A 72,089-nucleotide genomic window follows, 5' to 3' on the forward strand; every position below is an offset into this window, starting at 1 on the left:
GTGTGTGCTATGTCTGTTTGGCTCTAAGGACAGCTCTGAAATATCCCATGGCAGAGCAACTCACTCCTGAGCAGTGCAGGTGACTTACATACCAGGTACTCAAGAGCCTGAGATCGGAGGATCCCAGTTCAAACCACAGTCACTGAGTCTGTGAATTACAATCAACTCCAAACATGGAGTGGGCTTGTGACTGGAAATGAAGGGCACTGAGTATTAAAAACGGTGGACAACAGCCATGCCCTGAGTTCAAGATCCAGAATGGAGAAAAAAAAAACGGGAAAGCATTTCTTTTTGCAACTGGATCCCACTTTTGCCTTCTTAGCCCTGTTTTTCTGACCCCTTTCTCTCTACCTGAAAGAGTAGCACTTTGGTCCGGAACTAAGAGCATGAAGGATAAACGATCTCTGACAGTTTCTGGTATATCTGCATGCTATCTCTGTAGGAGGGACAGAGAGAAGTGACAAATGGGAAAGTGAGAGAGAAGGGAGACAGGCTTGGTTTTGTTTTAGAGCCAGGCCTGCAAGTTGCCTGAACAGGAGGTTTTCAAATGATTGCATGAAGCTCCCAAGGACCCAGAAGCTGGAAGCAATTTCTTCTTCCTGTCCCAATGGAGTCCAGCCGAGTTGTATTAGACAACTGTGCTTGGATTTCAATTGGACAGAAATGTAGAATTACCACAGAAACCCTGGACAGCTCCTCCGGGTCTCTGTCCAGCTTCCGTGAGACATTGAACTGAACATTTGCAGGTGCATGAACAGGCATAATGCAGGCACTGTCCCGGTTTTCCTGGCTAGCAGCCCAGGTCATACAGGCTTGGCTCTGGGGCTGGTGGTGAAGCTGGCTAGTCCCTGTGTGTGCACAGCTTCTGTGGAGAGAGGGACCCACCTGGAGACCTCTTGCCATGTGCTGTCCAGGCGCTGGATGGCGCTGCTGTGCAGAGCAGAGAGGATGGCATGGAGGGAGGAGAAGTTCCTGAGGACTCTGCATTCCTGCATGGGAAGGGGGTGTGAGACTGCATGCTACTGCTGCCACCTGATGCCTTGCTGGCTGGGCTAAGCCAGGGTCAATACAAGGATATTGGGGAGCTGCTTACAAGGTTTCAGAGGGGAGAGAGGGCTGACCAGGCCTGGGTGAAGTTGCCCCTGAGTCCTGAGTGTGAGGAAGGAGTGAGCACCATTGCATGTGTGGTATGTGGGAGTCCAGACAAGATGGCCTCGGGCAGGAGGCTCTGAAGTCCACACAGGGCTCTAAGCACATTGGAACACCTCAGAACATAAGACTCTGAAAGGAGAGTCTCTAGGCAGCAGTTGTGTCTTACCATGGCCACCGAGATCCAGTGCTCTAGCACCCTTGCCCTGGAGCAGGGCTGCATGCTGTGGTCCCCTAAGCAGGTGGTGAGCACGCAGGAGAATACCTGGTCAAACTGTGTGAAGGTGGCCCGGATGGTGGGGGCCAAGTTCTCCATGTCGTGTCTGTCCTTCTGGGAAATGGCAGAATGCAGGCAGTGGTGGGGCACCACCTTCAGGAACAGCTCCTGCCAAAGGAAGGAGTGCCTCATTGCCTGGCTCACAGCACAGTGCCCAGCCCCAGATTGAGTCCCGTAGTTGGGCTGAGAACTCTGGCTGTGTAGGGGTCTCTGAGTCTTAGGCATGGGTTTGTAGGAATGTCATGCCGCTTTGCAACCCTGGAGGGCACCTGAGTGTCCCTACCTCATGTCAGGGTCTGCTGTGCAATGTGACTCTTCCTCCTTGGCCTAGGCCTGAATTTCTGCCCTCCCCAAGTCACCCTGTGCCTGTCCTTTGGTTCATATCCACAGATGCTGCTTCTGTAGCACTTTCTGTTTTCTGCACTAGGCTCTGGCACACACACCAGAATCCTCATAATTGCTTGGGCTCATGTGGTCCTTGCAAATGCGGAGGAGTTGGGATTCTGGCTGCCCTCTCCACGCATAGCTCCTGGGACACAGAGGTCTCATGTACACTTTAGTGTCTGCACTTAGGAGAGTGATGCTAGGAAGCGTGAGCCAAGGTGAAGCTCAGGCTGGATGAAAGCTTGGGCTCTAGGGGAAGGAGAAGGATGAGAAGGCAGCCATGCAGAGAAGGAAGCCCGGTCCACCCTGTGCTGCCCAAGGCCTCACCGAGTCTATCCTGGTGAGCTGCTCAGCCACCAACACGGGAGGGAAATCTAAGACCTCATTCTTCTCCTTGTTCAGTCCCTCCCCTGTGCTCTCTGAAGAAGGACAGGAAGATCCTGTGAGGAAAGCATGCCGGGTCCTATTTCGATTCTCCATAAATTATTAAAGGATCCCACCCAAGCTGAGGACCAGGGGCCAGATTGTTGGTTCCCAGGATATGGATTCCAGGCTCCCTTGGGAGTCTGTCATGAGGCCAAGTTTCAAACTGGCTCCCAGTCAGCAGAGCAAAGGAGGCTGGTACTGCAGGTGACATAGCCTCAGAGTCCCGGGAAGACATGGCTGCCACCCACACCTGATGCTGTTGCTCCCATCTCGTGGTACAGTAGAGTCAAGGCTGACTTTGGGTTTTGGTCTAATCCTGGTAATGTTCCTACAATTCGGCTGCACGCCAGAGCTTGGAGCTCAATGCTGCCCTCTTCTTATACTTAGACAAACACTGGGCTAATGCTAGAGCTACAGGAGAAGACAAGGCCCTCTCCATGGAGGATTTGTCCCGAGGCTTTGAAAAGAGAATAAAGACCCTCTTCTCTTTGACTTCCCAACCTGGATCCCTCTACACATCCTCCTTTTCAACTTCTCTGCACAGTGTCTATGTTTCAGCGTCTTTCTTCTTCCTGGCACAAGGCCTATATTAGAGCCTTCTCCACCCTCTGATGGCCCACAGTCATCCCGCCTCTTTCTTCTGCCTTCCCACCCAGTTTCCACACCATCTGACTGTGTCTGGCTGGGCTCTTGGGCCTCCATCTGAGCCAGGAGCAGTTGTGCACGGCTCTCCACGTGTGATCCAGTCATGTGCCTCTTCAGGTGAGCCAGCAACTGCTTGAGGCAGGCAAAATGTGGAGGCTGGCAGAAATCCTCCCCGTACTCGTCCAGCCACATGTCCAGGATAGAAGAGATGGCACTAGGGGCAGATGGTCTTCCCCCTCCCAATCATCTTGTTTTTTCTACTTCCTTTTTCTATTTCAAACAAGGAAATAAACGTATATACTGTGTGCCAGGTTACAAAGCCAGATACAATAACAATATGAGATTAAGCATAAGGGGAAAAAAGAGAAGAGAAATAACATAGTACATTAAGAACAGCAATCACACAAGATAAAGCTCTTGTTTCCATATCCTAGAGTTCCTTTCATTTAGTGTGAGTTGAGTTTTTGGTCATCTAAATGATAAACCATTTTGGACAATGATGAATTTTCACAGTACACCGGACCACCTATCCATATCGCATGGAATCATGATACGTTTTGAAACTAAGGAGAAATGTTAGAGCAGATCATAAGACAGTGGCTCACGGAGTGCTGTGAAGTCAAGAACTAGCACCCAGAATCCTGAGATTATCACAGAGCCTATGAGCTACTCACCAGAAGCCCAGGGACCTGGCAATCCCTTTCTGAAACCTAAAGGTAGTCCCAGGTGTCTGAAGGGTTCAAGAGGAAGAAGCACGTTCACACTGAATGGGAGTCCTGCTTTTAGACTGTTCTTCCTTGTCCCTAACTGAGGAGCAGGAAATAGAGCTGGGAGTGGAAGGCAAGTGGCATGCGGAAATTAGATATAACTCTTGAGTCCCTTTGAATTGAGTTGGGTGCAAATAGATGAGGCTGTTATCCACCAGGATAGGAAGATTTATTTGTTTATAGTGTTATTAAACCTTGGATAAAAATCATCTTTTGCAGGTGTAAAAGTTTAATTTCTGCAAAAAGCCTCACTTCAGTTTCTTTGCATGTGTGGATACTGAAGATACCTAATAAGTAGAGAAATGTGGAGACAGATTTCTGATGTTCAGGGAGAGTTTTCCAGCACTAGAAAATGACATCAACTAAGTTTCTACCTCATCTCGATATTGTATGCCTGGGAATCTTTCTAATTTTATTTGGACAAAACAGAAATATATTAAGATATGTTTCATGTCCCCATTGTGATTGAGATCCTGCAAAAACACCAGCACAATCTAAAGGGCATTTCACAATCCTTGGACACACACTACCAAATCCCCACCATTGACTACTCTTCTGTCTTACACATCTAGAACATCAACTTGAGCTACCACATGAAAATTAGTGCGTTTTGCAATAGAATCATTTATTTTTCTATTTGCTTGAAGTAATTTTTACTTTCTTTCTTGGTTTATCAGACCTCTGATTGACCAAGTACTTATCAATTTACTTTCATGTCTTATCAAAATCCCTAAAGTCTTTGGGATATTTGTAGCTCTGTCTTTATAAAAATAAAAGATACATAGAGCCATAATCCTAGCTACTGAGGAGGCTGAGAACTGTGGATCGTGGTTCAGCGTCAGCCCTGGCACTAAAGACCTTGAGACTCCTACCTCCCATTAAGTACCAGAAAAAAACAGAAGCGGTGCTGGGGCTCAAGAAGCAGAGTGGTAGCTCTGAGCTGAAGAGCTCGAGGACAATGCCCAGGCTCAGAGTTCAAGCCCCTTGAATGAAAAATATCAGATATACTTTTGATTTCATTTTTTCAGCTTCTTGAGATCTGGTTATTAGCATATGATCTTCTGATAGAATATATATTCTTCAGCTAGAGGAACAGGTGATGAAGAGAATTTTTTCTAGTCAGTATGTCAGCTGCACTTCACAAGATGTTACAAATGCAGTCAACCAAAGGATAGAATCCTTTCTGGAACAAAGAGGTGGAGGTCTAAATAGTAATATCGGTAGGAAACTCTATGAGATTCTTATCCAGTTAACTTCCTGAAAGCCAGAAGTATGGCTCAAGTGGTAGAGTACCCGTCTTAATAGAGAAAGCTAAGGGAGAGCACCCAGGCCCTAAGAGGAAGCCCAATAGTTCCTGCACATAAACACAGTAAGAAAGAGAAAGAAGGAAGTCCACCTCCCTAGCAGAGAAAGTCACAGGCTTGTTGTGAATGGATGGAAAGAGATATTCCAAGAATGGCACCCAAAAGGAAGCAAATATAAATGTATTCCTATCTGGAAAAGAAAACTTGAAAGTATTACAACATGAAAGTCATTTCATTTGGCTAAAGGCACTGCAATTATTAACAACAAAATCCTACTAAGACTCAATGCACCCAATTTGGCGCAACAGACAGTGCTAAACATAAATGAGTAGATGGATTCCAACCATGTTGGATCCTTTCCAAAGAATCCACAAGAAACCAGATTCAACTGAAGGCCAAGAGCCAAAGGCAGCACATATCTGCAGAATATTCTACACACCAGTCCCAGAATATGTATCATCCCAGCAACCCCCAAGCTTTCTCCAAAGGAAATAATATTTAGAGCCTAGAGGCAGCATTATTCTTTTTCCCTTTCCCTTTCTCTAATACTCCTCTACAGTAATTATTCAAAGAGATTTCTTGGCAGAAATCTTAACAATTGCATATAAGAAAAGTCAATGTACTCTTTCCTATCATACTATGGTGGGATTCAACTGGAAATAGCAAGATAAACTGCAGAAAATATTGAAATAGATAGAAATCGAACCAAACACTGTGAATGGTTAATGGGTTATTAAAGAAAGAAAGAAGGGATTTGTAATCAAGTCTACAAAAACCGTTAGAGAGTCTGACTCTGACGTTTGGTTTCATTCTATAGGGACACCTCATCTTATACCACAACCAAACTTGATGAAACAAACAACAATGAAGAGTAAAGTCTAAATATACATATACTCTCATCTATGTGCATCTATGCATAATTAAATGTATATAAGTACAGTCACACATGAAAGGATAGTCATTGAAATGAAAGTGATTAGGATTACAGAACTTTATTTTAGGTATTGATGACACTGCAGGGCCTTTGTTATTTTTCTAAGATTCTTGGGCTGTAATATCTCTAGATCACTTTCTAAAACCTTAGGTGTTTTCAAGAAGAAATATCAACAATTCTTCTTGTTCCTAATTTAGTGTGGTGGCCAAAAGAAATTTAGTGTTTTGTTGTAAGATTCAGCAGGTTAAACGTTCTGGTGACTCCGTTGTTTCTAGTTAGAGGATAAGACAAGTTAAAGGTGGTGGTCGGTCTGTCTGTCTGTCTGTCTGTCTGTCTGTCTGTGTGTCTGTCTGTGTGTCTGTCTGTTTGTCTCTCTCTCTCTCTTTCTCACACACTGTCTCTCTGTCTCTCTGTGTCTCTCTGTCTCTGTCTGTCTGTCTGTCTGTCTGTCTCTCTCTCTCTCTCTCCCTCTCTCTCTCTCTCTCTCTGCCTCTGTCTCTGTCTCTGTCTCTCTCAATGAATGAGTAAAGGCTGATCATTAGGGGCTTTTTAATTTGTTATGTATTTTCCTAAAATGCTTTACTGATAAGGTGCGTTTTTGGCCCCAATCAAAAATTTGCCTAATTATGTGCTGGATGTCTATCTCAAGAGATGATGATGATGATGATGATGAAAATACCAGCGAATCTGTTCATGCCCATGTTCATCCTTGATGTGTCTCATTTCATTGCTGTGAGAAGGAGGCTGTCTAAAATAGAATGACTTACCTAGGTTTTCAGATGTTCATGGGAGATGTGACAGCTGAAGACATCTCCCTCATAGCATTTGTGATTTATTTAATGAATGAGAAGTCTTTTACCATCAAGTAAGGGTTGGAATTTTATGTGAAAGGCAAATATTACTAAATAGCCAAAGCATGTCTGTGTGTTAGTTTCCACATATATTCTGTAGTTTAAGGTGAATAACTCATGAAGTACCAATCCTATTATGAATCAGAGAGGCTGGACAGACAGAGGAAGCAAGGAGGGGAGAGAGGAAGCAGAAATGTAGATGAATGATCAGCTCAATTTCCTTCATAGCAAGGGAAACGGAACATCAGGAAACCCACAAAAACAGTGTAAACAGTGCTTTAGGGTCATAGGAAAAGAACTCCTTGTGAATCTTTCATAAGTTTTTATTTAGCACAGGTAGTCATTTCATTGGAGAGAGAGGCCTCATTTCTAGGAAATACCCCTTTACATATATAGTATATGTAGAGTTCGTTTTCTGGGTATTATAGCAATTTGAGAAGAAAAGTCTCTTTAGGAACTTCCATAGTATTTGACTGTGCATAAATTAATGGTTCATGTTGATAATGAGGAGCAGAATACACATAGATTGACAGATGAGAGCCATTTGTTGTCAGATACTCAAATGTAGACAGACTTGTGTAGAAAGCTGTTCAGAGACTAAGTACCATGTTTGTGGGAACCCCTTGGAAGGTCAAGGAAGTGAAATTTTTCTGTGCCATTCTGTGTTTTCACAAATTGGGTAAAGAATTGAGGCTCCTGTAAGGAGAGGGAATTCTCAATGTCCTGGTGAACAATGAAGTGTTCTCTGTTTCTGGCCTGCCTCCCCTTGGTCCAATCTGAGAGTAAGTCAGTAAAGACATCTAGGATTACTGAAGGTAATGAGGGAATAGAAGGAACAGAGGAAGCAGAATATTAGCTATGATCTCAGGTTGAGTTCCCTTGAAGTGTATTGTATTGAAATTCATACAAGATGTCAAGAGGTACTGTGGTAGGGGTACTGGGAAAAATTCTCTACCTTGCATGAAACCGGTCCATATTTAATTTCCTGAACAGATTCAACTGTATTTCTGTGGTAAAAGGAAAATACTGCTTTTCATTTGGTTCTGGTCTGTTAGTTCACACCGGAGTACCAGAGCAAAGAGCTAGAGGGAACAGAGGAGCTGGAGATGGAGCTGTAGCTCAAGTGGCAGAACCTGTTCCTAGGATGAACGCAGTTATGGTTTTAGTACCCAGCCTTGTAGAAAAGGTTTGATTTCCTCTACAGTTTCCAACTGAATTTTCTGTGTCTTTTTTTTTTATTTCAATTTTTAGGGATGACACAACGTTAACCGCCATTGCGGTGGTTTGTGAATCAAGCATTAACATTTGGTGAGTTATCTGTCGTCTGAATGTAAATTCATTTTTAGTGTGAGTTTAGTACACAGTCTATATGACAGCTGATCGTTGTCTTCATTATTCCTCTTCCTGTACTGAAACTAAATAGAAAATGATAGCATCTGGCAGCAGATACTTGGTCATGGTCTACTGTGAATTCAAACATAGCAACCGTATCTTTATTTACCTATTCTCTACCTTATTTACTTATTGCCTACATGCAACTTTTACTGAGCCAATGGAGGTAAGAATCACAGTCAGGCACATTGAGGTGGTCTCCGTGTTTCTGAGGTGAAAGAGCTGGTGGGCCTCTTTCATTCTCCAGAAATCTGATACTTGGACAGGCCCACTGACAGTTATGATGAGAGTCCAGCTTCCAGGCTGTTGTTCCTTGTCCTTTGGTGAGAAGCAGTTAAGAATACAGCCAAGTATGTGTTGGGGTCTCTTAAGGGGCTGAGTTCTGAGGATCACAATTCAAAGCTAGCTCTGGGCAGGAAATTGTTATCTCCAAATAACTACCAAACAAAACAAAACAAAGAAAAACTGGGACTGGAGCTGTGGCTGAAGTGGAAGAGCACTATCATAAAAAAGTTCATAGCATCCAGGCCTCAGGACTGGTGGATGCACACGTTTCTTTTTTTGACAAATTAAAGACGTCATAATTGCATAAAAATATTAGTGATACAAAGGCTTGCATTTTTGTTTGTATTTTACTCATTTGGATTTTTACAGAATTACATAGTGGAAGCAGTGACTGTATTATGTTTTTCTAAAAATTTAGACACATTTTTAAATATTTCTTTATAATTTTAAAATAATTTTATCATAGGATGTTATTTATTGAGTGGTTACTTGAAGAGGAGATGCTAGTTTCCAGTTCTATGTTCGTATGTGAATATGTGTATGGGTAGTTTTATGTTATGTTTAAAATTGATTTGAGGTATTGAGGTTAATGATTCATGGGCCAATCAACTTTATTAACTTTTTTTGTTTCATTTTGACACTAAGTTTAGTGTTTGCTTGTATTACTGGATGGAAGTTCTTTTGAGGTAGCTGCTTAACACTTTTTGATTCTGGTACCCTGTGTGTTGTATATATGTTTATCTGATTTGGGAAAGAAAGGAGAATGACTCAAATCTTTCCTATCTCTATAAGGTTTTGAAAGCTACAGCACTCCTACCATATAGTTACGCCATTTTAGAGAAAGAAGTCAGAAAATGAGGACAGTCATGGAGGTCTTGAGCCTTTTTATCCAAAAATGATTAAAAGCTTCTTAAAGCCAATGTGTTGTTTAAATTACATATAAATTTCAAATAGATTAATATTTCAGTACATTAAAAAAGACTCAGTAATGGGGACCAAGACATGTGAAAGGGTATCAATATAGGTGAATTAATGCACCTTCTATCTGGCAAATATCATGTAACCCTTTTATTAATTACAATAAAAAAGAAATCTAAAAAAAAAGACTCAGCAGGTAGAGATATTTTGTGAAAAAGTACAGATTGTCTACATCAAATAAAATAGCTTATATTTCTCTGTCATTATTGCTCCAACCTATCTTTTTAGCTTCTTGGGAAGTAGAAATCAAAGGATCTCTGAGGACATTGCGAGCGACATTCCAGTTCACAAGACTTCATCCTAACTAACGTCTGGGCAGAGTGTTATCCCAGCAGAAAGCAAAAAAAAATAAAATAAAAATAAAAAAAAATCCTGCCAAGCCAAGAGGCAACTTAAAAGTCTTCCAACTAAACCTGTGTCCTTTGTTCTGAGCTTTTCTCTACTGTAGTAACTTTGTAATCATCATGGTCTCCAGGAAAGATTCGCAGATTATCAGTCTTATGTGGAAGACAAACCTCCCTCAAACAAGCAACATCTTCTTCCTATTATCTTAAAGCAAACAGTTGAAAAAAATCCAGGAGACCATTTCAATCCTGTTCCATTCCAGTAGTTAGGGTGATAACTTCTCTGGAACTCCTCCAAGGACAAAGACTGAGCTAATGGTCAACCAGGCCATATCTGTGTCTTGGAACTGCTTTTAACTGTGCATACCTTTCTCATCCCCAGCCCCCAATTCTCCCTATTTAACCTGAAGCCAGTGTCTGTACTGTGCCTGCCATGTAATAAGTCTTCTTTCTCTGCTCTTTTTATTTAGCATATGAAGGTGAGTAACCAGATCTAACTCAGGACTCCTGGATTTGGGGCATGAGGTGTTAAAAACTTGGTTTCACTAATACCAATATGGAAAGGGACTGGAGGCAGGGGTCAAGTAATAAGAACCCTTGCCTAGAAAGCCCGGAGTTCAATCACTGGGGGAAAAAAAAAGCAAGCAAGCAAGCAAACAACATTAAGACAAGATCTTTAGCATTGACCACAATCCCATATAACTGATATCCTTATAAACACAAAAGGGATTTGAATACAAACACACACCAAATGAATACCATGTAAAGACACAGAGAGGTGCCAACATCATAGCCAAAGACAAAGACTTCAGAAGGATTCCAGTCCTACTGCCCCTTGCTGGCAGACTTCTCTAAACTCATGAAAAAATGTTTATTTGTTGTTTAAACTATTCATCTTGCGGTGCTTTGTTATAGGGAACATAAAAAATGAACACATCTGCTAATAGCTGAACAATAATGCAAATACATTTATATCATCATCACATGTTAATTTCTCTACAGTGATAGAAGTATGCTATAATAAGAATGTCTAGTTATTTCATTACCTCTCATAATTTTCAGTAGGAGTAATTTTAATGATATTTAGTTAGGATTTAGCAGTTCCTACAGGACAGGCCTTATTCTCAGGACTCATATTTTTAACTCATTGACTACACAGAGCAATCTCATTTATTACCCATCTGTAATTGTGAAAACTGGGTAACAGACAAATAAAGTAACTTGCCCAAGTCTCGAAGAGCTTAAGTGGAAACTGGTAGAGCCAAGATCACAAGTTAGATGGGCAGGCTTAACTGCACACTCTTTTCCAGCACGGTGAGATGTGGTTTTCACTTTGAGAGGGTTTCTGGCAGTTTTTCGTGTCAGTACATAAATATCTATTGCTTTTGTTACACAAGCATGAAGTGCAACCTTGGCTGCCTTAATAAGTAGCCTTTGATTCCTCCTCAGGAACAGGAGAAATCAAGGTATTTCCTCTCTCCCCACAGGAAGAAGCAGTCCTTTGTGTTTCCATGTACTGGCACTAGTAGACCTACCTCCGCTTATAAATAAAACAATTGGTTTTATTTATAAAATTGCTGGCAACTTCAACTCCTCTTTGAGAAGTTTTTTCTTTTTTCTTTTCTGTCTGGAGTTTGAACTCAGGGTCTCATGATTTCACACTGCATATAGCTTTCTTATCCAGAGATAAGATTCTCAGGGATTTATCTGTCAGGCTGGCTCCACACTGAGATTCTCAGATCTCGGCCTCCTGAATAACTAAGATTATAGGAATGAGTCACAGGTACCTGGTCTCTTTGTAGAGCTTTGTCAGAGACTACTTACTGGACAGATTTAGATCTAGAACCTTAAGAAATGGTAGGGAGTAGAATATAAGAAGGATAAAAGCCTAGGACCTGTAACATAGCCTAGCCCTTGGGTGGTCTCATTTATGGTATGTATGCAGCCTGGAGTAGATCTGAATAGGAAGAGGGGACCATAGCCACTCTGGCATCATGCCTAGGATGGATAGCAGACCAGAGAATGGTAGTATAGGAGGAAGAGGCAGCTCCACAGAGCAGGCCAGGCACAGAATGCAAGTCTTGCTTACCTAGCCTCCTGTGTGAAATCCTTTCCCATCAGGAATCCTCCTCACAACCTACCTGCCAGCTAGGACTGCTTAGGTCCCTAGGACTCTTGAAAGCTTTCAGATAAATCCATTGTTTTTGCATCATATTCTCAGATCTTCCCCTCCTCATATATCCAAATTGGAGACTTCATCTTTATTTGCCATTGCTTTTACTGAGTTTCACCACTGATGTAACTTTTTCATTTCCAAGGATTCTTTTGAGAACGTTTCTTTTTATGACATCTATTCTTGTTTCAGGGGTTCAATTTTATTCCTGGCTTTGAACGTATTATTTATAGCTTTGGAGGAGAGGAGTGTGTGACAGTAGTTTTTCTTCTTGTTTCTACTTTTTTTTTAGGTCTTTTTGCGTGCATCTTTGTGAGATTTCCCTCTGGGTCTTGGAGTTTGGCCTTCTGTTAAATCGGAAAAGAAAACTAACACACTCTACAAAACAATTTTGAATCATGTATGGAAATTAGCCCATATATAAACATCATAATGTTTACATGTCATATATGTTTACCTTCTTTTCATGTAAACATGGGATATTCATGAAACTTGACTACTTAACAGGCCATTAAGAAAACTTCAAGACCTTCTAAAGAACAGAAATATTCAAATAACATTCTTTAATTATAAGGCAACATGTTAAAATTGATAGAAATTTTTTAATTTGAAAATTCAGTTTTCATGGAGACTTAAAAACATTGTATTAACAACTTTTTGAATTAAAGAGATTTCCCCCCTAAAAATTGAAGAATTTCTTGATGTGTGATCTGTGATACAACCAAAGTAGTTGCCATAGGAAAATTAACTACCTGAAATATGTGGCACAATAAAAATAGAAACAGAAATATAAAGGAATTTCACACCCAAAATAGAAAGTAAAATAACAAAGTACTCTAATAGGGATCTAATGCATATCAGGATCATAATCCTGTGGGGTTAATTTGCCTTTCTCTTATGGGAAGAAAACATGAATTCAATGTGGACTCTCTCGAAAGTCAAAGCTTAACCTTTAGAAACTAGAGAGTCTCTTGAGCCTCTGTAGCAGGGTGCAACAGACCATGTAAGCAAATGATGGAGCTAGACAGAAGGGCCTGATGCTACTATAGCAAATAGGAGAAAATTGAGGATATGGGGTTTATGTGAAATTTATAATTTTTAAAGTGTTGATAACTAAATGAATGTTATCATTTTGTTTTTGTTGTTGTTATTGTGTGTGTGTGTGTGTGTGTGTGTGTGTGCGCATGTGTGTGCAGGTCCCTAAACTTTTCTGCTCAAAGCTGGAACTCTCATTTGAGCCATAGTTCTACTGCTGACTTTTTCGTGGTTTTATTGGTGATAAAAGTCAAAGATGGCTTCAAAGTGCAATCCTCAGATCTTAGCCTCCTGAGTAGCTAGGGTTACAGGTGTGAGTCACTGGCACCTGCCCCTGGTATGGCACTTTTATATTATCCACGTCTGGGCTTTTTATCTTCAGTCTATTGCTCCAGCCTAAGGTCAGGAGTCATGCCTTCAGCTGCTACCCAGTATTTGAAGGCACCATGGTGAGTGCTACCCTTGAGCAAGAAGCTAAGGGGCTATACTCAAGCCCTGAAAGTAAGCCTTGGGACAGGCCCACCCCCCAAAAATAATACTTTAAAAAGATATCTCTAGTGTAGTGTTTTTCAAAAAGGGAAGCTTTGTTAGAAATAGAAATTTATTAGTAATGTAAATTCCTAGGCTTAATCATAGGGCTACTGAATTTGAAAATCTGGATTTGGGATCCAGAAATCTGTGTTATTTCAAACTACTGCTCAGCTTGGACTGCTTTTTGTTTTATGGCAGTCCTGGGCTTGAACTCAGGGCCTGGGTGCTGTCCTTGAGCTTTCTTGCTCAAAGCCAGTGCTCTACCACTTGAGCCACAGCTCCACTTCCAGCTTTCTTTGGCAGTTAAATGGAGTTTGCTTTGAACAGAAATCCTTAGATCTCAGCCTCCAGACTGGCTAGAATTACAGGCATGAGCCACCAGTGCCCAGTTGGTCTGCCTTCCTATCCTTAATCCCAGTCATACACAAACTTCAGACCCTCATGGGTCATAATATATATATATGCATATGCATGCATGTATATACATATATACACAAATATTATGCATATATATGTATTTGTATATATATTTAAAAATAAGTAATTCTAAGTGACATTCAAATATACTTTCTTAGGTTATGTTTCTATTTAACATCCAAATTAATGTCCTGTGACAATTTTTACACCTGTCTTGCCATCTACCTTTTGTAGGCATGTGAAAATCTCCAGTCAATCCAAAGCTACTCAACTACCCTCGGAATCTAACTTTAATATACCAAGTCAATATTTCCCCTGCTCTAAATTACCCAGAGCCAGCTATCAGATAACTAGAGAACGTTTATATAGCCTCAAGGCCTCTGATCTTATTTAAACCAGCCAATTCTAAGGTGTCAACCCTCTCCTGTTTTCCTTTCTCACAGAAATCCCAATAAAAGTTCTGTCTTGTATTTCATCCTAACTAAATTTGATACTTCTTCATGTGGCTCTGCACTGCTTTAGCGTGTGTCCAGTTCAAAGAAAAATGTATGTAATAAAAAACCAATCACTGCTTTATCAGTGGTTAGTGCCTATAATCCTAGCTCCTCAGGAAGTTCAAAGCCTATCTTCAATTAACCAGCAAAAAGCCACACATGCAGGTGTGATTTCAGTGGTAAGGCCCCCAGCTGCGAGGGAAAAGCACATTCAAAATGAGGCCCTGAGTTCAAGCCCCAATATTGGCACAAAATCAAAACAACCAAACAATAGCAACAAAAATGTATCAATACTATTGGACATTTCATGCCATCAAGGTCATCCTCTGGATTAAAGCACCAGGGTACACAGTGAAGCAATGACTGATGGTGACAGGATGACATTCAAGGAGAGGAGAATGTCAGGAAAAGAACAAAAGGTGAATAGGAATAATCAATTGAAGGAAGCATTCCTACCTTTGTAGAAGAGGAAGGGAAGGGTGACTTAGTACATCACAATGCCAAAAAAAACCAGAACCCCTAATCACCTCAAGCATTCAGGAGTCACAAGACAACAAATCAGCAGTTTAGAAAAACAAAAGTCTTCTTGGTTTAGGCAACTTGAGAGGTACTTCTTTCCAGATGCCCCTATGTTGAGGATGTAGCATCTTACCTAACTCCCAGGGACAAGCTGAGAGGACCATTCCTTTTCACATTTCTCAATTTAGCTCATGGCTTAACCCCTAAAGCACATTTTAGCAACTACATCTGTGGAATGGAGTATGTGAGGGGTGTGTTGAAGAGGTCCTACACTGTCTGCTTTTCTAATGATCTCCATCCAGAGAGAAATTGTGGAGCGAATGTGGATGATTTAGAGCAGGGGAAATATTGGCTTGGTATGTGAAAGTTAGATACAGGGGGTAGTTGAGTAGTTTTGGACTAAAGATTTTCACATGCCCACAAAAGGTAAACAGCAAGACAGGTGTAAAAGTTATTCCAGGACTTTAGTTTGGATGCTAAATAGATATAGAGCCTAAGAATGTACATTTAGAATGCCACTTAGAATTATTTATTAAAAATTATAGATAGAGTTTCTCAATGTTTTAAACACACAACCTCATCAAGAAATAAATTATGTTAATATTTGACTTTTGATTAAAAAGTACTGTTTTCAGTTGACCAAATATAAAGATATAGATTAATAGAGAGCTGAAAGGTAGAATAATTGAATCATGATATTCTATGTATATATATGAAAGTAGAAATCAGGTAACTTGAGGGGAGGGGTAGGGTTGGAAGAGATGGGGAGAGCATAGAAAGGGTGACACTGATCAAGATGCATTGTGCTCATAAACTGACGTGTTGAATCGAAGCCCCTTTGTACAAGTACTTAAAGATAATGAAACATTTAAACCCTAAAGTACACAAATAAATATAGATATATTATTACATGCAATGTGATTTTATAAATCATACATTGTTCTCCTTTCTTTCTCCATGGAGTGTTACTGGTCTGTAGACACAGAAGAGGGTATTTTTCAAAAGCTTTTCTTTTAATGTTATTTATTGTAGTTTTGCTGTTGGGACCAGCACAGGCTTCAGCCTGACTAGTTCAGTGGAAGGACAGATCTAGTGCATCAGCAGCAGGCCAGATCCTAAGCTTTGCAGGGTAAAGATTCTCAGGATTGGTCCAACCATCTAGAAAGGAAGGAAGGAGGGATAGCAGCAGTTCTCAAAGGAACTAGGACTTGGTCCCTGGCAGAAAGAAATTCAGATGTATGGGATCTTAACACTGAGGGTCATGGGTGTAGCACGAAGGGAGGAATGAGGGTGTATTCTTAGCCAGATTTAGTGTTCCAGTGTGACTGGTAGGATACGTATGGTCCAGAGCGTGTAGGGGCAAGGGGAAGAGCTGTGGACTTGAGAACCAAAAAGGACCAGGAGCCGCTTCACGCTCTATTCCCAGGGTTCAGCCCACTCCCAACTTTTCAGTCTGAGCTGGGAGGTGACAGGTTTGGTCCACAGTCAATCAGCAAACGTTAGTCCATGAGGCCATCTGGAGATGAAGTCTGTCGCAGGAACAGCATCCGTGACTGGGCCTGGCGAAGCCCTGAGTCAGAGGACAGAAGGGCCAAGGTGAGTTGGAGCAGGTGGGACGCGGAGCCGGGGCGGAGCCAGAGGACGGCGGGGCGGGGCCACAGGGCAGCTGGCGGCTAGGTTCGGGCGGCAGGGGCGGGACCCCGCGCTGTGAAGTTCGCGCCTGCGCTCTGCGCCCCGGGGGGCGGGGCTGCGCGCGCGCGTTGCGCAGGGGCCCCCCCTCCGGAGGGCGGAGTCCCGGCGGGCGCCGAGCGAGGGAGGGGGCGCGGTGCTGAGGAGTCCGGCGCTTCCTCAGGCCGCAGACGCGATGCAGGCTGCTCCGGCTCCGGCGGCAGAGCTGACCGGGACGTGACGGGCGGGGCCCTCCCCTGGCTTCACTTTCTATCCTTTGCGTCCGAAGGTCGCTTCTCTGGGCGAACTTCAGCCGAGGCCGCGGTGGAGGAGGCAGCGCGACCTCCGCAGGGTGAGCGGGAGCCGGGTGCGGGCGGGCGCCGGGGTCGAGGCGGGCGCCCGCGGCAGCCCGGGACTGGGGCGGGGGGCGCGGTCCGGGGTGGGGCCGGGCCGAGGCGCGGACGTCCGAGGGCTTGCGGCCCTTCCTGCCGACCCCCTCGGGCGCCCGCAGATCCGCCTGACACGGGCGGGCGTGGAGCGGGGAGGCCGGACGCCGCTGCCCCGGCGGGCTGGGGGCCTGGGGTCGCCGGGGCGCCGCCTCCCTCCCTTCCTCCGAGGGGAAATCGGGGCGAAGCTGAGGGGCACAGTGATTTCCCAGTCAGGATGCTCTTGAGGGTTGGGGGGGGAAGTAGCGGGGGGCCCTCAAGGAGCGAGCTTGTATTTATTTTTATTTTTAAAAACAAAGACACGCCCTAAAACACCTCTGGAGATTAAAAACAAAAATCCAAAACAAAACTTCGGTGCATCCCCACACCGTGGCTGTGTTTGGATGCTCATTCCTTTTCTCTCTGGATCTGGGCTATTTGGGGGGCATTCAAACATAATACTACTAATAAAAAACTGCACCTATTTTCTTAACCGAGAGGAAAGGAGGAATGCCCCCCTTTGAGGTGCTCACGGCCGGGTGGCTAAGCCTGAGTTTGGATTTCAATAATTGCCAATTCATCTCTGTAGGCTACGTTAGCCAATTAGGGTTGCCGTTCCTCCGCTAGGCCTTAAGCAGTGTGAGGATTAAAAGATGCACTGAGTGTTCCCGGTCCCGGATTGGAACGCCTCACCGTCTTGAGAGAGAACAGGACTCTGCAAATTAGACCCTTCGAAAGGGCATGCCATTTCCTTTGAACATTAAAATACGAGTGGCATGTATTCACTTGGCCATGCATATTTGGTGAAATACGTTTGACCATTTAGTACATACATACTACACATGCACACATGTTATGTGTATGTACATGTAGATGTATACATATGCATCATCCTTTTGGCTTTTAGAGAGATTAGCTGCTATTCCACAAAAGATACAAAATGTCTTACAATCTGTAAACCAAGCATGACAGGTAAACATTGGCTTGATGGTTTGCCTGAAGTCACACAGTCTTCTCATTGGATTTATTGCTTGCCTCCCTTAAATAAAAGCTCTTTGCTCTTTTCTTATTTGGTGTTTTTTCTTTCTTTTTTTCTTTTTTGGTACTGGTGCTGGGGCTTGAACTCAGTGCGTGGGTACTATCCCTTAGCTTTTTCTCTCAAGGCTACTGCTCAACCACATTAACTACAGCTCTTCAGCTGGTTAATTGGAGATTCTAATCTCATGGACTTGTCTACTCTGGTTGGCTTCTAATCATTCTTCTCACATCTCAGTGTCCTGAATAGCTAGGATTCCAGGTGAATCAGTATCTGGTTTGGTTTAGTGGTTTTTTTTTTAGTGCTCTCAGCAACACTGATTTTTGATTATCTTTAGCTTAAAATGCATACCTTTTTCAGTCCTCAGCCATATTATACCATCTTACTTCAGTGCTAGGTTATTATGTCATATTAAGTAAGTGTTAATGTTCTGAGAGCAAGAACTTTTCATTGAAATTATTTTTTTCTGTCATTTCACAATTAGTATTTTGCTTTACTGGACGAGGAAAGAAGAGGGCTTTGATTTCATGTCAGTGACTCTTCATATGTAGTCTCTAAAAATCCAGGTTTATGCTATTTCTGGTTCTTGTCTCTGTTCTAGAATTATCTTCTACTTTAGGCCTGTCTTCAGATAAAATGATTTGTCATTTGAAAAAATAACATCTTCCTTTGTGGTTTTACTTAATTTCCTCTGTTGAGAATTCTTTTCCTTCCAGTAATAACTAACATGTTCTTCACAACTTTACTGAAATACTACCCCTGAGTCTTTCTTGTCCAGTTACTGATCCAGTAGTTTAGGTACATTCTGCAGTTGACATTTTGCAAACTGGTAGTTAATTATTTGCTTCCATGCCAGGCTTTTGAGTTTCTTCTGGAGTTTGCTATTCTGGCACATGCTGTTGTGTGGTACAGGTGCTCAGCTATTTACTGAATATATTTTTCAGGAATAGTTCCAGGCTCACATACAGATTTAAGATAGGAAAAATAGGTTAGATTACTTCAATATCATACAACTTAAGAAAGATACTGTAGAAGGTTTTTGTCTTTGTTTTGTTGTGCTGGTTCTGGATTGTGTTTTTGAGGTTTTTTTTTTGTTGTTGTTGTTGTTTTGTTTTGTTTTGCTACCACTCGAGTCACAGTTCCACTTCCAGTCTTTTTTGTTGTTGTTGTTGCTTAATTGAAACTGAGAATCTCACAGACTTTCCTCCCAGGCTGGCTTCAAACCTGGATGGATCCTCAGCTCTCAGCCTCCTGAGTAGCTAGGATTACAGGCGTGAGTCACTGGTGCCTTGCTGTAGAAGGTATTTTTGAATATCCAAGATTAAGTAAAAATAGTTGGTGGTTATTTATGAAATTCTATTTAGAACAAAAACAAAATCTCCCAGCTAATCCATTTTTATGATGTAGCAGTCAGAGGGATAGATCCAGTAAAGATCGCTGTTTCATTGGTTCTGGAACGTTACTTTGAAGTGCAGCAAATTTGCCCAAGGTCATGTGGGTATAAAGGAACACAGCAAGAATGTTATCCAAGTCTTTGGATCATCTTTGTATTTCATCTTTGCTTTCCATCTCCTACTTGGAGATCTCAATCATTGTTTTACCATGTGAGTGGAGACTTGAGAGAATCAGGTGTGTATCCGGAAAGGGGTATGTTGTGATAATAGTTACTGAACTTGGAAGAATGAATGATTTCTTTAGCTCATTTTAAATATTGCCATCGAGCAGGTAACCTCTGAAAAGTCTGAGGTTACATGAGTCGCCTTCTATCCCACATCTCTTGATCTCTTGACCTCATGCCTTTTTTTTTTTTTTTTTGTATTTCATGATGTAGTGGAAGAAATGAGGACTTCACTGTTTTGTTTTTTTTTTTTCTCATGGAAAATGAATGTGCTCCTGCTTGCTTTCTCTTTGAATTGTTAGCTGCCATTTCTGGGGATATGGAGCCCGTGAGTGAGCGGTTGAGAAACATGATAACTCCTCAGGGATCCAGGAGAAACCAAATCATCACTATTCTTCTCAGCCATGTAGTTTTAACTTCAGTGTTTGAGCGTTCTCTCCAGATGCCCCATAACAACTGGCTTCGGTTGCCATATGGAGGGAGATCCTGCAGACAGTTATGTTTTGATGGTAAAATGAGAATTTAGTATAGTAAGGTTACAGCTGGCTAGTAACATGCTAAAATTACATGAGGGTAGCCTCTCTGATTACTCCTATGTGATAGGTTTTTTAAGGGAATAAATTGATGATTGTGGTTTTATGCCTCTGAAAAGCCAATTTTGAAATATATACTTAATGGAGTGGGCCTGATCGATTCCAACAGGCTTTTTAGTTAGCAAATGATGTAATAGTCAAACAAGTCAAGTCAAAATAAGCTTAATTTTTCTTTTTCTTTTTTGTTGCATTGGTATGATTTTATAATGGAACTTAAACATAATGGGATTTTGTATTTTTATCTTTCAACAGCTCACTGTTACTGTCAGTTGAGTCACTTTCTTAATATTTAGATATTTCAGGTTGCTTACCGTTTTGTATGTCTTGCATTTATTATGTATACTTGCCTTTTAGACCTCTCTAAACCTTAGCTTACTAAAATATCCCCACTGAGTCTTGTCCAGACATTTCATCCCTTTTTGTCTCTACTGATTCAGTAGTAAACTTAACATTCTTCAGCTAGTGTTCAACCATATGGTCATCATTTATTTCTTTTCTTTAGATTAAAGGCTAAGGGAAGGGATTACAAGGTCATAGGGTGTGAAGGTTTTGTCAGCTTCAAAAGATGCTGTCAAATATACTTTTGAGAGGTATTTTTGTCTGCTTCCAATAGAGTTTAGCTGGGGGGTCTTTCATACTTTTTATAGCCTTTTTGGTTTTTTAAGAGTTTTGTCTTTTTGAAATGATAAAAGAATCAATGATAGAAAAACAACTGCAGTATTTTTAAACTTTATTTTCTGCTCTGTATGAATTATTTATCCTTTGCCAAAACATTGAAATCTTTTCACCAATCCTCATTAATATTAATATAAATACTTATATTTTGAAAAGCATTTCTGGTCTGCATCATTTTTGTTTTTTAGCATAGAAAACTTTGTAATATTTTTGTTTTGGAATCACTGACTTAAAACTTGTGATTTTAGGTGGGCAAAGGCGGCTCATAACTGTAATCCTAGTTACTCAGGAGGCCGAGAGCTGAGAATCGAAGTTTAAAGCAGATAGGGCAGAAATGTCCCTGTGAGAGTCTTATTGACAAGAAAACCAGTAGTGGCACTGTGGCTTAGGTGGTAGAATGCTAGCTTTGAGCACAAAGACGCCCAGGAACATTGCTCAGGCCCTGATTTCAAGTCCTAAGACTGGAACAAACAAACAAAAAAACAATAAAAATGAATTTTAAAAATTGTGATTTTTTTTTGAGGCTAGGAGCTGGTGGCTTATACTTGCTATTTAAGCTACTCAGGCGGCTATTCTTTTATCTCCAAAGAAACTACTAAAAATGCCAGAAGTGGAGTTGTGGTTCAAGTGGTAGAGTACTAACTTTGTGCACAGAAGCTCACAGACAATGCCAAGGCTCTGAGTTGAAGCCCCAAGACTGACATACACAAACATACAAAAGAAAAGAAATTGGGAATTTTGGGATTTTGATTGTGAGGGTGAGAATTCCTTCATTTGATGCATGCTTTTATTGAACATTAGAATTTGCTTTGTTATGTGTATGCATCTTTAGTAGATTGTGTACAGTGAAGTGAACTTTGAATATGTAGATCTTGTAATACAAAAAGAAACTATTTTGATTTTTTTTTTAAATACTGTTATGTGGGCTTGAATTCAGGGCCTTGCAACTCTCTCTTAGCTTTTTCCACTTAAGGCTGGGATTCTACTGTTTGAGCCCCATCTCCACTTCTGACTTTTTGCTGGTTAACTGGAAATGAAAGTCTCACAGACTCTTTGTTCTGGCTGACTTTAACCTTTGACCCTTAGGACTCAGCTGCCTGAGTAACGAGGATTATAGATATAAGCCACCATTCTTGTCAGTAAGTTTTGAAACTGAATGGGAAACAAATGACAAATTTTAAAAAAGAATAGACCCTTGCTTTTAAAAAGAAATTATGGTAATTTCTAGATAAACTAAATTTAAAAATAATAATTTTATTGTTATTATTAAGGTGTTACACAGAGGGGCTGCCATTTCATAAGTCAGGTAATTAAGTGCATTTCTCTTTTTTTTGGACAATGTCACCCCTTTCTTTACTTTTCCCTAGGTCTCCCTCTCATCCCTGCCCATAAGTTACATAGGCCATTTTCCCCTAGTGTATACTGAATAACACGATTGCATTTGTTCACTTTTCTGTATCCTTTGAATAAAATGTTTATGAAGTAGTTGTATTAAAGATTTTTATGTTGGCTCAAGGTTAACCAGGTTATTTCTGATTTATTTCTTAGTTGTTAATCATTCTAAAATACATGAAACATAACCTTGGTCACTTTCTCCATTGAGGGAGTGATCTATTTTAGACAGATGAGATAGCCTATGATAATCATTGCCAGCATCAGCGTGCTGATACTTAGCATGAAGTTTTCTCTTGCGCATAGCCATTCAGAAGGTAGTTTTAACTTTGTAATTTCAAAATTTTATTTTATAGTGAAGGTCATGTACAGGGTGATGACAGTTACCTAACTTAGGTAATGAGTACATTTCTTTTGAATAGTATCACATATCCTCCCAGTTTTCCCATACAGATTCCTCTTCCCTACAAATTATGTAGTTCATTTTTAACCTAGTATCTAGTGAGTGTTCTCTGCTGAATTTGTTTACCCTTGGTCCCATAATTTCTGTGCTCCCCCTTACCCTCTCCCAAATAGGTAAATTTATATAAGTTGAAAGGTACAGAAATCAAAAGCAGTGACAAAGGAGGGAAAAACAAACAAGCAAAACAACCTAAAGCCTCCTGTTTCCATTTCTTGAAGTTCATTTCTATGATCATCATTTTATATGATCATATGCTCATATCTATTGGACCTTTGTGATCCTCTTCTGAGATTATCCTCCTTTGTGAATGTCCAGAGTCCTGTATCATTTATCATGTCCAAGTGTCTTTTACCATCCAGTGTGTTTACTTGTAGATTTATAGGTATTTTCTAGTTGCAGAAAATGAGGGAAACCATGCAGCCTATGTTTCTTTAGGTCTGGCTTACTTCACTTAATATCATTTTCCCCCCAAACCTTTCCAATTCCTTACAAATGGTACAATTTCATTCTTTCCGATGGAAGTATAGAATTTTCTGTGTGTGTGTATGTATGTGCGTGCATCTGTGTGTATCACATTTTCTTGATTCATTCATGTGCTAAGGGGCATCTGTGTTGATGCCATATCTTGGCTGTGGTAAATAATGCTTCAGTGACCTTGGTTGTGCTGGTAGCTTAATGTGGCCTTGTTTGTGGCCTGTTGGATAAATGCCCAACAGTGGATTTGCTGGGTCCCCTCTTTTTTTTTTTTTTCCAAATCCTCATTTTTGGTGGATGAGAAAACAGAGATATAAAATGATCCGCTAAAGTTAACATAGCTTGTAAGCAGGGGAACCGAAGTTCACACTGCTTTTAAATGGTGTGATTCCAAGCCTGGGTGCTGTCCCTGAGCTCTTGAGCTCAAGGCTACCACCTTACCCATTGAGCCACAGCCCTACCCCTTGAACTACAGTCCTACTTCCTATTTTCTACAGATTAATTGTAGATAAGAGTCTCAGGTTCTTTAGTGCAGGCTGCTTTGAACCTGAATCCTCACATCTCAGTCTACTGAGTAGTTAGGATTACAGGCATGAACCATAGTGTCAGCCAAACCTATATAATTCTTATTGTTGGGCCTAAGGGTCTGGATTTTCTCTGTAAGACATTCTGAAAGATTTAGATGTTTCAAAGCAAAGATGATGTTTTATCGGCTAGAGATATGGTTAATGTGACTAGGTGGAAATAGATTGCATTGAATTTCTTACAGGAAGTTTTTCACATAGATTTTATGAGAAATGGAGTCTGAATTTTGAGGTGGACGTGGAGATCAGGGGTTATTTTGTGTAGATATGGGACTGCTTAACCAATTTATAAGAGAATGGGAAGGCAGAGTGTTGGGCAGAAGAAATGAATGAGCTGGTGAAGACAAATGTGTTTTAATAATAGTTTATTATATTTCTTTAATTTGAGTGACTGTGATGAATTGTGCTTAATCTAGACATGCATCTAATCCCTGTTGGATTGTGTGCTTGTCAGTGCTAGGGACTGAATGGAAGGTGTAAGTGCATATAGGATGACATGATAGGAAGAGGGCAGATTAATCTGAGAAGTACTGAATCACTAAATCAAAGAGTGGGTGGGAGAGAAGAGAGTTCTAGAACATGACAGCTTTGCGGGAGGGGCGAGCCATCATTGCTGAAGCCCCAAAGGAGATATTAACACAAAAGTAAGCACATAGATTGTTAACTCAGGCTAGAAATAAGGTGTGGTTGGTACAGATCAAGTGACAAGCTGAAGGCTGGGGTTGTTCAGAGGTAAGTTGTGTTTCTATATTAACTGACACCTCCAACCCTGTAGCTTCCTGTCTCTTGGTTTCTAACTTTTTTTTTTTGTGGGTTGTGGGACTTGAACTCTGGGGATTGGGTGATGTCCCTGAGCTCTTCAGCTCAAGGCTACCACCCTACCCCTGGAGCCACAGTGCTACTTCTAGTTTTCTGGTGGTTAATTGTGGAGATAAGAATGTTACTGACTTTAGTGCCAGGGCTGGTTTTGAACTGCCATCCTCAGATCTCAGCCTCCTGAGTAGCTAGGATTACAGGCCTGAGCCATGGCGTCAAACTTCCATGTGCAAGGGTGCTGATGCTGGAGAATGACTCAGTTGATTGAGATCAGCCAGTCAAAACATTTCTAATTTATAAGAGAATTGACCAGAGAATGTGATGAGTTATCTCAGAGTTTTCCATTTTTCTCTGATGAGTGGCTTATATTAGTCTCAGTTACTTATCTGCCTTTCAGAGGGTTTGTCATGAAGTTTTTCTTTGTGTTTTCTGTGTTAATTTATAGTTTATTGAATATAGTTAGATCATCTCTAGGAATTGTTGGTCCTAATAAGGCCACAGATTACTCCAAATAATGAAGTCTCTTTTTTTCTTCGTATGATTTTTATAATTATATAAAATGTATAGAAGATGGTTTTATTTTTTATGATTAGTTCCTAACTTCATTTTTAATTTTAATTTTAGGATTTGAACTTGGGACCCTGTGCTTGTTAGGCAAGTGCTTTATTTAAGCCCTACCTCCAGGTTTTTATTCAGCTAGGGTCATGGTTTTTGCCCAAGGCTGTCTGGCCTGCAATCATAAGATCTTCCTACCTATTCCTCTTCTTCTCTGGTTTATTTATTGATATGAGGTCTTGCTAACTTTTTGTCCAGGCTGGCTTTGAACTATGATCCTCCTGATATTAACCTTGTTCTTTTCCTTTCTGTAGTTATTATCATCCACCTACCTCTATCATTGCTGCAAACCATTTTACTTGTCATGGTATCCTATCCCACATCTTGAGTTCTGAATATAGGGATGGGGGAAGTAGAACATGGCTCTTTAGCTAAGGAATACTGGCTGTCACAGGCTGTTTGGTATATGATTTCAGTTTTGGTGTCTGGGCATATCTTAGTAGCTAAGGTGATAAAGTGAATATCTCTTCCCCACTATTATACCACTCTTTTATAATGAAACGTGAAAAAATATTACCTTAAATTTTCTGTCTCTCTCCCCCAACCACCACATCCATCTAAATCTTCTCTCACCAGGATATTACAGTTTTTGTTTATTGAGCTGCTAGTATATACACTAGGGACAGCAAAGAGCAGAAGACACCAGAAGGTTCTTTGAATTGTTGTCATTATATTAATGATATTTGGTTACAGCTTGAGTGCTTTTGGGAAATTTGAGAGCTTTCTCTGAACATTATGTCTTGGCAACCAGTGGTTGGGTTAGGAGTTACAGTTTCCTCAGACCATAGCTCAGAAAAGCAAGAGCTTTTCATAATAGCTATTAAGAATGATCACGACACTAGTTTGATCTGAGCTGGTAGGCCAGGTTACAGGAAGTATCCAGGTGCTGTTTGTTTTCAGGGGGTTGGATGGCAAGGATGGCCATCTCGTCGTCGTCGTCGTCGTTGTCATTGTCTTCTTTATGTTCCTCAGTATTCTGTTCTTCTTGGTATGGACTTGTTAGTACTTGCTCATTATTGTTAGTAGAGTCGTGTGCTTGATTATTGTCGTGATCAATGTGATTATTGTCTTCTAGTCAGTTTCTCCAGGACTTGTGAATTCTGCACTAAAAGTTCCCTCAGTCTTGGCTTTGAGACCAGATCACAAGTCTGGAGTTTCCTCTTTCTCTGATTCACTTAAAGAGGGGTGAATGCTCCTAGAATTTGTTTTGCAGTGACCAGAACAAATTATCTGTTTATTTGAGCTTACAGTCAGATGAAAAGATACAAAAAATAAATATCTATGTGGTATCTCAGTGGAATAAGGCAGAGAGGGCATGGGAAGGAGATGCTGCTGTTGTACATTATACTACTAGATCATTAGGAAAGACTTCTGTGAGAACTGCTATTTGAAGTGAAAGAGTGTGATCAGTGCTGATATTGGGGGAGAGAGCATTGCATAAAGATAGACCAGGGATGCCAGTAGCCTGTCTGAAGCATGCTTAATCTATTCTTAGGGTGACAGATACTGTCTCAGTGGAAACACTGAAGAGGGGTAGTAACAGTGAAGTCACATACAGATTGAGTTGGTGTGGAAAGGGTCAAGCAAATATGACTGTGTGGATCAGTAAGAACTTGGTGTTTCATTCTGCAGGGGCACAGCTACTGAACATTTTGACTTTTTTTTTTTTTTTGCCAGTCCTGGGCTTGAGCTCAGGGCCTGAGCACTGTCCTTGGACTTTCTCAAGGCTAGAGCTCTACCACTTGAGCCTCAGCACCACTTCCGGCTTTTTACTATGTATGTGGTACCGAGGAATCGAACCCGGGTCTTCATGCATGCTAGGCAAGCACTTTAACCTCTAGGCCAGACTCCCGGCCCCCATTTTGACTTTTTTTTTAATGGGATACTGGGATTTGAACTCAGGGAGGGCCTCATGCTTGTTAGGTTGGTGCTTATCCATGCCTACAGCCCTGTTTTTCTATTTTTCGGATAAGATTTTTGCTTCTTATATGATCCATGATCCACTGTCTTTAACTTTAGGATTCCCCTGTTGCTGGGATAACAGGTGTGCATCATCTCATCCAGCTTTCCTCCAGGGAAAGGATCCAGGTGGACTTTTATTCCTGGGTGAGCTTAGAACCATGATCTTCCTAAACAGCCTCTTAAGTTGCTTGGGGTGATCAGTGTGGGCCACTGTGCCAAGCTTCAAGAAAGATGGTGTCTCATGAACATTTACTGCCAAGACTGGCTTCGAACTTTGATCCTTCTAGTCTCAGCTTCCAAAGTAGTTGGAATTACTGGTGTAATACTTGACTTAATTTAAATGGTCCTCTGGGTTGCTATATATATAATGTCAGGTGTCAGGCATAATGAGAGCATTTAGCAAGCTGCATCACTAATCCTGGTTAGATAATGATATTGATTTTGGCCAGGAGCTGGGAAAAGCACTCCTATTTTGTATGCATCTTGAAAGCAGAGCCAACAATTTGATGGCGGATTGGATGTGGCCTGAAAAACTGGAAGAATGGAGTTGACATTTACTGAGATGAGTAAGACTGCAGAAGAAGCAGGTTTCAGGGAGAAATAATGAGTTCAGTTTTAGTTTTGCCAAGTTAGCAATTCAAGTAAAGATGTTGTGTAGGTAGCTGAGTACACACGAGTCTGCATTTCAGGGCAGAGGTCTGCGATGGCTGGAGGTAGGTGACTGACAGGTAGCAGTTAGTACTAGGGAAATGGATTAAGATAGTTTACAAAGTGAATGTGGGCACAGACATCTGAGGACTTCTCTGGTTTGGAGTGTGAAAGAGGGAGAGAAAAAGGAACAAAGAGGCATAGAAAGAAACACCCCATGCAGGAGAAGTAAAAGTAAACATTATCCATGAAACTCAGAAAAACAAATGTTTTAGGAAAGAAGGAGTGATCAGCTTACACCAGATTGTTATATCTAGTGATATGAAAATTGTTGGTGAGGTTAACAAGTTATATCTAAAATTTGATTGAAATTGGTTTGAAACTGAATTGGGATTGACACTAGAGACAATTCTTTCCAGGACTGTGCTCTACAGTGAAACTGAGAAACAGAGTGGTAGTTGGAGGGCACAAGGTATTTTTCTAGTATATTTGTATATATACCACAAATTATTTAAGGTTAATAAAATTATAAGAGCAATTTCTTTGAAACAGAGATGAAACTAAGTTTCAACCTAATCTATGCACCCAGTGTCCATTATTATCACATATATCCCAAGTATTCCCCTTGCTCTTTTAGATAAAGACCGTGGCTAGTGGGGAAACATGTTGAAGAACACTTCTCTCCCATACTTTTTAGAGATTGGTTGAATTTTCATTAGTTCAAAATTATAGTTTTTACAGGTTTGAACTCAGAGCTTTGCACTTGGCTGGGCAAGCATTCTTCTCCTGAGTCATACTGCTAGCCTGTTTTGCTCTAGGTTATTTTTCAGATAGGAACTCAAGCTTTTTTTTTTTTTCTTTCTGATCTTTAAATTTCCTGATCTTCATGAGTAGCTAGAATTATTTGAGTGAGCTATCCACCTTGGCTTAGGTAGTCATACTTTTAATGAGTTATTAGGAAAGGAGTTAAATAACATGTTGTTACTGTTCTCAGCTGTTTTTCACAGTGTTTGGCCTTTTGTGGATTCTAAATTATGATATGACAATCTGGTAGCATACTTTTACTATACAATAACTTCTTAGTAAAGAAAAAATACTCAAAAAACAGACATATAAATGAAGTATAAAATAAGAAATAAAAAGTAAAGTATAAAATAAAAAGTATAAATAAATGGCTGCTTTTTTCCCCCCTAATATACTTGAGGCTTACTGTAATTATGGTTATTGTCAGTATTTTACTGTGAAGCATTTTAATCCTCATTCTCCACTTTTTTTTTTTTTCACTAGCCACTGATCCATGTTCTTGATCTTTGAATTTCGGAATCTGGTGTGTCCTATTATCATTGTAAAATTCCTCTGTGGCTTCTACTTGTTTTTAGAAGTTTGGCCCCCTCACTCCCTTCTTAACCTCTCACCTACCTCCTGCCCATACATTCCCAGACAAGGAATGTAGAGTACTTTGTCAAGGATTTTAAGGTACACTGAAAGTACAGGATAAAGGTCAGATTGCTCATGACACAGTGCTCCATGAATGTCCTGCCCTTGTCTTCTGTCTTGGTTCCATGAAGATTAGAAACTGGACATGTCTATGCATGTACCTCTATTGCACCTCGATTTCTTTTTCTTCCCTAGACCTATCATTTGTCATCTTATCTCATTACATCATTTTGTCTCCTTAAGAGCTCAGTATATGTGTTTGTTTGCTCTTCTAGGAAATACACCAAGCATATTTTTGTTTTGCCTCTTCTACCTGTTCTTCATCATATTTTGTTACCTGTCTTCCTGTAACATTGTACAGTTTATAAGAACTGAATTATTAGCTATATTCTACTCTCTTGGTTTTCATGACTCATCTTTTTTACCTCCAACGTAAAGTAACTCAGTAAGTTTTTGTTGAATAAATAATTGCGTAAAACAAGTACTCACTGTTGACCTGGTTTTGACTGAAGTATTTAGTTGAGTATTTATATCATTTAGCTTGCACAAGATACACAAGCATCTCAAATAATATTCTTAAAGGCATTTATACCCCAGTGAATCTTAAGCAGTTAATATTTTGTTAAATATTTACTGTTGTTAGTACATGATATAGTTGATAATTTTACTGTATTTCCTAAATCTCTGGTTCCTTTTTTTTTTTGAATCTCTCTCTGTCTTAGTGTCTCTCTGTGTTGTTTTTGTTGCTGGTACAGGGGCTTGAAACCTCAAGGTCTGGGCACTGTCCCTGTCCTTGAGCGAGCTTGCTTCCTATCTCTCTTTCTCTCTCTCTTTCTCTCTCTCTCTCTCTTTCTCTCTCTCTCTCTCTCTCTCTCTCTCTCTCTCTCTCTCTCTCTCTCTCTCTCTCTCTCTCTCTCTTTCTTTCTTTCTTTCTTTCTTTTTGTCACTTGTGGGCCTTGTACTCAGGGCCTGAGCACTGTCTGGGCTTTCCCAAGGCTAGAGCTCTACCACTGGAACCACAGCACCATTTTCAGCTTTTTTCTATATATGTGGTACTGAGGAATTGAACCCAGATCTTCATGAATGCTAGGCAAGCGGTCTTATCACTAGGACAAATTCCTGGCCCCTCTCTGAGCTTCTTTGCTCAAGGCGAGTATTCTTCCGCAGAGCTACAGTTCCACTTCTTGTTTTTTTTGGTGTTTAATTGGAAATAAGAGTCTTATGGACCTTCCCGACCTGACTGGCTTCAAACCACAGTTTTCAGATTTCAGCTTCCTTAGTAGCTGCTTACAGATGTAAGCTGCTGTTACCTGGCGTCTTTTTTTCTCTTGGATATTTCTATTAGGATTTTGTCTTTTAGACTTTCTCTATTCTAAAACAAGCATGTTTTATCCCTCATTCCTTAAACTTGATTCCCTTCCTAACTTTTCCATTAGTGTTTATCGTAAGTTTTTTGGTAGTCTTTTTTTGGTCTCATTTCTATATCTAATCAGTTACTTAATTCTATGATTCAGAAAAAACAAGATGATTGGGAGGGGGCGGGGTGAGGGAAAGTGGGACGAAAACAGGAGAAGGGATATAAATGTTTAAGAAGTAATGTACCCACTACCTGACAAATGTAACTGTAATCTTTCTATATGTTACTCCGACAATAAAATACAATTAAATTTTTTTCAAACGATTTCCTGTGGTGCTGAGTTGATAGTACTTGTGAGAGGCAGACTAAGGAAAGTGTATAAGACATAGATGATTATGATACTGCTTGCTGAGCATAGTAAGTACAGTAATAGTGGCATATTCAGAGCATCATTAGAAGACAGGAAAGAAAAGTTAAAGTGGTTTTCTTTCTTGCCTCCCAACACAACCCTCTTATAGCAGATGAATCTCCTGTGATTTCTCTCAAGTCTGACATTGTATACCTAGACTTAGTGTAAGATCCTACAGGATCAAGGCTTGGTTCTGCAAGACTGCCCTTCACAAAGATGCCATTTGCAAATTCCATGTTATGACCTGAGCTTATGACTGACTTGCCACAAATCATGGCTCATAGAAACCCCTCCTTGGATTCAGTTAATTTGCTCACAGAGCTTAGGGGAACCTTTTACTTATGTTTAACAATTTATTATAATAGATGTCTAGGATGTAGGCGAATAAATAGCTGGTGAAAGAAATGTTATCCCATCTGGCCAGCTCTCCCATCAGGGACCTCCTATTCAGCAATGTAGCAGCTCTGTAACCTGTTTTTTTTTTTTTTTTTTGCCAGGGGAGGGAGAGTATTATGGCAGATGACTGGCCACTGGTGATTAGCTTAACCTTTAGCCCCTATCACCTCCCTGGAGGTATTGTGGGTGGAACTGGAAGTCCAGTCCTTTAATCAAACCTTGATCCTTTTGGAGACCAGCCACCATGCAGAGGCTGTCAGGGGATGTCCCAGGCTTCTGGGCCGGAGGAGTGTCCCAGTTTACTAGTTATCTCCATTGATGAACAAAGATCTAGTCTTATCATGGATATATATTAATGAAATATTAATGTATAATTAATTAGTTAATATATTAATATTATTACAAAAGTAAAGTTAAAGGATATATGGAAGATACCTTCTCTACTACAGGATAATTCTGTTACTATAATATAATAATACTCTTTACCATCTTCCATTTATTTATTTTTTGTGGGTCATGGGGCTTGAACTCTAGGCCTGGGCGCTGTCCCTGAGCTCTTCAGCCCAAGGTTACCACCCTACCCCTTGAGCTGCAGCCCTACTTCCCCTTTTTTAGTGATTATAATTGGAGATAAGAGTCTCATGTTCTTTAGTGCCTGGGTTGGCTTTGAACTATGATCCTCAGATCTCAGCCTCTTGAGTATCTAGGATTACCGGCGTGAGGCACTATATGCCTAGCTTTATTTATTTATTTATTTATTTATTTATTGCCAGTCCTGGGACTTGAACTCATGGTCTGATCAATGTCCTTGGGCTTTTCCTCAAGGTTAGCACACTACCACTTGAGCCACAGCTCTACTTCTGGCTTTTTGTGTTTATGTGTTACCAAGGAATTAAACCTAGGGCTTCATGCATGCTAGGCAAGCACTCTACCACTAGGCCATGCTCCTAGCCCTCCTGTTCCTTTTTTTAAACCTCCGTTTATTTTCCTTTTCTCAAAGTTTTGCTTTCTCTGCTTAGTATTAAATTGTATTTGTCCTTGTCATAGTTTGTTAACTATGAGCCTTTTAGATGATTGTGTCCATATTACTGACACCTTCTTTTCCTTTTCCTTTTCCTTCTGAGACATAGCTGTTCTGTTTTGTTTTGATACTCATTATTCTCAGTTGTCTTTACTGACTTCTCATGTGTTCACTTCATTTTTCTGTAGTGATTAATGGTGATACCAGTAACTCAGCAAAATTGTAATTCTGGAATCAACATAATATTCATTCTACTATTGTATTTTTCATTAGTTATACAGTTCCTCCCATCCTCTGGTTGTGGGGCTTGAACTCTGGGCCTGGGCACTGTCTCTGAGCTCTTCAGCTCAGGCTATTTCCAGTTTTCCAATGGTTAATTGGAGATAAGAGTCTCATGGACTTTTTGTGCCTGGGCTGGCTTTGAACCTCGATCCTCAGATCTCAATTTCCTGAGTAGCTAGGATTATATGCATTAGCCACTGGTGCCTGGCTCCAGTTTATTGTTGTTGTTTTTTGATCTATACCTTTTCCATTTTCTCAGGCTATGTCTAATGTCCTCCATAAAAGTCTTCTGCCTGATCTTGGCATCCTATATAATATATATCAGGAAATGCATATGCTAGTTTGACTGTCTTAGAATATAATACTGGAACCCGGGTCTAATAGTTTTATTGTATTAATACTTCTTTATCTATTAACATTGATTGCCAAAGTATCTCTGTTGGACACATTGCTATAATTTTTTTTGCAAGAAACATAAGAATTAGGAATATTATTTGTTATGATTACAGGAAAAAAAACAGAAGAAATGTGGAAACAGAGATCTAGTTGGGAGAAAGAATCTAGAAATAATTTTATAAGGCATTTTCTCAATGATATTAAAGATTTGCAAATAACATTTTGCATTTAATGTTCAAATACCAGTAAAAGAGTAATTAAGCACAGAAAAATCTTGATAATGTGAATAGGCAAAAGCCTGCGTTTTAGTGAGGGTAATTTTGAGCAAATATATTTGAGTTGTACTTTGAAGAGATGATGATTGGTATTCAAGGGAGACTCATTATTGTTGCATGTTACTGAAACTTAAGATGTGGTAATATAATCACTGTAACTCTACATCATCTAACATGCTTTGTAAGAGCAAGCATTTGGGTTTTAAAAATTGTTTTTTAAACCTATATATTTGTAGATGAGGTCTTTGGCTTCCAAAAATGTCTCTTGGTTTGCTAAGTATTACTGATTTATGGCACTTAGAATACAATATTGCAGAATAAAATACCTTAAAAATTGAGCATGTTTAGAAGTGGTGCTGTGGCTCCAGGGATAGGGCGCTAACCTTGAGCTGAAGAGCTCAGGGACAGCGCCCAGGCCCAGAGTTCAAGTCCCACGACTGACAAAAAAAAAAAAATGAGCATGTTGGCACATACTTGGTAGAGCACACTTACTATTCCAGCATGCTGGAGGCTGAGGTAAAAGGGAAGATCTAGATTTTAAGGCCAGTTCGAGTTACATAGAAAAAAACCTTTTCTGAAAAACAAAAAATAAACAATAAAAAAAATCCTTTATATTCTAAATGCTTTAGTTCTTGTTTCAGAATAGTTGGATTTATGTTTTGTGAATAATTTGCAAAAGCTTTCAATGTGGGTTTTTCCCCCTACCTCTTGCTGTTACATTGCTCTTCATTTTTACTCACTCTGAGGAATTTATGTGTTTATGAATATGGCAATAGACTTCCATCTGGATGTTACCTTGGAAATTCTGAGACTGAGACTGAGGATGTGTATTTTATTTTGATATCTATGGCCTTCTCACAAGAATTGCCGAAGTGGACCAGCATAGATGAATGGCATTTTGACCCAAGGGAGGAATGTGTAGTATGGTCAGCAGTTTTGAAAGGACAGAGTATTGTCAGGGGTCCTTTGGCGCTTTGGTATAGTTCGAAGACAGGCATAATTGCATAGTGGTTGCAAGGAGCAGCTAAAAAGGAATACCAAACCAGATTTGGAAAGTTTGCTACCTTTACTTTAGCTGTGTGTTTTAGAAGGTGATAAGCTTTCTCCAAGGTTCAGTTTTCTTAAATTTGCAAAATGTCACTAACAAAATTACAACATTGTAGGACTGTGAGGTTTAAATGAAGCAACTAAGGCATATTCCTGACCCACAGGTGCTCAGCAGATACCAGCTGCTGTTGTTTGCATTGTTTTAAGGCAATTTATACTGGGGAAATGATCCACAAAGGCTTGTAAGTAGAAGAGTTATAGATATTCATCAGATATATATATTGTAATTTTCAGTATTATACAATATTATATTATACAATATATATTTTAACAATATATATTGTAATTTTCAACATTAATTATGGGAAATATAAAGAATGGGTCAAGGAGAACAAAAAGAAGACAAGGAATTAAAACAGTTTGTACTAGAATACTAATCAAAGATGAAAGTTCTACATTTACCAAAGGTAATGGAGAGAGTAGGATAGCTTTGAGAATACTTGCATATTGCCACATGCGTTGTATTCCATCACTTGGAGGGGTCTAAGTGGAGTTAGGAGAATTGGCAGCCAAGATATGGTCAAAGTACCCAGCTGAGTAAGATAAGAAACAGTCTAGTCTGTTGTCTCCTATTTCAAATTGGAGAGGTCTGGAGAGGATGGCTAGTCTGTACTCACCACTGCCAAGAATTTATGGCTACTTGCTGTTTCTCAGATGGCAACTCTAATGATGAGTTCAGAGCAATAGCTTTGGGAAGCATACTTGGAGATTCCAAGTATCCGGAAGCCTTCTTGCATGCAAGGGGCAACATGAAATAAACCTCAAGCAGACCTCATTACCAAGAATGAAATGGATCAGGAAATTATTCCTAAGAGATTTCAGTGACAACTGAACCTGACAAGATTGCATTATGTTTGGATTTGAATTTCTGAATTCCATCCTTTCTGAGTGGTAAATGAGGATCAACTGGGGACTCATCTAGGTTTTAATAATTTTGTAGCTCAGGAGCAGTTTTTGAAACCTTTTTAGGTTTTGGCATTTGGTACTTGGACATTTTTAAGTGTTACCATATAATTGTTTTCTACCTTATAGTTTTTGGAGTACTTTATGAAAATTTCAATTTCAAATACAGTAGTTTTTTGAAAAACTACCTTTCTCAGTAAGTTGATTGATTTTTAATTTGTTTACCAAGTTAGATGTTCTTTTCTTTCTTACATAATTTTACTTAACAGTTCTTTGAAAATAGAGAACAAAGTTCTGTCTGAAATATGATGTGTGATTTCTTGTCATTGAGATGTTTCTTGTATCAGTTAACTATACTGTACTTCGATCATAAGGTATGGCTGAGATCTAGATTTAGCCCCAAATACCATTTTACTCTGTGTGTGTGTGTGTGTGTGTGTGTGTGTGTGTGTGTGTGTGTGTGTCTGTGTCTGTCCCCTTTCCCCTGGCAATACCAGGTTTGAACGCAGGGCTTCATGCTTTCTAGGCTGGTGAGATATTGCTTAGTGATCTTCACCCTGGTTTTCAGTGGTTTTTCAGACAGGGTCTTACTTCCTAATTGGGCACATGCCTGAGTTGTGATTGCCTATTTTAGACTTCCTGTTCTTGTTAGGATGACAGATGTGGGAGATGTGTGCTACCTTATCTAGGTTCCTTCCATGGCAATGGAGTCTCCTATATATATTTTTTTACTTGAGGTGATATGAACTGTCTGTTGTCTACCTCATCTCAGTTTCCAAAGTAGCTAGGACTAAAGGCATACACCACTGATGATAGCTTCATTAATCATGTTTTATAAAATTATAGTACTTGTGTTATTGAAGTAAACAAAATTTGGGGATTGAGTAAGAATTTATAGACATTTTCATTTATCTGCTACTCCTACATGTTATGTCTTATTTACTGCTGAATTAAAGGACTTCCTGAATACTGTAGTGTTCAAGATCAAAACATAGCTTTTATTAAAACTATATCCAAGCATATTTAAAATTTCCAGTAGTCTTTATTTCTTCAATGGCTTTTATTGCCATTGATTCCTTTTCTGTATTGAAATAGTCTTTAGGAATAGAAAAAATTGTAAATATTTTGTGTTCCTTGTCCTCATGGAGTTCTCTGTAGTAGAGAAAGTGGAACACAGGAAGACATGAGTTTAAGAAGAAAGTAATGGGATGATTATTATTCTGAAGAATCTCTAGTTATATTGTCTGAGCATGTAGGAGAAACTATTTCTAGCAGATGTCACATGAACTTGCTAATTCATGTAGTAAGTCTTTATGGTAAGAGTTATTATTGTATATTATATGAGAAAAGAAAATATGGGGCTGAAAAGGAACCTGTTACTCAACAGTCTGATAGAGATTAAAACGCAGGACATTCCAGAGACTGGAGTTGAAATAAATACTTATGAGAGACTACAGATTACAAGAAGCCTCTTACAGTGCTCACCCTTTACAATGTCTTCTCTTTATAAGGTGTGTTGTGCATGCTTCTTGTTTCCTTGATGGAGACAGGATGGCTGGAATTGTTTGGGTTGAAAGGACTTACACTGATTTAGCATGAACAAGAGAACGCAGTCATTATATTAGATAAATATACTATGAAATTAAAAAAATCAACGGGAGGGCTTGGGCTGGGAAGGATGGGGGAAATGATGAAAGGGTGACATTGATGACGATACATCTTAATTATAAACTCATTTGTTGAATTGTAATTCCTTTGTACAACTGTTTAGAGATAATAAAAGCATAGTTTTAAAAGAAACAAGAAAAATTGAATATGAATTGCCTTTTTTTTTTTTGGCCAGTCCTGGACTTGAGCTCAGGGCATGAGCACTGTCCTTGGACTTTCTCAAGGCTAGAGCTCTGCCACTTGAGCCCCAGCATCACTTCTGGCTTTTTTTTTTATGTATGTGGTACCAAGGAATCGAACCTGGGTCTTGCCTAGAGTGCTAGGCAAGCACACTAGCACTAGGCCAAACTCCCGGCCACTGAATTGCCTTTTAAACATTACTGGGGCTGAGGTGTAGCTTAAGTAGTGAGAGTGAGGCTCTTAATTCAAACTTCAGCACATATATATATATATATATATATGTATATACATTTTGTGTATATATGTGTGTATGTGTATATATATATATATATATATAATTTCATCATCAGAGACTCGTTGCAACACCAATAATATACAGAGACTATTCCAAAAATATCTAGATTCACTAATCTTCTTTTTTTATTTTCTTATAATTTTCCTCCTCCTCACCTGGTCAGTACTGAGATTTGAACTCGGGGCCTTGTTCTTTATCATTAGCTGTTTTGTAAAGATTTCAACATGTATCTCCTCAGGATAGGAGTTTTAAAAGAAAACAATATTGTCATGGACTTCTTTGGAGTAACATTGATATATCAATTTAATCTACCATCTATACTTCATTTGATCTAATCTCCTTTATAAATTTTTCCCTTTAGGCAGGGCTAGTTTGTACTTCTTAAAGTGCAAAACCTGAATCCTGAGTGATTTTTGTTTTGTATAAATTTTCTATTAATGATCTAGAAAAAGTCACAGAGATTGAGAGTTGGATGCCTCTTCTTGTCTTTCTCATTTTAGAAAATGATAGCACCACTTGGTTATTTTTCAAGTTAGAAACCTGAGAATTATCCTTAATTTCTCCCTTTCCCTATTCTTGGATTTACCCCATCACCAAGTACTATCGATTCTATCATCTTTATATACCTTGAAAGTCTACTATTGCTTTCTATCAATTTAGTTCAACTTGGCTACTCCATAATCATTTTTAATCTTAACTCCCACCTTGCTTTTTAACTGATTTCCCTGCTTCCAAGGTTTTTTCCTTCCACTTCATACTTGTGACAGCCCTTAATGATCTTTTAGGAGTGTAAATAAGATCTTGTCACTCTTGCTTATACATTCAGAGGTTTTCCATTACACCAGAGTTTTCTGCATAGCTCAGTCCTAAAATGTTTAATTTCTTCATTTGTAAAATATGGATTACATTAATTTTATAAAGAAATTATGTGGATAGAATGAGCTAATAGGTATAAAATATTTAGAAAATTTCTTAATTTGTAAAGTTATAAAAGTTTCTGCCCTTAGATAGCTACTACCACCTTGAATGCCTCTGATTTAGTTTTTGAAATCCTTTCGCTTCCTCTCTGTAATTAACTTGGGGAAGCCACTTCACCTCTTTAAACCTCTACTTCTTCAGCTGTGAAAGGGAAACCTCTACCTATCTTGTAGTTGTAAGAGGTTAAGGTATAATTCTTATAAGTGTCTTGGCACAATTCTATACATACACTGTACTCGGTAAAAGCTAGGTCATATCATTAGGGCCTCTCACTATCATGTTCTCTTTGTTGTCAGTAGGGACAATTAGTTCTTTCTACTTTTCTGGTCTTATAGGAGAGAGTTGCTTGTATTGATCATGGAGTCATTCCACATACAGACTACTTTTTTATAGGTTTGTAGGTGTTCTGGGAGATGTTGACCAGAGCTAGCCTTACAATGTCAATTCATTTATGGTACTAAATGCCAGGTTTTGCGCAAGATGCTGAGACTTAAAAATTGTAAGTCCTTTATTAAACTACTTAATACATAATACCTACTGTAGATCTATTATAATTTTGAAGTTTTTTTTTTTTTGCAAGTTCTTGAACCCAGTTCACGAGTACTGTCCCTTTGCCTCTTTGTGTTCAAGGCCAATGCTCTACCACTTGAGCCACAGTGCCACTTCTGGTTTTTCTGAGTAGTTTATCAGAGATAAGAGTCTTATGGACTTTTCCATCCAGGCTGGCTTTGAACCATAACCCTCTGATCTCAGCTTCCTGAGTAGCTTGGATTACAGGCATGTGCCACTAGCACTTGGCTTAATTTTGAAGTTCTTGTGTTCTTGATTGCATATTACTTACTAAGACCTAGTTCCTGCCTCCTCTAGCACCATTGAGCTGCAGGCAATATTCCTATACTGTGCAGGTTCAGCCAGTCCTGACTAAGGTATGTGAGTAAGGCCTGCAATTAGAATGGCCACAGCGTTTCTGCATCCACAGCCCTGAGCAGTGTGTCAGGGCTGCTACCTTCTTGACTCATCACCTGTAATTCAGAACCTCTGCCTTTTTGTACTGTCATAACAGATTAGTTCTTAGAACTGGAAGTTTGTCTTGATTTTATATCTGGTAGGATCTTGTACCAGATATCATTCTCATTATATTCTTTATTTGTAACATTATCTTTGAGTGATTCCCCTGAAGGAAAAAGGGCTCAAAATTAAAAATTCAAACCAGAAAGTGGTTTGCTTTTGTACTCTCTCAAGTTATTGCCTCTTTTTTTATCATGTCTTTGAATAATGTTATGTTATCCAGCCTCATTTCTTCCTTAGATAATAGAAAATGAGTGGAAAGGACCCAGCATTCTAGGCTTGCCTAAGTGAACTAAGGATGGTGGTTACATTTATTAAGGGAAACATCAAATGAAAAAATAGATTGGGAACTTAGTATGTCCGTGCAGACTTTAACAAATGGACATTTTCATTTTTGAGCTTATTGTAGTTAGGTTCATTTTGTGCCCTTATCATTGCTGTCTCTGTTATAGTCTCTTAATGCATCTCCTTAAAATCAGCTCAAATTATTTTTCTTTTTTCTTTTTCTTTTTCTTTTTTCACCAGTCTTGGGCTTGAGCTTAGGGCCTGAACACTATCCTTGGACTTTCTCAAGGCTAGAGCTCTACCACCTGAGCCTCAGGACCACTTCCGGCTTTTTTCTATGTATGTGGTACAGAGGAATTGAATCTGGATCTTTGTACATGCTAGGCACGTAGTCTACCACTAGGCCAAACTCCCGGCCCTCAAATTGTTTTTCTGTTCTAGTTCGAACTGCTTTGTTAATATAATTGCCCATAGTAAAGCCTGGATTTCTTAGTAAGATGAATAAGGCCTTCTGCAGACTACATTTTCTCCAGTATTCTCGTCTGGATACATTTCTTTGAATGTTATTCTTTCTTTATTCAACCACTAATAGCTTTCTTCATGGACGAGTTATACTAGTTCTGTACTTCCGTTTATTCTTTTAACTTGGACTATAGTTCTTTGTACACTTAGTGTATTTACTGTGTGTCTTCTGAGAATGAGCTTGTGTTGTCTTCTCTTTAAAACCATGTATGTTATCTTCTCCTCACAGTTAAACCAACACTTAGTCTTGTGTCTCCATCTGCTGGCCAGTATGTTTTACAGTATCTATTATAGCACTGTATTGTCCTTTCTTTGTCTACAGAGCTTTTTCTTTGCATTGGAATGCTTATTTGTAACTTTAAACTCAGAGCCAGATGCATAATAGGCTTTGAATAAGTTTTAGTTACTGAACATGTCTTAAGTCACTGATGTAAAGGAGAGCTTTCTTTTCTTTACAATATATTTCTTATAACAAGTATTGTGTTTTATGTTGTTTACACTTCAGGATCTTGTTTCATAGCTGCTTAATAAAATGCTGATATTAATCTGAGGTGGAAGTATGCAATGGGTTAAATGGGGCCTTCCTGCCAAGAAGATTTTATGTTAGTCCAGAACACCATAAGATTATTGTTACATTTGATGTGCACCATATGTAATTCATAGTTGTCTACATTGTGCCCAGTATTTTAAATAAACAAATAAGAATATATACAGTATACCTGTATACAAATTCAGATACAGTAACCTCATGAGATTAACCATAAATGGAAGAAGAAAAAAAAGTGAAAGGAAATAATGTCATATAGTGCATTAAGAACAGCAATCACAAAGATAAACCTCTTGTTTCATTAACCTAGAGTTCATTTTGTTTAGACTCATCCTGTTTGACTTTATGTACACAGTTTTTGAGCTACTGTGATCCTCTGCTACAAGAATCCTAGTTGTGTACTATTACAAATGAGGGAAACCATTGACCTTATGTTCCTTTGGGTCTGGCTTATTTCACTTAATATGATTTTTTCCAAGTCTTTCAATTTCCTTATGAATGTGGGGATTCCATTGTGTATCAGAACCATATCTTCTTGATCCATTCATCTACTGGGGCATTTGGATTGATTCCTAGTTTTTGGATTTTTTAAATTCTTTTTTATTGTAATTAATAGAAGGTTTACATTATATTCACCAGATAGAAGGTGCATTACTTCACAAACATAGATACCCTTTCTCATGACATGGTCCCCATTTCCCTCTCCCCTCCCCTGCTCATTTTGATTTCCCCCCTTCCCTATCCAATTTCAAATTAAGCACATATAAAATATATCAGATAACAAGGTGAAATATTGTAACAATATGATATAACCAAGGGATAGCAAAAGAGATAAAAGATAACATAGTACATTAAGGACAACAATCATTCATTATATGGCTTTTGTTTCTTTATCGTGGAGGTCCTTACATTTAGTGTCATACTATTTGGCCTTATGTCTCTAGATTTTGTTTATGGTAAATCTCTGCTAGGAGAGCCCAAGGTTTCTTCTGATTTTGACAAATGAGGGAGACTCTTGGGCCTATGTTCCTTTGATTTTGGCTTACTTCAATTAATATGCTTTTTTCTAAGTCTTTCCATTTCCTAACAAAAGGGGCGATGTCATTCTTTCTGACAGCATAGAATTCCATTGTGTAGAATCCATAGAACATGGATAATAAAGGCTGTGTATCAGCTGAATTGTATAAGCTGTTCAACGAAAGCCAGTATAACCTTCATCCCCAAACCACAGAGATTCATCAAAGAAAGATAACTATAGACCTATTTCTTTGATGAACATTGATGCAAAACTTCTCAACAAAATACTGGCCAACCGTCTACAACAACTCATCAAAAAAATGATACACTGTGATCAAACAGGATTCATCACAGGGAGGCAAAGCTGGTTCAACATACGCAAATCAATATAATTCAACACATCAGCAGGAGCAAGGACAAAAATCACATGATTGTCTTAATAGATGCAGAAAAGGCATTTGACAAGATCCAACACCCCTTTATGTTAAAAGCTCTGGAGAAACTAGGAATCCATGGAACATTCCTCAATATAATAAAGGCTGTGTATGACAAATCCACAGCTAATATTATACTTAATGGTGAAAGGCTAAAGTCATTCCCTCTAAAATCAGGAATGAGACAAGGATGCCCACTCTCTCTACTCCTCTTTAACATAGTATTAGAATTCCTAGCCAGTGCAATAAGGCAAGAAGCAAGCATAAAGGGAATCCAAACAGGGAAAGAGGAAGTAAAACTTTCCCTCTTTGTAGATGACATGATTCTGTATTTAAAGAATCCTATAGACTTTACTCCCAAGCTCCTTGAGCTGATTCAAAACTTTGGAAGGGTAGCAGGGTATAAAATTAACCCTCAAAAATCAACTGCCTTCCTTTACGCCAACAGTGAGAGGAATGAGGCAATAATCAGGAAAGCAACTCCTTTTGCAATAGCCTCAAAGAAAATAACGTACCTAGGAATTACCTTAACTAAGAATGTAAAGGACCTTTTTGATGAAAACTTTAAAACCCTAAAAAGGAAATTAAAGCAGAACTGAGGTACTGGAAAAACCTTCCATGCTCCTGGATTGGAAGAATCAACATCGCGAAAATGACAATCTTGCCAAGGACTATCTACAAATTCAATGCAATACCCATCAATATCCCAATGCCATTCTTTAAAGAAATAGAAGAGGCAATCCAAAATTTCATATGGAATAATAAAAGACCCCGTATAGCCAAAACACTTCTTAGCAGAAAGAACAGCGCAGGAGGAAATTCAATACCAAACTTTAGACTCTCTTACAGAGCTGTAAGATGCAAAATAGCTTGGTACTGGCACAAGAACAGGCCTGAAGATCAATGGAATAGAACTGAGGACCCAGATATTAAACCACAGACCTATGGTCACCTAATCTTTGACAAGGGAGCCAAAAAAATAGAATGGAAGAAAGACAGCCTCTTCAACAAGTTGTGCTGGCAGAACTGGCTAAGCACCTGCAGAAAACTAAAGTTGGATCCTTCTTTGTCACCTTGCACTAGAATTAACTCCAAATGGATCAAAGACCTGGAGGTAAAAGCCGACACACTGAAAACTTTACAAGAAGGAATAGGAGATACACTAGGTCTCCTTGGCACAGGTCGAAACTTTCTTAATAAGGCCCAAGAATCACAACAAATCAGAGAAAGGCTGGATAAGTGCATTAAACTGCAGAGCTTTTGTAGGGCAAAGGACATAGCTAGTAAACTAATTAAGAAGTCTACAGAGTGGGAGAAGATCTTCACCAACCATACAACAGACATAGGCCTCATATCTAAAATATATCAACAGCTCAAAAAATTGAATCACTTCAAAACTAATCTCCAAAGAAACAACCATCCCATTAAATGATGGGCCAAAGACTTAAAGAGAGTCTTCTCTGAAGAAGAAACAAAAATGGCCTATAGCCACATGAAGAAATGCTCAACATCTCTGGTCATAAAAGAAATGCAAATCAAAAGAACGCTGATTCCACCTCACTCCAGTTAGAATGGCCAGGATCAAGAAAACTAATAACAACAGATGCTGGAGGGAATGTGTCCAGGAGGGATCACTACCTACACGGTTGGTGGGAGTGCAAACTCGTTCAACCACTATGGAAAGCAGTATGGCAGTTCCTCAAAAGACTAAACATAGAGCTCCCCCACAACCCAGCAATTCCACTACTTGGCATTTACCCAATCATCCAGAAACAAGAACATACTAAATCCACTATCACAACGATGTTCATTGCAGCACTATTTACCATAGCAAAGATATGGAACCAACCTAGATGTCCCTCAGTTGATGAATGGATCAACAAGATGTGGTATTTGTACACAATATAATTGTATGCTGCTGTCAGAACGAACGACATTGCCCCATTTGTTAGGAAATGGAAAGACTTAGAAAAGATCATATTAAGTGAAGTAAGCCAGACTGAAAGGAACATAGGCTCAATGGTTTCCCTCATTTGTCATAATCAGTAGAAACCTTGGGCTCTCCTAGCAGAGATTTGCAATAGAGCAAAACCTTGATACATAAGACCATATAGTATGATGCTAAATGAAAGGACCTCAAGGATATAGAAACAAAAGCCATATAATGAATGATTTTTGTTCTTAAAGTACTATGTTATCTCTCATCTCTTTTGCTGTCCCTTGGTTATCTCATATTGTTACAGTATCTCACTTTGTTACCTGATAATATCGGATATATTTGTATTTGGTTATTTGAAATGGGATAGGGAAGGGGAAAACAAGATGAGGAGTGGGGGTGGGGGGGAGGGAAATGGGGATCAAGACATGTGAAAGGGTATCAATGTATGTGAATTAATGAACCTTCTATCTGGCAAATATCATGTAACCCTTCTATTAATTACAATAAAAATATATGAAAAAAATAAAGGCTGTGTATAACAATCCCACAGCTAATATTATACTTAATGGCAAAAAGCTAAAGCCATTCCCTCTAAAATCAGGAATGAGACAAGGAAGCCTACTCTCTCTACTCCTCTTTAACTTAGTATTAGTATTACTAGCTAGAGCAATAAGGCAAGAAACAAATATAAAGGGGATCCAAATAGGGAAAGAGGAAGTGAAACTTTCCCTCTTTGCAGATGGCATGATTCTGTACTTAAAGAATCCTATAGACTCCACTCGCAAGGTCCTTGAGCTGATTAAAAACTTTGGCAAGGTAGCAGGGTATAAAATTAACCCTCAAAAATCAACTGCCTCCCTGTACTCCAACAGTGAGAGGAATGGGGCAACCATCAGGAAAGCAACTCCTTTTGCAATAGCCTCAAAGAAAATAAAGTACCTAGTTTTTGGATTTTTAAAAAAATGAAATAGACTGGGTGTCCCTTTAAGCATTATGTAAGTAGTTGTCTAAAATACCTTGTAGTCAAATTGAGAAGTATTTTATAAAGTGTTATAATCAAAGTATAAAGTATTATATTATGTAAGCATGCTACATTAGTAGAGTACCTACCTAGCTATGTGAGGCTCTATGGTCAAACCCCAGTACCATCTTAAAATTAAGTTTCTTGGACAAGTTGATTTCTTCTTTTATTAGCGTGTATTTTTATATCTTTAAGTAGTTGTACAAAGTAGTTACTATTCAACAAATGAGTTTATATAAATACAGTTCATCTTGATTGATGTCACTCTTTCATCATTCTACCCCACTCTTCCCAACCCAAGTGCTTTTCAGTTTTCTAATTTCATAGGATATGCACCAAATATTATAAGTACATTCTTTTTCCCCCTTTCCTCTCTTCATTCATCTACCCTCCTCCCTTGACCTTTCACATCTTTTAAATTCCAGTTTCCTGGTATTCATTTTGTTGGACCATTAGTTTTTCTAAGGAATTATACTATTTTCCCCCTCAAATTGCTTTTCTTTTCTTTAAATTCTGCAAGAATGGAGGATTGCAATCCAGCTGTTATTTTATTGGGAAAGATAGTTTTTCAGGAAATAACTGAGTTGTCACAATAACTTCACCAGCTACTCTGATTATTTTGACATGCTTTCTAAATCATCACAGAAGGAGAGTGTAAGGGGTTAATATAGGCCTTGTACCATGTATATATTGACTTTCAGATATTACTCAGCATTTAGTTGTCAAAGCAACTTGTTCTTTAATCCTGCCAGATTGGTTTACTGTCAAAATATTTGTTGTTTAGTAATATTTAAGATTAATATTAACGTGTAAGCTTTGTCACTTAATCTGTCATCTTGTTGCAGGTGCCATATTTATAAATATGGGATGAATATGGGATGAATATGGAATACATATGGGATGAAATCTGAGAAGTATTAGGCTTCTAAGATGCATATAAAAAGCTGGAAATAGATGCATAACCTTTTGGCACAGCTGGATATATTGCATTGTGACCTGACCACTTTGGTGCAAACATTTTTTGTTGCATTTGAAAAATAAATTACTGCTGACTATGGTGGCTTATGACTGTTAGGAGGATTGTCAATTTGAGGTGAGACCCTGCCCCCCAAATCTAAGACCAAACAAACAAAAAAATGATTAAATATCCCACTTTTGTAAGCCATGAATTAATTAGTACCAGCCACTTTTGCATCATCTTTAAGCTTTTAATTTTCCATTTTTGAATCAAAATTGGAATTGTAAGGGCCAGGGATATCTGTTGTTCACCTAATATCCTTTAATAAATGAAAAACAACAAAGTCAGTTGAGCACTGGTAGCTCATACTTGTTAGCCTAGCAACTCAGGAGGCTGAGATCTGAGGATCATAGTTTGAAACCAGCAAAAAGCTCAAAGTGGACGAGTGGTTATTGTGAAAGAGTGCCAGCCTTGCGCAAAAATGCTAAATGAGAGCCAAATGCCCTCAGTTCAAACTCCAGAACTGGCACAAAAATGAAATAACTATAAAAAAAGAATCAAACTAGAGTCAGTCTGGCATTATCAGATTTATTTAATAACTTGAAAACAAGGGAGCTTAAAATAAAAGCCATAAATAACTATTACATACTTTCTTTTAATATGTTTTGTTGTTACTGTAGAGGTGATGTACAGAGTGGTTATTGTTACATAAGTGAGATAATGAGTACATTTTTTTTGAACCATGTCATCCCTTTCCTTGCTTGCTCTCCCATTTTTTCCTTTTCCGTTAGGTACTTTCAAGTTACTTCATTTCTCACGTTACTAGAAAGTGGTAAGCATAAGATTCAAACTGGGGCTGCTACAGACTTTTAACCTTTGCATTTTATCTGAGTGACTGGGATCAGGTGAGGTAAGAAGGGAAAGAACTTGGAGGTGAGTGAGAAGAAGAGGCTAATAATATAGCATATCTCTTTTTTTGATGAAAACATTTTAATTATGGGCTAATTGTGTTTCAGAGGAGAATTATGTATGAATTCTTAAACATAATGAGTAAAGAAAAATCTGATTAATCCTTGGTATATTTATTATTTAGCTTTTAGTGGTTACCAGTTTTATCATTCTTATCCCTTTGTTTTTATAATATATATCAGTACTTCAGATATATTCCACCATGTTATACTTTCTCTCACCTTTAAAAATTACCTGTAAGTAATTGTACATATTTCCATTCAACATGTCAGTGCATCTTGATCAATGCCCCTCTTTCCACCATTCTTTCCCATCTCTTCCAATTCCACTATTGTATACTTTCATGTTTAAATACTTCAGTATTTATAGCTCTATCCTAAACAGACTTTGTCTTACAAAAGTAGGACCATTGTACTCTTATCACCATCCCCTACATAATTTTTTAGTATAATTCACTACTCATTCCATGCTTAATTTTCTGTTGTTTTAAGAAATTCTTTATTACTGGAAATTTGCTTAAATTAGGATACAGTAAGGTCCACACACTGATTGGTTTTCTTAAAGTTTATAATATTTATTTATTTATTTATTTTTTATTGTCATTAGTAAAAGGGTTACATGATATTTGCCAGATAGAAGGTGCATTAATTCACATACATTGATACCCTTTCACATGTCTTGGTACCCATTTCCCTCCCCCTATAATATTTATTTTTTAAGGAAAGCAAGTGAACTCTTCCATTTAAGATCTGACTGATTATGTCTTTTCGTTACTAAACATATTTTTCTGTCCTTGTCTTCCCTATAAATGAGTAAATCTAGAAGCTTAGATTTATATTACATTTAGATTCAGTTTCTTTAGGCAAATATACTTCATGGTGCATCTGTGTGTTCTTGTCTGATAAGGAGATATAAAAATCTTTGCGTTTCAGGTGTCTTTCACCTAATGGAGTTTTCCTAATGAATTTAGTTATTGTTGATGATTGCTACTTAGTAGATTAGTTAATTCATTAGAGTTGATGAAATAATTTCTGTATCCCATTTTTTGACTAGAAAGAAAAATTTCTGTAGTCATGTAGTTGATAATCTTAAAATAGGAGAATGGCTGGATAGATGATTAGTTCTCATGTTAGTTTATGGAATAGTTGTTTTGGGAAGTTGTCTTATTTGGTGCAATTAGTATGAATGCTCAAGTTTTAGAGAAACTTAAAGATTGAATTATAAGCCTACATAAAGCTCTAAGTCCACAGATCTTTATTATGTACCTCTGGGTGTTTATATCATTCAGATTAAGTTGTACATTCATACCAAAACCTTAGTTAATCACTTTTTCGTCATTCCTTTCCAGAGAAATCTTACCCAGGGAGTCTTAGCATAGGAATCCTGTATCAGCAGTTTAACCCCTAGCCCCCATCGTCTTGGTAGAAATATATGTTCCTGTGCCCTACCCTCCACATTGACTCAGAATCTCTGGGGGGTTAAACTCCAGCGATTTTATTTTAACAAAGTCCCTCAGGTGATTCTGATACACACCTGTCTATTAGTGGCTGTCCCGTTACTGCTGTCATCATAATTAGCTTAACCTATTCTTGTCCTTTCCCTCATATAAATGGGTCAATTGGGTATTTTTCATATTCAATCTTATTTCCTCTAGATGCAGAGGATTTTTTTCCTGTTGCCTTGGAGCAATAGGACTTGTTCCTTTCCCAGAATTAAAAGGCCTTTGCTTTATAGGAAAGAAGGATAAGGAAAGCGAGGGATGTTGTGTTTGTCTCAGGGCCACCTTTGATTATATCATGCATATCAGTAGCATTGAGAAGAGAGATTTCTGAGCTCCTTTTTTCACAAGTTATTTTTATCTCTGTCTGAGTAAAAATTAAGTTTTAGCTAGAGGACAGAAAAGGTCAAATTGGCCAGACACCGGTAGCTGATGCCTATAATCTCAGGCTGACATCTGCAGGATCAGGTTTTAAGGCTAGCTGGGTAGAAAAGCTTTTGAGATCCCCTGTCAACCAATAGCTGGGTTTGGTGGAACAAGATTATCATCCTAGCTACATGGGAGGGAGGCTGACATTGAGAGCATTGTAGTTCTAGTCCAGCCTCTGCAGAGATGTTCACTAGATTCCATCTTAATGGGAGAAGCTGAGTGATGGCATGCACCTCTCATCCCAGCTATTGTGGGAAACCGAAAATAGGAGGATTATGGTCCAGGTATGTGCTAGGGAAGACACAGAGACCCTAACTTAAAAATAGCCAGCATAAAGAATCAGTGGTAGAGCATCTGCCTAGCAAGCATTAGATCTTAAGTTTACACCCTAGTACCACCACTGAAAAGAAAAAAGGTCAAATTGATAGAATAATAGAGTTTTATGTTAATGTGATGTGCCCTTTTTATGCAGGTGCTCTGCTGTGGAGCACAATATCCCCTTTTTAAAGCTATGAAAAATCTGGAATGCAATTTGACTGTTTTGAAGTTTTTGCCTTGGCCAGCGATTTTCGTTTTTACTAATTTTACTGCCATAGTCAAACCTTTGAATAGGCTTATGCCACAGATGACAGCTGGGGGAGAATGAGAAAAGGGAATATGGGGGAAGTAGTTGAATAACACAAGTTAAAAAACAAATTATTTCAAATTATGATGTATGTCTCTGAATGTGAAAGTGAGTTTAAGAAGTCACTACTTTCACCTGTGTAGTCATTAGCAATGTTGTTCAGCTAATTGCTCTTGGACTCAGAAGTGAATTTATACCTATTTAAATTGCTAAAATGCAGGTACTTCCTAACCTCCTGAAAAGCTATTTGGAAAACTAAATAAGGAAAGTGAGGGGGTGGTTCTTCAGAGGATGGAGGTAATGGATAGGAAAAAGGAGTGAAAGAGTGACAGGTCTTACTGTTCATTTGTAAAACTTTTCCTTTAATCAGTACCTTGGCCCTTTAAGTTTTTATGCTTTTCCTCTATTCCTCTATTTCACTCTTGTCCCTTGTCTCAGAATATTTTATTCCTCTGTCATAAGGGTAGTCTGCATTGGCCCTGGAATCAAATGGGCTTGAACACTAATGGTGTTTGGCCATTTATGAACTTATTTTAGCATTTGACCCATAGGTGGGATGAACTCTACCTTATGTTATGAAGGGTAAGGTGGTAGGCACCTAGCCTATATATGGAGCCAGCACTAGGGGTTATATCTCCTTAAGACCTTTACTGTAGCACCTGTGACTTAGCTTCTTCCTTTTAATGCATCTTTTGAGAAGTGTGTGTGATCTCTGCTTATGTGTAATTGGTAGCATTGACAGGTGAGCTCTTCTGGGATTCTAGGCTTCCCTGTCCCTTCTTAGGCTGTCTTAAGTGTTTTATGTTAGCCTTCATCCTTTTGAGGATATAATACATTTTAATGGACTTTAAGCTTCTTCCTCAATGCAGTAAACAGTAGTCTTTTGATATCGACCTTAGAACAAAAACTTGTTAGGGCTTAGGATATAATAGAGCTCAGTGCTATATTGCACATATTTGATGCATTTTTCACATAATACTGCTGCCCAACTTCCATTATAGACAAGAGATGCCTTTCAACAGATGTCAACTTTTTGCTCTATATTTAAGCCGGTTAATTTTCACTTGCTTTTTGGATAGTTTTCCTTCTGGGAGGCACAGTTTTACAAAATTAAGAGTAGGGAGATACTCAGGTCATATAGTGATTTAAACCTTTGAAGACAGCATGGGACTGAGAGCTTCACATCAACTGTGCTGTGCAGTGGATGATAGGAATTTAAAATTTTTGTTTTCGAAATTTCTTTTGATTGATTCATCAGTTCTCTGAGTATTCTTGGTCAAAACTGCATTCTATGAATCCATAAATAATCCTGACTTACAGTAGATTAGAATCTCATGGATTACCTGGGCTAGATTCCAGGCCTTGGGCCTGGGCACTGCCCTTGGGCTTTCTCAAGTCTAGAGCTCTATCACTTGAGCCACAGCACCATTTCTGGCTTTTTTCTATTTATGTGTTACTGATGAATTGAACCCAGGTCTTCATGCATGCTAGGTAAGCACTCTGCCACTAGGCCAAACTCGCGGCCCTTTGGGCTGGTTTTGAACCTTAATCCTTAGATTTTAGTCTCTGGAGTAGCCAGGATTACAGATGTGAGCCACTGCCATTGTTCATTTTTTTTAAACTCGTTAATAATTCAAACTTCATTTTTAAGGCTCACATGAACAAAAGCCACTGGCATAGTTCATTGCTTTTTAAAGGCTGTTGTTCATTGTTTTTTAAAGCTCCTGCATTCTTAGTTTTAAAAGTTTCTTATTTGACTAGCAGAAAAAAAGTTACATGCATTATGGGTATTCTGTTCTTTTTATTAGTTGTTGGGGACAGAATATTCTGTAATTTACTTGAAAATTTATGATTTTCTAAGTATTTTTGACACTAATAATAGAAATATCTTCTAGGAAATTTTAAGCTATAGTTGACTTACAGTCAGGTATTATATTTGGGTGGTACTAGCATTTGCGTTCAGCTCCTTGCACTTGACAGGCAGGTACTCTACTACTTGAGCCATGATTTCAATATACTTTGCTTTAGTTACATCTTGAATAGAGCCTGCAATCCTCGTGAAACTTTGTACATAGCTGGAATGACAAACTGATGCCACCCTGCCCAGATGTTTTAGGTTGCGATAGGTTTTGTGAATTTTTTTGCTTAGGCCCTCATTGGAACCATGAGCCTTCCGAAACTACCACAGATGTTAGCCAACACATCTGATGGAATCAGTTTTTGTCTTTTTTTTTTTAATTAAAAAGTTTGACAGATTTACACTGTGTGCTAGTGGCTGGCTCCTGTAATCGTAGCTACTTAAGGGGCTGAGTTCTGAGGATCACAATTCAAAGCTAGCTCTGGGCAGGAAATTATCTCCAAATAACTACCAAACAAAACAAAAAAAAACCTGGGACTGGAGCTATGGCTCAAGTGGAAGAGCACTATCATAAAAAAGTTCATAGCATCCAGGCCTCAGGACTGGTGGATGCACACGTTTCTTTTTTTGACAAATTAAAGACGTCATAATTACATAAAAATATTAGTGATACAAAGGCTCACATTTTTGTTTGTATTTTTCTCATTTGGATTTTTACAGAATTACATAGTTACTGGAAGCAGTGATTGTATTATGTTTTTCTAAAAATTTAGACACATTTTTAAATATTTCTTTATAATTTTAAAATAATTTTATCATAGGATGTTATTTATTGCGTGGTTACTTGAAGAGGAGAAGCTAGTTTCCAGTTCTATGTTCGTATGTGAATATGTGTATGGGTAGTTTTATGTTATGTTTAAAATTGATTTGAGGTATTGAGGTTAATGATTCATGGGCCAATCAACTTTATTAACTTTTTTTGTTTCATTTTGACACTAAGTTTAGTGTTTGCTTGTATTACTGGATGGAAGTTCTTTTGAGGTAGTTGTTTAACACTTTTTGATTCTGGTACCTTGTGTGTTGTATATATGTTTATCTGATTTGGGAAAGAAAGGAGAATGACAATGTGGTGAATCAAGGACATAGGGTGAACCAGTGTAACAGTGATACTCACAAGACACTAGGTTAGAAATGAACTTTACAACTTGGGGTGAGGGGGAATTAAAGGAGTAGGAGAGTGAGAGAAAAAGGATAGAGTTGTAACTGTTCAACAAGAAATGTACTCAAGGGCCTGGAGTAAGGCCTAGTGGTAGAGTGCTTGCCTAGCATGTAGGAAGTCCTGGGTTTGATTGTTTGGTACCATGAATATGGGCAAAGCTAGAAGTGGTGCTGCGGCTCAAGTGGTAGAGTGCTAGCCTTGAAAAAGCCCAAGGATAGTGTCCAGGTCCTGAGTTCAAGCCCCAGGACTGGAAAAAACAAAAGAAACATACTCATTACCTTACTTATTAACTGTGACCTCTCTGTACATTACCTTTACAACAGAATAAAATAAAGATAGCTAGAATGTCAACCTTTAGTGCCAGAATAGTTTTTCTTTTTTGGTGCTATTTCATTTTTCTCATCCTTATTATAATTTTAGTAATTATTTAAAAATATGTTCCAATTTTTGTAAGACCTTGTGTATTTTTTGTAATCAAAATCACATGTTCTGATTTTTTTATTTTCTTTTTTTTTTTGATGGGGAAAGAGATCATTCTTGAATTTTGATAATGTACCCGATTAAACTGACCTGATAAAACAGACATTTTAAAGTAGAAAACACAAAAATAAAAGAGAACTGTCATTGGAAATACTGCACAACTTCTTGTTTCCTCCAAATTTGCTTTATATAATTGGATGAATGTAAATTAATGAACAGAAACTTAAGCAAGATACATGTAACAGAAACTAATAAGTGAAATTCTTTCAATTTTTTTTCAAACTCATCTTTAAATTTTTCCATCATGGAAAATTAACATTATAGTTGAATGCACAATTAACTAATTATGACATATTAAAATTCTTCTATAATGCAATCATGAAGACCCTTCATGATACTTGTGTTTTTTATGTGGAAAAGTGTTAGAATCACAATTTCAACTCAATAAAAAATAATAAGTAATACTTGGCTTGTTATCTGGAGACTGCTTCTTTTGATGATTTTTAGTTATAACACCACTGAGCTGAGCAAATAAATCATCTTCTGAGAACATAAGGAAAAATAAACACATGCAAAATGAAGAAAACACACTACTACATCTTTACTAGGTCATCTGTACTTCTAATAGTTCAGAAACTTAGAGATTTAGTGTACTCTTACATTAACTGCAAGAAAAAATAAAGGAAAAATTCCTTTTTTGAGATCACACTATGAAGTCATATGGTTATTCAAATTCTGAATTTGTGTGCAAAACATGAAACACATTTACCTTTGTTCTAGGACTTAACAGATAACTTTCCAAGAATCAAACACACAGATATATTTGTGTGACTTCAATAACCTCAGCACTACAGTAATGAGAGATGTAGTAACCTTTTGCTATTTCAAGACTATAGGGAAAGAAGTCACAAAAAAGGAGAATTAAAATTGTTACAACTAAGAAACTGCTTCTTGTTAAGTTTCATCATAGTGCCACTTTCACCTTTACATAAGCATGGTGGCATAATTCAAACTCAATAAGTCAGAAATCTTAATATTTAAAATTTACCTTGGCTTTCAGTTATCACCATATTAACAACCAAAGAAATTAGATAGAACACAGAAGGGGTAATGGTTAAACCCACTTTGCTGGTTGGTTTCTTGATACATTAACTCATTTTTAATAAAAAGGGATAACATCTCAGTTTGCTTACAAGCTAGGAGATCACTTTGAATTCTGCATTTCCTAACTGCAAACAGAATAAAACATTTACAACAGATTATAAATAAATTGGTTTTCAAGCATAGAGCCAGCCCCAACGATAATAATACACTATTTTTAAAGACCTAAGGCAATTAATTCCATTATGTTCTGATTTTTCAAAAGAAGAGTTTATAATCAAAAGTGAAACTTTTTTTCATATATTTTTTTATTGTAATAAATGAAACTGTTTTAATAGGAAATTGGATGATATACTGTATAAACTTCTTGAAATCTAGTCACATTTGATGGTCCTCTTTTATTACCTGTGGGCATTTCTGTTACATATGGCCCAAATTTTTAATAAGGTATTTAGAAAAATGTCATGAAGTTGTTGCTTTAATTAGTATATTTGGTCTTTTTTAAGATGACTACAAGAACCATTAATAATTTTGAATTTTTCTTTGTGTTATTACATATGTACATTTATATAGGCATGCATTATTAATCTTACTTTGGATATCTTACTTTCTTTTTTTCTTCTCTTCAGATTCTGTCACAATTTGAGAACAAATGTACCTTATAGCTCATGGAAGAGAAGACACAAATCAAGACATTTTTGGGTTCCAAGTTGCCGAAATATGGTGCAAAATCTGTAAGAAGTACACTGAAGCCGATGTCCAGTGGGACAGCTGTTACTCTATTAGGAACGTCCAAGGGTAGTAACATCAAAAATTATATAAAAAATAATGGCTCTGATTGTTCATTATCTCATTCCTTTAATTGGAGGAAAGCAAATAAATACCAACTTAGTACACAAAATACTGAAGAACCTAACAGTACTCAAAATTCACATGATAAACTCACTGATACTGAAAAACATGCACCTGCTCAAGGAATGTTGGATAAAAATGAGGTAAAGGGAGGTTTAAAAAGTCTTCCTTTATTCACATCAAAGTTAACAAAGCCATCCACTATGTTTGTATCATCTGCAGAGGAGGTAAACCAAAAGTCTTTTTCTGGACCATCTAACTTGAGTAAATTCACTAAAGGCACGTTACTAGGAAGGACTTCATATTCTTCAGTCAGTGCTCCAAAATCTCAGTTGAATGGATTTTATGGAAATCGATCAGCTGGTAGCATGCAGAGGCCCCGAGCAAACTCCTGTGCCACTCGAAGCAGTTCTGGAGAAAGCTTAGCACAGTCCTCAGACAATATTAAGTCTATGGCTTGTGAAAGAATGGTAAGGTCACAGAGTTTTTCACATTCCATTCAGAATTCATTCCTTCCCCCTTCATCTATAACCAGATCACATTCCTTCAATAGAGCTGTTGATCTTACAAAGCCTTATCAGAACCAGCAGCTTCCCATTAGAGTGCCTCTACGGTCAAGTATGCTAACAAGAAGTTCTCGGCATTTGGAAGTACTTAATGGAAATGAACATTTGGGGTATGGATTTAATAGGCCTTATGCTCCTGGTGGAAAGAAACTGGCTTTAGCAAATGGGCCAGGTGTAACTTCTACTTTGGGTTATAGGATGGTTCACCCCTCTCTACTGAAATCCAGCCGACCTCCATTTTCTGGAACTATCACCGTCGATGGTAATAAAAATACATCTGCTGACACCTGTGTAGAGGAAGAGGCTACAGTTTTGGTTAAGGACAACACTACCAATAAGGACCAAGAAGTAATTGAAAATGAAAGTTACAGAACAGAAAATGACCAGACCATGAAACATGATACTAAAATTAGATATCTAAGTGATGATGTGGATGATATTTCCTTATCTTCTTTATCATCTTCTGATAAGAATGACTTAAGTGAAGACTTCAGTGATGATTTTATTGATATAGAAGACTCCAACAGAACTAGAATAACACCAGAGGAAATGTCTCTCAAAGAAGAAAAACATGAAAATGGACCTTCCAAGGATGTATTTGATTCCCCCAAAGAAAATGAAAAAACCTTTGGTAAAACTGATGAATGGATAGATTTAAGTGTTTCTGGTAAATATTAACATCCTTAATTTCCTTGCTTTTCTCCTATAACCAAATTATCATTTAGGATTATCTTCTAAGATACTCTCAGTGTTATACAGCGGGTTGAATCTGGAGTTGGGCAACATTTATCTTCCTTGTGATTTTTGTTCCCTATCCTCTTTTTAACCTATCTAATGCAAAGTCAGTAAAATGTCTTTTTTGTTCTTTCTTGGCTATTATGTCCAAGACACTTCGTATTTAATATAGACAATGTTTCCCAAATGATCTCTTTGCCTAGAGTGGTGAATCATTGGTCTTTGTTAAGAATAAAACTATGTCAAAAGAAACATAAGATAGGGAAGGTCATGCCCAGTCTAAATTTGCTTGTTTAGCAATTTTAATAGTGATACTGCCCAAGGAACTTTATTTCTGTAATTGAAGAAAATGAAATAGCTGTATATGAATCATTTCCCAATATAGATAGCTATATTGACATTAGATACTAGAGAACGTATATTTGTATTTTCATATGCCCTAAAAGAAGAACTGAAAAGAATGGATACAGGAATGTGGTCATGCCTGGAAATACACACAAACCCTTGATTGTCTGCAGGTCTTATAAAAGGGACTGTGAGAACAAGTTTATTTCCTTATAAGGAGGCAACTATGAAGTTAAAGAACACACAGAGGAAAGGAGTTTCCTGAACAGTGGTTAAAATAATATCTTGGAAAATATTAAAGAAATATGAGGATATCAGAAATGTTACAGTAGTAAAGGATGGCTAAGTGAATTTTTTGTTTACTAGAAATATTTTAAAGATTTTATTCTTTATTTTAAAAAAAATTCTTTAAGACTTAGAAGATGTTGCAGTTATGTATGCGTTTGGGGGCCATCTCTTTGGCCATAATATATTGAATTCTTATAGCTTATTTTTTAGAAATGACAAATAATCATATTTTGTGAATCAATATTTCTCTCTTTTTTAAACCAACTGAAGATAGGAGTGGCTATACAAAGCATACTTCCAGAAATAACTTGATTTCCCCGGATGCGGATTACAGAGCTGGCTCTTCATTTGAACTCTCCCCATAGGATAGTTCTGATGGAACATACATGTGGGATGAAGAGGGCTTGGAACCCATTGGGAATGTGCATCCAGTTGGGAGCTATGAATCTTCTGAAATGAACAGCATAGTACGTATGGATTTCTATGCCCTCTTGAAATACTTTACCTTACTGTAGTGAAGCTTTTGGCATTGATTGACATTTTTAATTTATGAAATAACTTTCCTAGTTTGGGAAATAATAACTCATGTATTTATTAGGACCCTATAAAATGTATAGTAAATACAGAAAGTGTAACCTTTGATTTAAATACATATACACATGTTCATTATAGAATATGCATACATACATGCACACACATACACATGTATCTATGGATGTACTTTATTGGGCAAGTTTAGCTAGGCCAGAAATTCTCAAGTAGGTAGAGATCGTCAGTATCTGGGAACATTTTTGGGTCTTTTTCCTTTTGATACCGGGATTGAACCTAGGACATTGCACTTGATAGGCAAGGGCTGTGCCACTGATCTATTTCCTGGGCCTTTCTGGAAACATTTTCAGTTATATTGCAGAGTGTTAGTTGGTGAATAGAAAGAAGCTAGAGGTTCAGCTATCTCACTGTGCCCATGGCAAAACATTACCTAGCAATTATTGAGAAACCTAGGGATACCATTCACAGACCACAGTAAGGTTTTTTTGTTGTTGTTCTTCCTTGTTGTTGACTGTGAAGCTTAAACTCAGGGTCTGTGTGTTATCCCTAAGCTCTTTAGCTCAAGGCTAGCTAGTACTCGACCATGTTGAGCCACAGTACCACTTCAACACAGTAAGTTTTAACTTTTAGTCTTACCTTTAGTCTTTACTCTTTACCTTGTTGAAGGCCTGGATAGCCATCGGAGGCACCTGTCCATTATGATCTCTGCAAGTTTGATCACTTGAAGCCCTTTGTTGGAGAGGAAGAGATTGTGTTGTTGTCTTATTTATAAGTTTCCTATCAATCTACCATGCATTTATTATACACAGGTATTCTAAGAAACAGTTGTGAGTAATGTGGTTAATATGCTGTTTGAATAAGGTGTAACAGATGTGTTAGTTAACAGGGCATTGATGCCTTTTGTGCTTGTATTCCTGAACTTAAGAGGCGTAGATCCAGAGGAGTGCAGTTTTAAGAATGCTTAGACAAACTACACCTCAAATGACTCACAAAAAGGAAAGGTTGACTTAAGTGGTAGAATGTTAGCTGAGTAAGCAAACTGAGCCCAACAAGCTCCAAGAGCTCCTGACAATTAAACAAAAAGACTCAGGCTGGGAATGTGTTTTAGTGGTAGAGGGCATGCCTAGCATGCATGAAATCCTGGGTTCAATTCATCTATAGTACCACATAAATGAAAAAAAGCTGAAAGTGATGATGTGGTTCAGCTGGTAGAATACTAGCCTTGAGCAAAAGCAGCTCAGAATCATGGCACAAGTCCTGAGTTGAAGCCCTAGGACTAGCCAACAAACAAAACAACAACAAAAACCACTCTCATCCTTTATTATTTAGTATGTAAAATGAGATTTCCTCATAAAGTCATATAGTAGTTTTTGTGATTATGTTGCATTCAAAGTAGATTTCAAGCAATATGATTTTTTTTTGTACTCCTATGAAATAAAGACATGGAAAAAAAAACAACAATATTGCTACCAGGCTATTTTCAGGAAGAGGGTAAAAGTGGAGATAGGAGTGCTTCTGGAGTTTGATCTCAGGCTTTTCCTGGGCTGGTACTTTATCTCTTGAGCCACACCCTAGTCCTTTTTACTTTCATTATCGTTCAGATAGGGCTTCTTGTTTTTTCTGGGTCTGGCTTCACCTCATAATCCTCCTAACCACAGCGTCTCCCTTAGCTGGGGTCACAGGTGATTGTCACAGGTGATGACTGGCTTGTTTGTTGGGATGAACTCTAGCTAACTTTTTGCCAAGGCTGGCCTTGAGACTTGGCATTCTCTCAATCTCTGCCTTCTGAGTAACTGTGATTATAGTTACAAGCTACTATACTCAAACTTATCAGAAATATTTTAAGTTGTACAAGCATATAGAGGAAGAGGAAGCATATTTAATTTAGAGAAAGTGTCTTTATGTTATTAGATAAAGGAAATAAAGCTTACAGTTTATGATTTTTTTATTATGAGGCCTTTTAAAAATGAATGTAATTGAAATGCACATGAATGTGATGTCCAGCAGATGGCAGCAATATGACATTTAGTACCTGGTGCCTTTAGCGGTTTACCATTTTCAACACTCAAAAATGCCTTCTCTTAGTTTTAAACATGTTTCAATTGACTATTAGCCCCTGATATCCATGACTTTCCTCCGTGATCAGTATGTTTCTGTTTACTTGAGATGGGAAGGAAAAAATAGGCTTTCTGTACTTTGGTGTCTCTAGTATTTTTCTTCTAATCAAAAGAAGACAGGCTAAAAAAGGATGAAGAACTGATGGAAAAGTTGAGATACGTATTGAGATTCTGTTTTGCAATAGTTGGACTTAGCATTTTTGCTTGGAAGTTCAGCTGAATTTTTGCTTTGAGTATTTTAAACTTATACAAGCATGTACTTGTATAGAATTGCTTTTATGATGAATTATTGTTACAGCCTTTATTCACTCTCTATATTCTGTTCTTTTTTGTGCATTTTGTCTTATCTCTTTTTCTCCAGATACTCATGTGAGTATTCTCTTTTATAAAAAATAAACTCTAGGATAGGGAAACAAGAGGTTTATCTTGTGTGATTGTTGTTCTTAATGTACTATGTTATTTCTCTTCTCTTTTTTTTACCCTTATGGTTAATCTCATGTTGTTACTGTATCTGACTTTCTTATCTGGTATATTGTGTATACGTTTATTTAAAATAGGGAACGGGGAGGAACAAGATGATTGGAAGGTGTTCGGGGAGGGAAATGGGGACAAAAACATGAGAAAGGGGTATCAATGTGTGAGAAGTGATGCACCTACTACCTGACAAATGTAACTATAACCCCTCTATGCATTATCCTGACAATTAAAAAATAAAAAGAGTCTTACAGACTTTAGTGCAGGGGCTGGCTTTGAACTTTGACCCTCAGATCTCAGCCTCCTGAGTAGCTAGGATTACATGCATGAGCCACCTCACCTGACTAGAATAAATGTTTTGATACTTTGTAAGTAATTAAAAATTAGTCTTTTCATCCTTTTTGTACTCTTTAAACCATTAGTTGAAACACAACTATTTTGGAGATGAAATTCAGTACTTTTTTCTGCTAAGTGTTATTATAGTCATATTTATTTATATAGCATTAGGCAAAGGCATTTTTTTTTCTTTTTTAAGCACAGTTAACTGTACTCAGAATCCTCTGCTGTCATGCTGTGACCAGTATGAAAGCTCTAATTGAGGGGAATTGAACTATAGTGTCACAATGACTGACTTCATAACTCCAAAATATTTAGGAAGTGGTAATTTTAAAGTATAAGATGCTGTTATTTTGGGAATTACTTTTTCTTTCTTGTTTTTCTTCTATTATCTTAAAAAGGCTTTTTGCCATGTAGCTTAGGGTGGCCTGGGACTTGGTAGATTGCTCTGGGTAGCCTCAAACTCATAATCCTCCTGCCTCAAGATTAAAGTTATGAATATGCACAGTCATCTGGAATGATTTTTATATTTGAATCTCATGTCCTTATAAAAGTGTCTAGCTTTGCTGTTCTGTGTTTTGTCAACTTTGCCTCATTTTCTTATAGTAGGACAGTTTAATTCCTTTTCATTATTTTAATTTTTGAAAGATTTTATTAACACTGGTTTTTACATCATATTTCAAATGTCATCTTTAACAAACAAGAATTCAAGAAGGGAATCTCTCTATGTACATAGTTTTTTTTTTTTGTTTTTTGTTTTTTTTTTTTTTGCCAGTCCTGGGCTTGAGCTCAGGGCCTGAGCGCTGTCCTTGGACTTTCTCAAGGCTAGTGCTCTACCACTTGAGCCTCAGCACCACTTCTGGCTTTTTTCTGTGCATGTGGTACCGAGGAATCGAACCCGGGTCTTCATGCATGCTAGGCAAGCACTTTAACCACTAGGCCAAACTCCTGGCCGTCTATGTACATAGTTTTTAGAACATAATTAAAATTAAGCTGAGAGTTAGTATGTCATAGATACCTATCAATCTATATGACATATCTATAGAGTAATATCCCATCATAGATTTTTATGTCTATGTAATTATGTTTATATCTCCAAGACTGTGTAATTCCTTATCCTTTAAATAATCTTGAATATTAAAATGGAGTTTAACAATTGTTTGAATGTCTTTCATGTAATTATTCTAATTTCAAGTATACAGATATATTTTACTGAACATTTGTGGTTTACTAAAAAACAACAGGCTAGATTTATTTTTTGGTGTAACTGAGGGTTGTATTCAGGGCATGATGCTTGCTAGGCAGGTGTTCTATTTCTTGACTCATATCCTTGGCCCTTTTTGCCCTTGTTATATTTTGGATTGGGTCTTAGGGTCTTATATTTATGCCTAAGATTGGTTATTTATACTTTATGTAGCTTGGATCCTATACACTGTACACTGTGTCCAGTTGTTGATTGAAATGACGTCTTACATTTGTGCCTAGGCTGTCTGTGAACCTTAATTCTACTGATTTCAGTTTTTGAGTAGCTAGAATTCTAGATGTGAGCCACTGGTATCTGCTTCTATATTTGATTTTCTATGTTGACGATTGGTCTAGACTTTATTGAGACCTAACTATGTGCTGAGTATAATAATATTCTTATTAGTAGTTTTTGTGATTTTTATGAATTTCTGGGTTATTTTTACTGAAGTTTGGAATATCTCAAGTACAAAAGTAGAGAAGAACATAAAAATGCTTAATTTTGTTTTGAGTTTTAGAGGTAACCTAGATAATTTTTGGCTTTCTATCCTTTAATTTATCCTGGTTATTTTACTTTAAGAAAGAGACTAGAGATGGCTTTTTTTTTTTAAATCTCTATGAGGAGTATTCGTGGGGCTGGGAGTTTGGCCTAGTGGTAGGACGAAGACCTGGGTTGGATTTCTTGGTACCACATATATAGAAAAATCTGGAAGTGATGCTGTGGCTCAAGCGGTAGAGCTCTAGCCTTGAGAAAGCCCAAGGACAGTGCTCAGCCCTGAGTTCAAAACTGCCCCCCCACACACATAAAAAAGGAATATTCACAATATATTTGTTCTGCTAGTTTTTCGCCCCCTTTAACAGGCATTGTACTATTGCCAAATAGTTATCATTTAAGTGATGAGTTTATGTGCCTTATTTATACCTGTATCTTTGTTATAGGACTCTCATACTGCTATTCCTTATATATTTGTGTATATACTATTTGAGATTACTTGTATTTTTTCAGTGTTACTTTTGCCTATGTTGTTCTTAAGCCTAGGAAGCCTTCCTTCCTTAGTTTCTCTGCTGGTCAAATGTGTACTTGTTCTCTAATGTTTTTTTCTCCTTGCCCCCTAAGGGTTACTATTTAATGAGGCACGTGGCAGCACTTTATGTATCTGTATCTGTATTCATGTATGTATATATGTTTGTATGTATGTACACATGTAATATATATGTATGTATGTGTATATATATGCATTAATTATTCCTTTTTACTATTACTGGATATAGGGTTTCAGCTAAGTGTTGCACATTTGCTTGGTGATTTACTTGCTCTTCAGCAAATGGCTATCACTTGAATCATATCTCTATCCCACTTCTAGCATTAAAAAAAAATCACATCCTAGCTTTCTTTTTTTTTGTTTTGCTCAATATGAAGTGATGTTTGCTATCCTGATTTCCAACAGACTTAGTATTTGTAGTCTTTAGTAAATGCCTCTTTTCCATTAGAATTAATCACTCCTTCTTCTCTGCTTCTAACTGCAGTGCTTTCCCTTGTATCAGTACTTTCCCCTTTGGGGTCACTTTAAACTGATTTCCTCATTGTCTGAAGGTAAAGAACAAATTATATTTTGTATTTCTTTCTTGGCATACACAGGTAGGATTTATTGGTTCTTTGACATGAAATGGACCTAGAGAAGTTAGTACTAGTGATAATGAATTATATTCAGATTTTTATTTTATTCTGTAAAATTATCATTTTTATGATATATATATATATATATGTTCTCCTTCAGCCCGGATTTTACTATGAAGTCTATATTAGTGCTGAGTTTCATGGTGGTTATTGATATTTAACTTCTGTCCCTGTGGTTTGCAGTGAAATCTCAAGTTTAGACTTGTGGTCCATAGGGTCATTTTCAAGGCTGACCTTTTGATTTTATTCAGGTTTGTCTCTCTCTTTTTTTGTGTGTGGTGAACTGGTTCCCTCCTTTTCTATATGAGTCTGCTATATTTCTATATGAGTCCTCCTATTCATTCAGATTCATTATGTGACGTAACAAGTATAGGGTAAATGATGATTGTTATCTCTGTAAAATGATTCAGGGGCTGTGCAGTGATAACCCTAGCCACTCGGAAGGCTGAGATCTGAGGATTGAAGTTCTAAGTCATCCTGGGCAGAAAAATCCATGAGGCTCTCATCTCCAGTTAATAAGCAGAAATGAGGAACTGGAGTGGTAGAGTGTCAGCTGTGAGTGAATGAGAACACAAGGCCATGAGTCTACGCCCCAGTACCAGCATACACACAAAAGAGGATGTAGCTACTAACACAGTTTTGCATTTATTTAAAAAGTGACAGCATGGCCCTATGTAATAGCACATGACTACAATCCTAGTGGATAGCTGAGGCAAGAAGACTGACTTGAAGGCAAACCTAAACTACATAGAAAGTGAGATTACTTCAAAAAGACTAGGGGAAAAGAATCTCCTCCCAAAACAATCCCCCCCCCAACAAAAAAGATACATGAAATTGTTAAATGTTCTACTTTTTGTAAAGCCACAAATAATCTTTCACAGCTACTTTTGCAACATTTTTCAGACCCTCCCCCCATTCTTCAATCATCATGGCTCTCAAGTAAGGTTCAAGGGCACCTGTTTATATTCTACTATATAGTTAAATATTCTCCTACTTCAGCCTCCTGAGTGCAGGGATTGTAGACTTGTGCCACTATACTTGATTGAGATATTACAAACATTTTGTTCTTAATGTTTTGTAATATTTTTTTCTCTTAAGATAATTGGAATTTACCAAATTCTATAATGGATTGACTGTAGGGGGAAAAAAGCTCATGTCCTCACTTTAAGAAATTGTTGAGTAACATTTCTGCTTTTGTTTGTTCTTCTAGATTATTTGAAACGGGAAGTATAACTTGTTAATTTCTTTTTTATTTTCATAATTTCTCTTTGCTCAGTTCTCACTATATTTTTTTAGTCTAAACACCTTTGCTCTCCAGTTTCTGCTACACACCTTGAATATAGTATGGATTTTATTTTAATTTTCTATTTAATTTTAATTTTTTGGTGGATCATTGGCTTGAACTCAGGGCCTTGATGCTGTCCCTGAGCTTTTGTGTTCAAGGCCAGTGCTCTACCTCTTTGAGCTTCAGCTCCATTTCCAGTTTTCTGGTAGTTACTTGGGGTTCATTGTAGATAAGAGTCTCATGGATTTTCCTGTGGAGGCTGGCTTTGAACTATGATCCTCAGCTGCCTGAGTAGGTAGGATTATAAGCATGAGTTACCTCTGACTGACTAATGTATACTTGGTAACTCATTTCTGCTTTAGGGTTCTGATACTTAATGTTTTAATAAACACTTGTTAAAATGGATGCCTGATGACCTGATAACCATTACCATTTAGTTAAAAAAAAAACTAGAAACACTTAAAGATACTGTTTATTGCTGTTTAGGATTTTTTTCACATACATTGTGACATAGTGTCTTTTCAGAGTAAGTTTCTAAGGTATCACATGTCATAATAGCAAGCTGCAGCTTGCTGGAAATATGATGCTAGCACAGATGGGATAGTGGAGGGACGGCTTACAGAAAGTTGAGACGGGCTTAACATAGGTAAATCAAAATCTCAAACTCCTATTGTTCCTTCCACTTTTGCTTGACCACCAAATCACAGAGAATTAGAAGTGAACTTCTCCACACATTTGATGAGGGGATACAGTAAGATGAAGAAACTTTCTCAAAAGTTTTTTTCCCCGAGTAGTAAAGCTTTACATATATATACTGATCAGCATAGGTTCATTTTTTTCCTATTAATATAACTCTTATATTTGGAGAAAGTTCAGATTTGCCAAATATAGTTGTGACCCTTTAAAACATTTTTTCATCCAATATTAATGTAATTAAGTATAATATGAAGTTTAATTTAGTACTTTTTTGAACTATGATGATGCAAGTACACATAAATTCTGAGGACACTGATGTGGAAAAGGTTTTATTTTTAATGAATTCAGATCCTAATATGACAGATAGAAACATGATCACAAGATGATTTTATAAGTGATATGATGTGATTAGTACATATAATGTCTTGAAATAACAAGTTATCTTTTCATATACATGTATAAGTATAGGAGTAGGAAGGAGATAGATGGAGGAGGGCAGGAAAATAATAATCAAGTTTCAAAGAAGAACATTTTGAATTGAGTTTTGAATAATGGGTACAAAGTTAGCTTATTGGCCAAGGAATTGAGAAGTTTTGCAGTTTAGTTATAGGTACCAGCATGTATCCTGAGAGTACCACTAAAATGAGATGTGTGGGAAGAATAGGGGAATTGCTAAGAATGTAAAGAAAAAAATACAAGTAGGGGGAAAAAGCTAGAGAAATAATATGGGAAGGAAGGAAAATCGGGTATCTCAGAAGGACAGATGATGTATACAAATCACATCCTAGAAATATATGACAGATGTGTTAAATATTAGTGTACCTATATGTGAGATGGTGAGTAGAATATTTTTTTCTGAGTACTTTCACAAATTAAACTTTATACTTCCCAGTCAGAGACTGTCGTTCAAAACAAAAATTAGTGAATGTAAAAGTAAATTTTCTTCTCACCACATCTCCTTTATGGAGCATAGAACCAGGCACAAGGTAGATTTATAATATTTATGGAAAAATTTGTGAATTCTGTGAATTGAATCAGATAGCATGTAGTTAACTGGTACACTGAAGCTGAGAAATTAAATGATTTTCACAAACTAGAAAAAATTTAAGAGTTGAAGTTACTGTTTTGTCTGAATAGTAATTGCAAATTTTAAACTCAGGCTGCTATTGTTGTTGTTGTCATCGTCATCATCACCATCATCACCATCATCATCATCATCATCATCACCAAAATTTGTCCTGTGACAAAGCAAAAGCCAGAACATACTGTCTGCAGACTCTTCTGTTTCTAGTGTCCTTTAGTTGGTATTTTCCTAATCTTTCATCTCTTTTCTAGTTTAGGAACCAGGTAATCTGTATTTGTCATTGTTGCTGATTTAGGAGCTTAAGTTGGTTTCATGTAGGCAGATGGAAAGTTAATCTTTAACTGGATTTAATGAAGTAGAAAATATGAGAATATTACATGGACTACAAAGGAACCCAAAATTTTGACCCTAGTTCTACAATTGGTGCTTTTTATTTTTTTCTCTCTCTCTCTTTCTCTCTCTCTCTCTCTATATATATATGTATACTGTTCTTCCCTTATGATTTGCATTAAGTGACTAGAGATTTTTACCAGCTCTGAAGCTCTTAAAGTTTTCTCTGCCCTGTAATGTAACTTGTTTTCTTTGCCTCTTGCTTTTAATACTTGCAGAAATAACTTTTGTTTTGAAAATATAGTATCTTTCTTTGAAAAGCTTTAATTTCCTAAATTATTACTATTTGTTTTTGAGATTTCCTTTGTTTTCAGGGGTTGACTAACTCCGGTTAGTGTGAAGTAATCAATAGGAAATGTTTTGCTACTCAGATATTCTATGTAAGAATGACTTAAAGTTTTGTTTCATCTTACAGCTTATTAGTTTTAGCTATTTAGACTTACAGAGAAAAATTGAAAAATAGAGTTGGAGTATAACTTTCATCTCTCATCTCCTAATGTTAGCCATGGGGTAGTGATCAAAACCAGGAAATTAAGTTTAGTATAGTACCTTTTTAATGTCTGTATTGGCTCTTGCCTGGCCATTTCATTTAGGACTGGTTTTCTACTACTCCATTTCTGGATTTGTTTCTGGTTAATTGGAAATAAAAGTCTCACAGACTCCTATGCCCAGATTGGCTTGGAATATAGTCCCAAATCTCAGCCTACTGATTAGCTACGATTATAAGTGTTAGTCAGTGACTATCTGATTTTTTTTATGCTATAGAGGGCATATGCTTAATATATTTTTAGAATAAATTTTTGTATTTGGGTTGACTTCTTTGTGTTTTTTGTTGTGAGTTTTAGCACTACTTGTTGAAAAGACGTTTCTGCAGGGAATACTTGTGTGCCTTTCTTGTAATCAGTTAACGGTATTTGTGTGGGTTTATTTCTGAACTATGTGTTCTATTCACTGATCTGTGCATCTTTTCCTTTGCTGTCTTGATTCCTGTCTTGTTTTGTCTTGGGGTATGTCTTCTCATGTACAATAAGGAGTTCAGTTAGTTGTTCTCCCTGGTTCCTGTGTGGGAGCCTCTATCCATCTTCAGAATTTTTAGAGTAACAGAAGTATCTTTGTTCTTGGTGGGCCCTGCTAGCTTATGCTAATCAGGTGACAGCATGGGGGCAGGCAAGTTACATCAGAATGACCAAATATGTGGAGGACTGGGTTTTGAGCCATATGGTATAATCTAACTTTTGGGGAAGGAAGAAAAAGGTACTGGAGATTGGTTCTGTCATGTGGGCAATAATTCAGTTCAGTCTATGTAAGGAGAATGACTAATAAAAACCTTGCACATGTTATACCTGGTCAATAATATTCTTGTGTGTGTGCAATTAATGTGTCATGCTGCAGAAGGGTGACATGGGCTGGGCTGATTTTGTGTAGACATGGAAGGTTTATATTTGGACTCATCTCAGAACTTGTGCTGTTTGTCACATTTTCAGGTTGTCATGATTTATATCCTTTTTTTTGCTATAATAAAACTATTAATGTACTGCTTTTTTGAGTTGTATGAATTATTCTAGCAAATTATCACACCCAAGGGAGAAATAAGTACCTCTGAATTTGTAGTCAGTTGTTCAGAAGTACAGGTACCCTGGGAGCTTCTCAACTTGCAGCTGGTATTCGAAGTAAAGACATTCTGTTTCTTTAATTTGTGATGTGTTTCGTATAATTCTAGATAGTTGTAGAAATCCTGGGCTTTTGTTAGAACAACTCCTAGGCACTGGATTGTGGTTTGGTATAAGAAAAACTGATGAAAGGTAGACTTGAGGAACCTGTGATTGTGGGGTAACTTCCCAATCACTTGTGACATGAAATGTTTGACTGTGATCTGTTACTGAAGATACAAATTAAGGGATGGAAATGAAATTTTTTTCCTTCAAAAAAAAAAAGTTAAGGGATAGAATTTGGAAAGGGCAGTAGGCCCAGCTTTTCAGGAAACGCCTCAACTAGATACAAAAGGAATTGTAAAATTAAAAAAAAAACAATTAAATATGAAGTTCAGGCTGGGCGCTGTTGGCTCATGCCTTTATCCTAGCTATTTAAGAGGTTGAGTTCTGAGAATCGTGGTTCAAAGCCAGCTAGGGCATGGGAGTCCATGAGACTTCTATCTCCTGTTAACCCCCGAAAAACCAGAAGTGGCAAAGTGGCTCACCATGGTAGAACAGTAGCCTTGAGCTGAAGAGCCCAGGCCCAGAGTTCAAGCCCTATGACTGACGAACAACAGCAACAAAAACAAAAAAAGAAGTTCATTGATAATTATTACCTGTAAAAACAATAAGTGAAAGTCATAGAGAATGCTGGAGCCCCTGAAGTTGAACCAAACTAGGTTTCAATCAGTCTGAGCCATGACCACTAGCCTCAAAGCCACCCATGGTGGGAAAGGTTGTTATAGTGCACTGGAGAGTACTATTCATGGCTTCTGATTTTAAGGAAGGTAGTGGAGAGAACAAATCAAGATTGTACTGAAATCAGAGGTTATAGTATAAACAGTTGCCTCGCTTTGTGGCCCATTCTCATCAATATCCTGAACTATCTTTTGCTGACTGATTTTGAAGCTGACTAATTTTTTATTGTAATTAATAGAAGGGTTATATTATATTTGCCAGATAGAAGGTGTATTACTTCACAAACATTGCTACCCTTTCTCATGTTTTTGTCCCCATTTCCCTCTCCCACCTCCTCCCCTCTTCTTGTTTTCCTCCTTCTCTATCCTTTTCAAATAAACATATATACAATATATCAGATAACAAGATAAGATACTGTAACAATATGAGATAACCAAGGGACAATACAGTAGATGAGAAATAATATAGTTTGGCTGGGAGTTTGGCCTAGTGGTTAAAGTGCTTGCCTAGCATGCATGAAGACCCGGGTTCAAATCCTCGGTACCACATATAGCAAAAAGCCGGAAGTGGTGCTGAGGCTCAAGTGGTAGAGCTCTAGCCTTGAGAAAGTCCAAGGGCAGTGCTCAGGCCCGGAGCTCAAGCCCAGGACTGGCAAAGAAAAAAAAAAGAAATAATATAGTTCTTAATAGAACAACAATCAAGGTATAGAAACAATCTTGTTTGTATATCTTGAAGGTCCTTTCATTTAGCCTCATCCTATGTGACCTTATGTATCTAGGTTTTGCTTATTGTAAACCTCTGCTAGGAGAGTCCAAGGTTTATACTAATTATGACAAATGAAGGAAACCACTGGGCCTATGTTCATTTGAGTCTGGCTTACTTCTCTTAATATGATTTTTTTTCCAAGTCTTTCCATTTCCTTAGAAATGGGGTGATGTCGTTCTTTCTGATGATATGAAGCTGACTAATTTTTATTTTGACTTTGATTCCTACACAATGGAAGAAAAGATTGGGTTGATATAGGATGTAGCCTGGGATGGTATTTCAGTAGATTAGTCAAAGATTTATATAAAAAAGGCCTTTATTTGAATTTAATGCTTAATATCATGTACTTGAGTGGCTAACATGGTCATGGGCTACAGAAGAGACATTTCTGAAACTCCTGGACCGAAGGCCCCATGCACTTTAGGTGAAATCTCAATTGGGGTAGTGATAAATACTGAGAGTATAGAAATATATAGATTGATTTGATGAAATTTAATTTTATGACATTTGAAGATGAAAGATGGGGATGAAAATTGATTTTTTTAAGCAAGTTTATTTATGTAAAGTGGTCGCTTTTTTTTTCTTTTACCTAAATGGATATTATGTCGAACTAGGAAATACTTTCCCAATCAAAACTTGTTGAAGGGGTACAGAAAACTACTGTAAATATAAAAGTTGATGGAATTATTATGTATGAAGTCTCAGAATAATAATGCCTCCATCAACAATATTTATGATTACAGAAAACAGTGTGGAGGCTAGTTCCTCTTTTCCCTAACAGATTACTTTCTTTCAGAAGGATTATGTCATTAACTAGAAATACTTAAGTTTATGTATATTGTTTTATTTTTTATTTTTAGGGTGATTCTTTGAAGCATTAGTTGTAATTTTGGAAAATTGGAAACAACCCAAACATCTAAATAATAGTCATACGACCTAAGAGTAGCATAGTATAAGGACTTAGTAAAAGAAGGGATATGAATGTTTAATTTAAACTGAAATAATTATGCCATTTTTTAGAAACAGAAGACAAATATGAATATATTTACCTTCCATATGCGTGTAGAAATATATTATGCCATTACAGATAATTCAGTAATTGGCTGTGTCATTTTTCTATTTTGATAACAGATGTATATAGAATTGCAGTGTTAACCAAAGGTATATTTTCAAGTGATTTCATAAGTTACCTGAGCACTAATTTAAGTTTAAAAAGTTTTCTTTTAAGTTGGATGAACTTTACATAACATAAAAATATTTTAGTGGCATTTAGCTCATTGACATACTTCATACCAACAATCTTTATGTAGTTTGAAAACTTTTTTTATTTTTTGGATGTGGAAGGCAGCTTTGTCCTTGCAAGGTAGGAACTCTACCATCTCTGGCAGTTCTAAAACACTTCCAACATCCCAAAGTGAACTTTAACCATATTAAGTAGTTATTTCTACCCACCCTAAACCCCTCTACCTCTGGAGACTACTAATGTGCTTTCTGCCTCAATGGATGTACATAATTTACATAAAGATAGAATAGTAGAATGGTTTAAAATTCATCCATGTTGTAGTATGTATCAGCAATCACTCTTATAAAGCTGAGTAATGCAGTCTGTTTTTGAGCACCTGTTTTAAATTTGAGGGGTTTTATATGTACATATAAAATTTCTGAGTCATATGGCAGTTAATTCTATGTTTAACTTTTGGAAGAACTGCCAAACTCTCCTAACAGCTGAGTTATTTTACTTTTCTATTA

At 37.8% G+C, this 72,089-nt stretch overlaps 1 protein-coding gene across 1 annotated transcript; it reads left to right on the forward strand.

Annotated features, from left to right (window-relative positions):
• Positions 1-16,786: 16,786 nt before the first annotated feature.
• LOC150039046 (serine-rich coiled-coil domain-containing protein 2-like) lies at positions 16,787-57,849 on the forward strand. The gene is given in 3 exon segments (XM_090328037.1): positions 16,787-16,925; positions 55,178-56,633; positions 57,605-57,849. Coding segments are annotated over 2 exon segments (1,662 nt in total). The 5' UTR covers positions 16,787-16,925; positions 55,178-55,216.
• The last annotated feature ends 14,240 nt before the right edge of the window (positions 57,850-72,089 follow it).

This window comes from Megascapheus bottae, unplaced genomic scaffold (assembly GCF_031878675.1).
Source record: "Megascapheus bottae isolate mThoBot1 unplaced genomic scaffold, mThoBot2.hap1 HAP1_SCAFFOLD_50, whole genome shotgun sequence".
Taxonomy (NCBI): Eukaryota; Metazoa; Chordata; class Mammalia; order Rodentia; family Geomyidae; genus Megascapheus; species Megascapheus bottae.